Source organism: Apodemus sylvaticus, chromosome 1 (genome assembly GCF_947179515.1).
Source record: "Apodemus sylvaticus chromosome 1, mApoSyl1.1, whole genome shotgun sequence".
NCBI lineage: Eukaryota > Metazoa > Chordata > Mammalia > Rodentia > Muridae > Apodemus > Apodemus sylvaticus.
Window position 1 is genome coordinate 182,571,159 of NC_067472.1, and position 60,948 is coordinate 182,632,106.

General features: G+C 46.2%; 4 protein-coding genes across 9 annotated transcripts in view; 3 read left to right on the forward strand and 1 right to left on the reverse strand.

Annotated features, from left to right (window-relative positions):
• Tbcb (tubulin folding cofactor B) overlaps window positions 1-538 on the forward strand; it is a 6,805-nt gene extending 6,267 nt beyond the window's left edge. For 2 of the 3 annotated variants that reach the window (XM_052166661.1, XM_052166669.1), the window contains exons 5-6: window positions 111-183; window positions 314-538. In XM_052166661.1, the coding sequence (XP_052022621.1) occupies window positions 111-183; window positions 314-428 (188 nt within the window). In that variant the 3' untranslated portion in view covers window positions 429-538. Of the gene's footprint in view, window positions 1-110; window positions 184-313 lie in introns of those variants that run through there. The other variant, XM_052166676.1, reaches the window with a different exon arrangement.
• Window positions 539-30,093: 29,555 nt separating this feature from the next.
• Window positions 30,094-39,619, forward strand: Capns1 (calpain small subunit 1). The gene is made up of 11 exons (XM_052167103.1): window positions 30,094-30,196; window positions 31,091-31,323; window positions 32,324-32,357; window positions 32,642-32,731; window positions 32,847-32,904; window positions 32,999-33,063; window positions 34,591-34,659; window positions 34,771-34,849; window positions 34,965-35,081; window positions 38,830-38,888; window positions 39,019-39,619. Exons 2-11 carry the CDS (start codon window positions 31,106-31,108, stop codon window positions 39,043-39,045), a joined length of 816 nt encoding a protein of 271 aa, XP_052023063.1. The 5' UTR covers window positions 30,094-30,196; window positions 31,091-31,105; the 3' UTR covers window positions 39,046-39,619.
• Window positions 39,620-40,949: 1,330 nt separating this feature from the next.
• Window positions 40,950-51,088, reverse strand: LOC127671972 (cytochrome c oxidase subunit 7A1, mitochondrial). Of its 3 annotated transcripts, XM_052167121.1 has the most exons (6): window positions 50,707-51,088; window positions 43,008-43,086; window positions 42,851-42,925; window positions 41,626-41,712; window positions 41,441-41,525; window positions 40,950-41,068 (listed from the first exon to the last, which is right to left on the reverse strand). In XM_052167121.1, exons 3-6 carry the CDS (start codon window positions 42,860-42,862, stop codon window positions 41,013-41,015), a joined length of 240 nt encoding a protein of 79 aa, XP_052023081.1. In that variant the 5' UTR covers window positions 42,863-42,925; window positions 43,008-43,086; window positions 50,707-51,088; the 3' UTR covers window positions 40,950-41,012. The 3 variants fall into 3 exon arrangements, with proteins under 3 accessions (XP_052023081.1, XP_052023087.1, XP_052023074.1); XM_052167127.1 differs by lacking the exons at window positions 43,008-43,086; window positions 50,707-51,088 and adding an exon at window positions 43,128-43,366; XM_052167114.1 differs by lacking the exons at window positions 42,851-42,925; window positions 43,008-43,086; window positions 50,707-51,088 and adding an exon at window positions 42,513-42,598.
• Window positions 51,089-51,200: 112 nt separating this feature from the next.
• On the forward strand, window positions 51,201-59,747 carry Znf146 (zinc finger protein 146). 2 transcript variants are annotated; one of them, XM_052167087.1, is made up of 2 exons: window positions 51,201-51,317; window positions 56,904-59,747. In XM_052167087.1, exon 2 carries the CDS (start codon window positions 57,648-57,650, stop codon window positions 58,524-58,526), a length of 879 nt encoding a protein of 292 aa, XP_052023047.1. In that variant the 5' UTR covers window positions 51,201-51,317; window positions 56,904-57,647; the 3' UTR covers window positions 58,527-59,747. The 2 variants fall into 2 exon arrangements, with proteins under 2 accessions (XP_052023047.1, XP_052023053.1); XM_052167093.1 differs by having other exon boundaries at window positions 51,202-51,310.
• Window positions 59,748-60,948: the final 1,201 nt, after the last annotated feature.

The following is a 60,948-nucleotide window of genomic DNA, read 5'->3' on the forward strand; positions in this document are numbered from 1 at the left end:
CAATGGAAGTAGAAGGGTTTGTCTCCATCACAGGGTTTCCACTCCCCGGAAATTGCAGACCAGGGGTGAGCTGACTGGAGAGGTTTCACTGATATTTCTCTCCCGGACAGGACTCACAGATTTCAAACCAGGCTACTGGGTTGGTGTCCGATATGATGAGCCGTTAGGAAAAAACGATGGCAGGTAACGTATTGCCGCTGAGCGTGTGCTCGTGCATGCATGTGTATGTGCATGCATGTGCATGTATGTGGAGGTCCACCTGGCTTACAGACTGGAAGCCTCCTCTTACCACTGCCTCCCATCTTGCCCACAGTGTGAATGGGAAACGCTACTTTGAATGCCAGGCCAAGTATGGTGCCTTTGTGAAGCCATCAACTGTCACCGTGGGAGATTTCCCAGAGGAGGACTACGGGTTGGATGAGATGTGACACTGACTGACAGGAGGTCCCGCCCCTTCCAGCCCGCCCCTGACACAGCCCCTCTGAATGCCTGTGGCCCCTTTCCTCTGAGATTTGTGTATTAAATTATGCAGAATCCAGACAGTTGTGAAAGTCTCTTGATTCCAGGAAGACTGTGATAAAGTATTCATGGCAGGGTGTGGCAGTGTTATCCCAACGTATCCGCCATTGGGAGGCGGAGACAGATGGATCTCTGTGAGTTTGAGGCCAGTTCAGTCTACAAAGTGAGTTCCAAGAGCAACATGTGCATAAAATGGCCCTGTCTCAGAGAGAGGCAGAGAGAGAAGGAGGAAGATCCCATTTGGACAGAGTGGTGACACCTGGATGCCTCCCAGAGGTGGCTTTGTCCCTTTTACTTGGCGGCGCACGCCTTTAATCCCAGCACTTGGGAGGCAGAGGCAGGCGGATTTCTGAGTTCAAGGCCAGCCTGGTCTACAGAGGGAGTTCCAGGACAGCCAGAGCTATGCAGAGAAACCCTGTCTTGAAAAAAACCAAAAATAAATTAATTAAATAATAATAATAATATCCTAAGCACTGGGAGGTGACTCTGTGGTTAAGAGTATTTGCTGCTTCAGCAGAGGACCAGAATCCATTGCAACACTCACCCAGGGCATCTCACAAAGGTGTAACTTCAACTTCCTATACACACAGCGTGCATACCATATAAATTTCTTTTGGAATTAAATATTCTGAAGCCAGGCGGTGGTGGGACAGTCCTTTGATCCCAGAACTCCAGCAGAGGCAGGCAGATCTATGAGTTCAGTTTGAGGCCAGCTGGTCCATAGAGTTGAGTTCTAGGACACTCAAGGCTACACAAACCTCCTCTCAAAAACCAAAAAATAGGACTGGAGAGATGGCTCAGCAGTTAAGAGCACTGACTGCTCTTCTGAAGGTCCTGAGTTCAAATTCCAGCAACCACCTGTAATGAGAGCTGATGCCCTCTTCGTGTGTCTGAAGACAGTGACAATGAACTCACATACATAATAATAAATAAAGCTTTGGGCAGAGTGCGCAGAGCCAGAGCAGGCAGAGGTCCTGAGTTCAATTCCCTGCAACCACATGAAGGATCACAACCATCTATACAGCTACAGTGTACTTGCATGCATAAAATAAATAAAATAAATCTTAAATAAGTAAACTTAGGGGCTGGAGAGATGGCTCAACAGGTAAGAGCACTGACTGATCTTCTGAAGGTTGTGAGTTCAAATCCCAGCAACCACATGGTGGCTCACAACCATCCGTAGTGAGATCTGATGCCATCTTCTGGGGTGTCTGAAGACAGCAACAGTGTAATTACATATAATAAATAAATCTTTAAAAAAAAAGTAAACTTAAAAATAAGTACAAAATAAACATTAATTAATAATTAAATATTCTGCTACTATATCATCCCAAAATAATAGGAGCTTAAATAAGATGGAAGCTCAATTCCTTTTTTTTTTTTTAAGATTTATTTATTTAGTGCATATGAGTTCATTGTAGCTGTCTTCAGACACACCAGAAGAGGGCATCAGATCTCACTACAGATGGTTCTGAGCCACCATGTGGTTGCTAGGAATTGAACTCAGAACCTCTGGAAGAGCAGTCAGTGCTCTTAACTGCTGAGTCTTCTCCCCAGCCCTTTCCTTCTGTTTTTTTGTTTTGTTTTGTTTTGTTTTGTTTTGTTTGATTTTTTGAAACAGGGTTTCTCTGTGTAGCCCTGGCTGTCCTGGAACTCACTCTGTTCTTGATAATGGGCTGAACCTCTGAGCCTGTAAGCCAGCCCTAATTAAATGTCCTTTATAAGAGTTGCCTTGGTAATGGTGTCTGTTCACAGCAGTAACACCCTAAGACAACCAGGCTAGCATCAGACTCAGAGATCCTCCATCCTCTGTTTCCTAAGTGCTAGAGCTAAAGACATGGTGCAAACACACCCTGAAATTTCTTTTCCTCTTAGAGACTCACAAGCTCCCCAGAGCTGGTACAGTGATCTCTGCATGTCATCAGCCAGTCTGCACCTCCCAACCAACCTCATGTACTCCATCCAGGCCCTGGGAAGGCAACAAGGGAAGGGATGGGAAGTAGCCTTTACCTTTAAGGAAGAGCCACTGAGCCAGGCATGGTGGTTCACTGCAGTCCTAGCATTCAGGAGGTGGAGGCAGGAGGGTAGCCATGGTGATTTCTACCACAACCTGGGTTATCAATTCCAAACCAGCCTTGCTACAGTAAAAACCTGGATGGAGAGGGCTGGAGAGATGGTTCAGCCGTTCATGCTCTTCCTGAGTTGAATTCCCAGCAACCACATGGTGGCTCACAGCCATCTGTAATGGGATCCGATGCCCTCTTCTGGAGTGTCTGAGGACAGCGACAGTGTACTTGCACACACAAAATAAATTAATTTTTAAAAAATCCCGGGGAGAGGGGATGAAGAGGAAGAGGCACAACTGAAAACCGGTTTCTAATTCATTAGCCATGGCCACGTGGAAAAACTAAAGAGAGAGTCAACCCTTAGCTGTCAGCAGAACTGTGCCGGAGAATCAGAGGAGGGCGGGATGCGGGTGAGATCCGAGGCCGATCCTGAGTCACCTGAGGAACCACTGGTACTTTAAGACTTGTTTGTAAGATGAATTCCATATTGTAGGTAGCCTGTCCAAAATACACACAATCCTGGTATTTTATTTACAAGCTGTAAGCCTAGGTTGGGCAGGTTTTGAGCTGTTCTAACTTATGTCTCTTGTTACTTGCCGTTTCTCCTGGTCACGTGCTCATGGTCCATGTCCTCTCACAGTGGCCTCCTCCTCTCTTGGTCTCCTTTCTTCCTACTGTTCGAATGAAAGCTGAGACCCCTCAACTCGATCCTCAAGTCCCGCCTTTCCATATTGTCCAATCACAGGCTCTAGCATTTTATGAATCAATTAACTTTAAACTGGGGAGCAGGGTTTGCATAATATCCCTTGGTATAAATGAGGATTCTCTCATCTGGGGAAGCCAGATCTTGGGGTACAGAATTTACCCTTTGAATACATAGCAGTTCTAGGCCAACCCCCAACACTTGTTTTTAGGTGTTTTGTTTTCATGCAGTGCCCACAGAGGCCAGCAGAGGGCACTAGAAGCCCTAGAACTGTAGTTACCATCGTGAGCAGCCCTGTGAGTGCAGCCATCTTTCCAGCCCCCATTTAGTATTTTAAAGAAAACCAAGCCAGATCTTATAAGGGGTATTTAATAAAATCTATTAGTTTTTAATATGACCTGGCCAGCCCCCCAATAATCGAGGCAGAGTCCTATGGGTTTTTAAAACGCGCTTAGCACAATTACTGGGTGACTTACCCCTAATCTAATTTCTACATAATAGACTGTTAACTGCCCAGCTGTACTCCCAGAACGTGCTGGTTGAGTCTCACCCACGTTGTTACTGCTCCTCCATCAGCCTCCTCCAGGACATCTCCCTCACCGCGTGCTGCTGGTCCAGCACGCCCAATGGACACCTCCAGTTTGCTCCACTTCTTTCTCCTTCTCTTTCCTCGCCGTCCCTACCCTTGACTCCCAGCCAGGGAGACGCCTACCTCTATTATCCCCGGTATACGCTGTCAGCTTCTTTTATTTATTTATTTATTTATTTATTTATTTATTTATTTATTTATTTATTGGTTTTTTTCGAGACAGGGTTTCTCTGTGTAGCCTTGGCTGTCCTGGAACTCACTCTGTAGACCAGGCTGGCCTTGAACTCAGTAATCCTCCTGCCTCTGCCTCCCAAGTGCTTGGATCAAAGGTGTGCGCCACCACCGCCCAGCTCAGCTTCTTTTATTTAACCAGGTAGAGAAGAAAGGCAAGCAAAGTTTACACAGCCGCATTTGGTGTATGTGAAAATCTGTTCTTTGGGGGCAACCAGATCTTGAGGGCCAGTATTTAGCATTTGAATACATAGCACCAGACCAACCCCAACATGTTCCCTTTTCCATCTAAATAAAAAGGCTCTTTCTCTTACCAGTAATAACACACGTAAGAACAATTGTGGAAACCATTAGTTAAGATTTACAGCACAAAGTCCAGTCCATCCGTATATGGCAACTTTGGATAAAGTACTCTATGATCTATCCTATGTTGGTGAGTTCTGAGTTTTGTAACTAAAACATTTTCTATCATAACTTGCATTACCAACCTAAAACATTTTCTTAGACCTAAACACCTTAGGCTTAATTGTGAGACTGTAACTCTCTGGTCTTCAACCCTATCAGAGACCTGAGAAGGAATAAATATTGCTTGATGCAGGAAGTACAGGGTGCAGCTTCCAGAACTGTAGAAATCACAGAGAAGGAGGCTGGAGAGATGGCTCAGCGGTTAAGAGCACCAACTGCTCTTCCAAAGGTCCTGAGTTCAAATCCCAGCAACCACATGGTGGCTCACAACCATCCCTAACAAGATCTGACGCCCTCTTCTGGAGTGTCTGAAGACAGCTACAGTGTACTTACATATGATAAATAAAATCTTAAAAAAAAAAGAAAGAAAAGAAAAGAAATCACAGAGGAGGAACTGTCTGGACAGTTCCCCAAAATGGCCCCTAAAGTGTTGGAGCATCCATCTTCTGACTTCTGGCCCAGAATATCTGACGGGCATTTTTGTGGAGCAGGAATTATGAAGGGCTAGCCGACCTTGTCCTTGCAAAGCAGCCAACTTCCCTGCGTCCATGTTTGTCCATTTGGACATCCTGTCTGCAGTTGAAGCAGGGCAGTTTGCTCGGTGGCAGCTTGCAGTGCTCATCATCTTCTTTGAAGTAAAAACGGGGTGGGGGGGTGCTGTGAGCAGTACAGAAAAGTGAGAGCACAAGAAAGGCTTAAATTGATTTTTTTTTTTTTTGGTTTTTTGAATTTGGGGTTTTTTGAGACAGGCTTTCTCTGTGTAGCCCTGGCTGTCCTGGAGCTCACTCTTGTAGACCAGGCTGGCCTCGAACTCAGAAATCCGCCTGCCTCTGCCTCCCAGAGTGCTGGGATTACAGGCGTGCGCCACCACCGCCCGGCTTAAATTAATTTTTTAAAAAGGCATCTTTAAATGTTATATTCTGCTGGACAGTGGTGATGCATGCCTTTAACCTCAGCACTTCTGAATTTGAGGCCAGCCTGGTCTACAGAGTGAGTTCCAGGACAGCCAGGGCTACACAGAGAAAGCCTGTCTCAAAAAACCAAAAAAAAAAAAAAAAAAAAAAAAAAAAAAAAAAAAAAAAAAAAAAAGAAGAAGAAGAAGAAGAATAGATTCAATAATCTACCTATTTTTCTATTATCCATATAATATTCTTATATTCCCCCTTTTTCTTCTCAATCCCTCTCCCCTACATAAGAAAAAAAGGGTAGAGAAAAGTACAGAAAGAAACCCCTGAGTATAAATTTTTGTGCCTTGCTTTCCCCCTGACAAGGCCATTTAATAACTTGTACCCAACTCCTTTATAATGACAAGCATCTTCCACCCAATAGAACGACCAAAACCAATCATCCAACCTCCAACGAGATCTTGTGGTACCAGAATGCCAACCTCCTTCCTCTTACTAAAGTAAAAGGAGCCCTGGGAATATTACTCAGGGGTAGAGGATCTGCCTAACATATGGTCCCATCCCAAGTAGAGAAAAATAAGTAAGAAGCATCTACTGGAAGCAGATAAATACCATCCTATAGCCTGACTGACAGATAGAACATTGTGCCTCAGGTGTGTGATGTCTGTGCAGCCTGTGTGTTCTGCAGACTGTGAGTCACAAGCCATGGACTTGCCTGTAAAATAAAAACCCTCATTAGGGAGTCTTGGTAGAATGACTTTTTGGAAAGTGGTGCAATTGTTGTAATTGCTTAATTATAACTTCTGAAGGAAGAGGAAGCTGTAACATCGAGAGCAGCTACAGTAAGCAGGATATGGAAGTCTGAGAGCTGTGGCATCCTTGGGCACACAGCCGTTGTTACCTATGCCACCACAAAGCACACGGGCTCACTAGATAGGACACCCCTGGAAGCTCAGGGCCAACCCCAAACAGACGGGAGACATCGCATGTAGAAACTGCCCGCAGATTTGCACACCCTTAGTGCCATCAACATTAGGAGAAATACATCCATAGAACATGTTGCAGCCCCTGCCCCTGCCCCTGCCCCTGCCCCTGCCCCTGCCCCCACCCCCGCTGCCCTCAGCTCAACAAGCAAGAGGAGTCCCCAACTTTCCCACCAGCTTATTTGTCAGCTTTCTATTGTGACAAATACCTGAGATAACCTTTTTCCTATTTGTTTGTGTGTTGTTCATGTATGTAGGTGTACTTGCATGTGTGGATACACATGGGTACGTGTGCATCTGTGTATATGGGCATGCGTGTGGAGATCTGAGGTTCATGTTGGGAATGTCTCCTTACTCCGCCCCGGCTTAGTCATCCAGACAGGCCTCTCAATCAAACCCAGAGCTCACTGATCTGTCTAGTGTTGCTAGGAAGCTTGCCCTGGAGACCCCTCTCCCCCTTCCTGATGTTCTGTGGGCAAGCAAATTTCAGTCCTCAGTTTGGCAAGCACTTTAACGGTCAGCCCTACCTGAGACAATGCGCAGAGGGAAGGAGGCTAGGTGCACCTCAGTGGCGTAGAGTTGCTGAACATTCAGGTCCTAGACCTGCCCCATCACAGATAGGGCAAATGGGAAACGGCTCCTGGGTGCAGAAACTTCCACCTGTGATTATGTGACCTTCATTATTCTTGTTATCTCAGCCTGTGATGCTACAATACCACACCAAAGGGAGCCCGTGGCAACGCTGCACCTCTCCCAGTAGCCCGGGAAGCAGAGAAAGGAGCCATGCCAGGATCCCATCATCCCCTGCAAACATGCACCACCATGCCCTCTTGTCCGTCAACTAGTTCCCATTTAGAGATTCCACTGTGGCTTAGTCAGGGTCTCTATTCCTGCACAAAGCATCATAACCAAGAAGCAGGTTGGGGAGGAAAGGGTTTATTGAGTTTACACTTCCATGTTGCAGTTCATCACTAAAGGAAGTCAGGACTGGAACTCAAGCAGGTCAGGAAGCAGAAGCTGATGCAGAGGCCATGGAGGGATGTTTCTTACTGGCTTGCTTCCCCTGGCTTGCTCAGCCTGCTCTTATAGAACCCAAGAGTACCAGCCCAAAGGTGGAACCACCCACAAGGGGCCCTCACCACTTGATCACTAATTGAGAAAATGCCCCACAGCTGGATCTCATGGAGGCACTTCCCCAACTGAAGCTCCTTTCTCTGTGATAACTCCAGCCTGTGTCAAGTTGACACACAAAGCAATATACACTGTCCATCATAAAAGCACAGACAAACTGTGAGCCTTTGGGGGACACTTAGGGTCCAGACTGTAACACATGCCAACCTCGGGTCAGCAAGAGAGCTCATCCGGGAGCACCGAGGACCCGACCTACCTCAGAGTGCACTTGGGTATGATGAAGAGGAGGACCACATTTTGCCCATTGGTCCGTTGACCACTCAAAATCACAGTATCAGCTCCAGGTAAGAGTCACAGTCACTGCACACAAAGATCTACCAAACACCAGCACAAACTTCCCAGGAGTTTCAAAAGCCTCTCATTAGCGTTGGGGAGATGGTTCAGTGGTTAAGAGGTTAAGAGCAGCTGGGTGTGGTGGCGCACACCTGTAATCCCAGCACTTGGGAGGCAGAGGCAGGTGGATTTCTGAGTTCGAGGCCAGCCTGGTCTACAGAGTGAATTCCAGGACAGCCATGACTACACAGAGAAACCCTGTCTCAAAAAACGAAAAAAAAAAAAAAAAAAAAAGAGGTTAAGAGCACTGACTATTCTTCTATTCTAGGACCTAGGTTCAATTCCAAGCGCACACACACACACACACACACACACAAACAAAAACTAGGTAATTCCAGTCCCTAGGGCTCTAGCACCCTCTTCTAGTCTCCGTGGGTATTACATGCATGTGCTACAGAGACATAAAAGAAGCAAAGCTATAAACATTTTTTAACTCTAAAAAATAAACATTTTAAAGATGAATACAAATAAAAACTCCCAGTTGTCAAGAGGTAAACTGACAATGGAAAAGATGCTTTGTGCGTGTGTTCGACACTGCTGGGGTGCTATGCGGGCCCTTGTGTACAAGATACCCACTGAGTCACCCCCTGAGCCACGGCTGGGTTCTGGTCATGTGCTCTACCACACAGCCACACTGCCAGCATTAGGGTGGTGCTTTTCTTATTTTTAATTTGACTTAGTTTTATTTGCTTGTTTTTTGTTTCGATGGTGCTGAGTATTGAACCCAAGGCCTTGAATATTCAAGGCAAACATTCTACCACTGGACCAAATTTTTAGAAATCCTTGTTTTGTTTTGTTTTTTTGTTTAAAATTTAAAAATGTTTTTATTATTCTTATTGATGTGTTTGTGTGTGTTTCTGTATGTAAGTATATGCACATGCATGCAGTGGCTAGCTGCCCAGTGGCCACTGTGCACACTGGCCACCAAACCCAGAGCCTCTGTAAGACCCATAAGCACTCTTCTTGGCTGCTGAGATATCTCTCCAGCCCCTACTTTTGCTTGTTTGCTTTTTGTTTTGTTTCTCGAGACAGGGTTTCTCTGTGTAGCCCTGGCTGTCCTGGAACTCACTCTGTAGACCAGGCTGGCCTCGAACTCAGAAATCCACCTGCCTCTGCCTCCTGAGTGTTGGCGTTAAAGGCGTGCGTCACCACTGCCTGGCTCTACTCCTACTTTTTATTATTCTATGACTATTATATGAATTAGCTTACTATTTTAAGAATACCAAGGCAGATCTTAAACTCCTAATTTTCTTGCCTTACCCTCTGACCAAGCTTTGCAAATACTGACCTGTGCTACTGAGTTCAACTCTTTTTGGGAGGTGGGGGTGGGTAAGTTCTGTATATGCATATATGTGTATATGTATATATGTGTATATGCAGATATGTGTATATGTATACATATATGTGCATATGTATATGTGTATATGCAGATATGTGTATATGTATACATGCATGTGCATATGTATATATGTATATGCAGATATGTGTATATGTATACATGTATGTGCATATGTATATGTGTATATGCAGATATTTGTATATGTATACATGTATGTGCATATGTATATGTGTATATGCAGATATGTGTATATGTATGTATGTGCATATGTATATGTGTATATATGCATATATGTATATATGTGTATATGCAGATATGTGCATATGTATACATGTGTGTGCATATGTATATATGCATATGTGTATATGTATACATGTATGTGCGTATGTATATATGTATATGTGCATATATGTATATGTATACATATATAGCATATGTAGTCCCAGCTCTGAGTCTTGTGAGTCCATGAGTCCCAGCTCACTCTGCAGCCCAGGCGGGCATTGAGCTCACAGAGATTCACCTACCTCTGCTTCCCAAGAATTAGGATAAAAGTCATGAACTGTCACTCCCTGCTAAGCTTGATTCTTAAAAGTAATATTCTATTTTAAAAATATTTTATATGTATGGATGTTTTGCCTGTGTGTATGCATGTGTACCAGGTGTGTGCCTGGTACCCACAGAGGTCAGAAGAGGACACTGGATCCCCTGGAACTGATGGTTGTGAGCTTTTATGTGGGTGCTGGGAACACCGACATGAAGAGCAGGCAGTGTTCTCACGTAGCCGACTCCTCGGAGATTGAAACATCGCTCCCTCCAGGGGAGGCCATTGAGACAAAAGTAAACAACTCAAAAGACCTTTGGAAAGTCACCGGAACTGGCCCGATTCACTAGGCTCCTCCTAGGAGTATATAAGGTGTAAAGCCTGCTGCTTCCAGCTCAAACAAGCCCAGCTTCGAGCAGAAGGCAGAAACCAACTGAGCTGCCCGGAAGAGGCTCAGTTCGTCTGAGCCACTTGGAAAGAAAGTTCTCCAACCTGTTGAGCTCCTGCAGGCTGTGCTGCAGGTTCCCCGCTCTGTGAGCTGTCACGTACGCTAGAGTGGGCTTTGGTGTACAGCTGCCTGAGCCATTTCTGCTCCTGTAAGGAACCCAACAAAACCCATTGCTTCGCCAAGTTGGCCTTTGGTCTGTCTGGGCTCCCCAGCTGGGTGACTTTGTTCACATCTTCCCAGGTTAAAGTCTGTCACAGAACAGCTCTTAATCCCCCGAGCCATCTCTTCCGTAATACTCCATTATTACCCACAAGGCCGGAGCTGAAGTCCTCCAGGTAATCGGAGCTGGTGATAGGTGTAGATGAAGTTAAATAGCCAAATCTGTCAGGGGGTGTCACCGGCCAAGGAATGGGGGGTCATGTTTGAATAGGAGTGGCCTTTACAAAGGGGAGGAATCGTTCTGAGCCTTAAGGCCCTCTGATGATTCCTGTCGCCCAGACCGACCTGACTGGTGTCAGCAAAACCATGTAGCCTTTGGTTCAGAGCTGAGCTAAATTTCTGGCTTAAGGACTCACATGCTTATAATGAGTTTGTTTGTTTGTTGTGTTTGTTTATTTTGTGTTCTTGTGCCAATTACAAGCTTGGGATAACTGGTTAAGAGAGTATATTTTTGATAAGCGTCAGTGAGGGAGAGTGCAGATTTTGATATCTGACAGCCCAATTTCAAATCCAGCACTAGCTATTCTGATGAGCCTCATTGGTAGGAAGCAGGGCACACACACACACACACACACACACACACACACGAATGATTGTTAGTGAGGCAACTGCTGACCCATAGAAATGCTTGCTCATTATTAGCTAGAAGTGCTGTGAGGTGTTACACACGGCCTGAATAGACCGCTCTGGCTCATGCGACCCTCGGAGTGGCCTTGCGCCTACTTTTCTCCCATCACCCTTTCAGCCCCTAACGCTCTTGTCAGGTTGTCTACTCCCTCTTCTCTCATCTCAAAGACCCTAGCCCGGACCGGAACCGCACAGTGTCCACCAGGGGGCAGAAGTATGCCGCTCAGCGGTTGAGCCCACTCCATACCCCCTCCGCAGGACAACTCTGCCCACAAATTAAAAGGACTTCATTTCCCAGAAAGCATCGGGACACCTCAGCTTCTTCCTTCTTGTCCCCAAGTGGAGGTAGTCATTATCCCCGTCCTTCCCACCCGCTACTCCTACCCAGTCCAGTCCCTTCCGTACAGGGAATTGTGCAGTGGGATATTTTGTCAGGCCACTGGGAGGGTGGCAGTACTGAGCAGGCACTGGTATTGAAAACCCTGTTACTGTGTAGCCAAGCTAGCCTGAACTCCATCCAGTGTAATGTGTCAAGCCATGCCTGATTTGGTTTCATTAATTGTCATCATATGACCATCTTGCTTTGTTTATTACACATCTCCTGTTGTCTTGGTTAATGAAGTTGTTTACTTGGTTTTTTTGGAGACAGGGTCTTGCTATGTCTGGCCTGTCACTAACTATACAGCCAGTGCCGATCGGGCTTCAGCCTCCCAAATGCTGGGATTACAGGCATCTGCGACCACACCTGCCTCTCTTGGGCAGTGTAACTTCTCATCCAGAAATGTTTCTGTGTGGTTCTCCAAAAGATAGGGGTTTCTGGTAAGTCTTTCAAGAAGTTGCATCAATTTTAAAGTATTATTTAGTATTTAGTCAGTATTTAAATTTCTCTCTCTCTCTCTCTCTCTCTCTCTCTCTCTCTCTCTCTCTCTCTCTCTCTCTCTCTCGTGTGTGTGTCTCTGTGTGTGTGTCTGTTGATTTATACAAATCAAAATCTAGGGCCCCTCACTGCATCTAGATAGCTTTCAAGTATTCTGCAATAGTCTGCCTCCAGCTCATTCTGGGATTTTCCAGTCTTATTTAGCTAGTTGCATCTCTTGATGTCTTTCAATGTATCCCTTTAAGAAATGTTTCTTTAGGATTCATTTCTTTTGTTGTGCTCCCAGAGTGAGCCTATAAAGGTCAAAGGACAACTGGCAGGAGTCAGTTCTCTCCTTCCACTCTGAGTGCCAGGAGTTATGACTGCTGGGGATGGAGCTCAGGTGGTGACCTTGGCAGTAAGTGACCTTGGCCACCGAGCCATCACACCAGCCTTGAGATGTTCTTCTATTTCCAATTCATCTCCTGTAAATAGACAGATTGAAAGGTTGTTGCAGTATTGAATTGGGGGGGGGGGTGTGAATAATAATATTATGGAGTAATGATATTTTGGAGTAAGTACTATTTTATGGGTAGTGTTGAATTTTTCCAGAATCAAATTCCACACCTTGCCTCCTTGTCCCTTCTTGGGAGACAGCTTCTCCTATAGTTCAGGCTGTCCCTGGCCTTTCAACAAGTGCTGAAGTTACAGACTTTTGTAACTTCAGGCACTGTAACTTTGTTTCTTTAAGGTACAGAGGTGCCACCCCTGGCTTTGGTTGTCTTTGTGATGTTAAGCTCTGATACTCCTTGGTCCCGGAGAGATAGCAGAATGGTAAAGAGCACTGGCTGTGCTTCCAGAGGACCCAGGATTCAGGACACATTATGTCTACTTACAGAGGATCTAATGTCCTTGTCTGGCCTTCAAGGAACCCTGCACAAACATGATACAGAGATATACATGTAGGCAAAACAATAATACACATAAAATAAAATTTAAAACAGTTTATTAAAAAGATCTAACCTTGGTAGCCTATGCCTGCAATCACATCACTCGGGAAACTGAGGCAGGACGATTAAGTTTGCAGTCTATCTGGGGTACATATGGAGACTTGTAGTTAAAAGGAGGGTGAATTACATATGAGGTCCCTGGGTTTGAACTTCAGCAGAAAAGGAGATAGGGGGCCAGACAGATCAAGAGAAAATACAAACATGGCTGGTGAGGACGCTCAGTAGTTAACAGTGCTTTCGGCCAAGCATAAGAAGCTGAGTTCAATCCTTGTGACCCATATAAAGGTGGAAGAAGAAAACCGATTCCACAAAGTCTTGTGACAGTCATAGGTACTCGCCTGTAGCCATCCAGCGGCCATGGGCGAACTGGGTTTACCTGAAAGGGGGTCTGGAAATGAAAGGGGGGAGGGGAGGCAAGAGAAGAATGACACCAAGTCTGCGTTCTGATCAAGGCCCAAAGTTTAATGTTCAGCACTGCGTTTATAAAGGGAAAGGCCACAGACCCTTCCTGTGTTTCAGCCGGAGTGTGCATGTGGCAAAGCAAGGCCAGCACTGCAGCCAGATCTTCCAAGTTCTCACAGGAACCAGCACATACAGCCAAAGCAGAGGGCCCCATCCGGGCTGGTAAGGTCCGTTGTGGCAAACACTCAAGGTCTGTTCAGCCTGCTCGAGGCTGGGAAGACTGCTCTGCCTGTTCAAGGCTAGGAAAGGCCTACTCAAAGCTGGGAAGGCTGCAAGTCCCCCTTTTTTATTTTTTAAAGGTGAGCAGTACCCGTAGCTGGATGGAGGCACAAGATTTACTTGTTTTCTATAATCCCGTCTAAGGTATAGAGTGGCCAGCCAACCGTGCCTGTCCTAGGTCGGTACATTAGTTGGTCCTTCTTGCCCATCATGGAGACCACCATAGCATTGATGTATGGCTCTGTATTAGATTGATAGGAGCTCAAGAACAGTCTTACCCTTCTCTGACTAACCGTTCTTCTGTAGCACACTCTTTCCCATTCAGACCAAAGCCACGAAGGACATCTGAATATGCACTCAATGCATTTCTTCATAGCCATGAATACCTGCTGTGATGAATAGCTGAGCTTGCTGGAAGCGATCCTGTGTGAAGACAACCAGCGTGCTTAAGATGCAAGGTCTGAAAGTTAAAAGCAACAAAATTATAATTAGTGGTCTAATCAATGCAGAAATTAACGTTGTAAGCCATGGGAAAGTAGAAAGCCAGGATTCAAACCATCCCTGATTCTGTTCTTTTTCTCTTTTCCTTTCGACAAGTCCTTCTTGAACTTTAACCATAGAATACTTTTCTACTCCTGAATGATAGAATAAAAGCAATATTCTTTGTGGAGGACTGCGCATAGTCCTCCCCGTTTGAGGAATAAAAGATCAAGTCCTTTCCTGTTTTGAAGAACTACCTCAGACAAGGAGGTTAGAGACTCTTGCAAAGGGAAATAGGAGTTTCTTTTTTTTATGATTTATTTTTATTTACACCATACACTGTAGCTGTTTCCAGACACACCAGAAGAGAGCACCAGATCTCATTACAGATGGTTGTGAGACACCATGTGGTTGCTGGGAATTGAACTCAGAACCTTTGGAAGAGCGGTCAGTGGTCTTAACCAGTGAACCATCTCTCCAGCCCGAAATAGGAGTTTCTATTCTTTCTATATCTGTATCTATTGCTGTTCCAAGGAGCTCATAATTTTTTTTCCTTGTAAAATCAAGGCAGAAGTGCCAGTAGCTGCTCCTCATACACTGAGGCCCATCAGTACTAAAACAGTTAAAGATGTAGCAAGTTCTCTCCTGGGGTGAAAGAGGACTCCATCCCAATGATCCAAGAGCTCATCATAAGAGTGACAAATGAGTCTAGGAATAAGTTGAATCCACACACAAAAGTCTTTGGAACTATTAAACACTTGTGTATGAATGCAGGGGGTAAAACCTGTGGGGCAAACCCACCATCCCTCTTTAGGAGGAGTAAGATAAGACAAGGAGGTGGAAACAGTAAGCACTTGATTGCATAAGTTCTGTCTTTTACCTATATAAATTTTCCCTGTGCAGGTACCCAATCCAGAAACTTCATGTAAAGAAAGGCCTATGCCGGATTTCTGATTCCATTGACAATTGGAAGAGCTGTCAGAACGAGAAACATCGCTAGCTAATAAAGCCATACCTTCGTAGTAAGGAAGAGCTGTATCATAGCAAAGCCAACAAGAGTGAGTGATATTAGGACAAGTATCATTCAGCACATCCCACATCCCACCATCAGTTCTGTAAGGGAAATAGCAAATGTAGGAAAGGTAGTCGTGGCAACTGTAGGACTATGGGGGATGCCAGACACTGGAGGTGAAAATAGGGAAATGGTGGTATATCTGCTCTTTTTAACACTATTCTTCCTTTTAACTTTCTTAGTCCTCCTTTTTGGGCTTAGTTATGATCTTCTTAGGTCCTACTGAAAAAGAGATAGGCTCAATTTTAAGCTCAGTGGTAAAGAGTAACCCATCATCATAACCTTCCTTAGAAAGTCGAAGTCCCCAAGGTTTTCCTCTTAGCCAATCTTCCTTTGCCTGTCTTACCTGTAAGGGGTTGCAAGCCCCTGAACATCTCCAGGGAGAGGTAAGCAATCTGACTGTGCTTCTAAAGCACTCCCAACTATTAGAACTATATCTTTTAACAGAAATCAGACCCCGACTGGAGGAAAGACTCCACCTAGCTTCACCTGCAGTAACACAACTCCAGTCGAAACAGAAAAATGCTGAACTCCTCCACACTGATATTGCTTTTCTCTATTTATGTGATCCTTAGGGAAAACATAAAAGGCAGTATTAAAAAGATGGCAGCGAGTTCAGGGTTGCCTACATTCCCTATCTACATATGTTGTCCTGAAATTTCACTCGTTTTTAGGTAGTGACTGGGGTAAGGCACCAGAGGCTGCAGGAATGTCCCAGGCATCTAATCCAGCTGCTGACTGGCAAAGACCAAACACAAGGTCTGGCCACCAGGTATATGGGGGGGGGGTGGCTTTGAGAATTGATAGAAAACACCTGCTCCCCAGTAAGAGTGGAGACAACCTCCATGTTGACTCAGCTGGCTGATAGGGATTTTGAACCGTCTTCATCATTGGTATCATCATGATTAAAAGGCTTGGGATCCATGTCCACTTGACAAACCAATCTTTCAGGCATCCATCGGGCTCCATTTTTTCCTGTGAAAGGCACAGACAGAACCTCACCCCCCTATTAAAACAGGGTAGGGACCATTCCATGTATTAGTTAAAGGGTCCCAACATTGAACCATGGTATATGAACTGGAAGTGACTGGATGCCAGTGGTGATCCACTGCAGACTGGCCTTTAGCATCAGTTTGCAAAAAAATTAAAACACATAAGACAAAAGCAAGGTGTGCTTTTGGTGACCTGGAGGGATATAACTCCCCCCTCTTTTGATTTTAAAAGCCAATTTTTCAGAGTGCAATGCACACATTCAACAATTCCTTGTCCCATTGGGTTATAAGGAATTCCAGTTTTATGTTCAATACTAAATTCCTTACAAAATGATTTAAAGTTGTTTCCAGTATAAGCTAGCCCAGTTGTTTCCAGTATAAGCTATCTGTTCAATGACTTTAGGTAATCTTATAATATTAAAGGCTTGTAAGCAATGATCAATTACATTTCTAGAGGCTTTTCCCATATGTAGAGAAGCAAAAATAAATCCTGAACAAGTGTCAATACAGACATGTATGTATTTCAATTTTCCAAATTCTGAAAAATGAGTTACATCCATTTGCCAAATAAGATTGGTCACAAGGTCTCATGGATTAACCCCTAAATGAGGACCTAGAGATAATGTAAAACAGTCAGAGCATTGTTTTATAATCATTCTAGCCTGCTCCTTAGTGATCTTATGTTGGAGACCAAGGTGTGACTAGAGAGATGAAATTTATTATGATCACATCTAGCCAATGCAACAGGATCTGAAACTAAGACTTCTCCTATTAAAGCTCTGTCAATGCGATCATTGCCTGCAGATAAAAGTCCAGGAAGATCAGAATGAGCTCATATATGACCAATATAAAAAGGATTTTTGGGGGGGGGGGTAAGACTGATGTTTTGTAATTGTGAAAACAGAGATATGGCTGGTGTATTGAAATGTACCACAAGTTTCTAATAAAGAAACTGACTGAATCACATATCAGTAAAAAAATTAAAAATAGCCAGGTGGTCGTGGCACACGCCTGTAATCCCAGCACTCTGGGAGGCAGAGGCAGGCAGATTTCTGAGTTTGAGGCCAGCCTGGTCTACAGAGTAAGTTCCAGGACAGCCAGGGCTACATAGAGAAACCCTGTCTCGGGGGAAAAAAAAAAAAAGAAAAAGATTGAAAGTATCATTTACAGACTGAAAAAAATTCAGTACTGCTGTTAGTTCTGCTAGCTGGGCAGAGAGCCCAGGAGTCTCTGTGACTACCTGTTGATTATTTATGAGATATCCTTGCATTCTTTAGAAGAGCCATCAGTAAATAATAAAAGAGCATTATGTAGAGGCTGTAAAGATGCCATATCAGGAAATATAACATTATGTACATTTAAAAATTTTATCAGCCTACCTTGAGGATAATTATCTACACTGCCATCAAATCCTATTTGAGCAAGTAAGCCATCCATACTGTGCTGCCTTAGCCAAGCATTTTGATCCACATTAAAAGGATGAATAATGATATCTGGTTCTTTGCCAAAATAAATCAGTGCTTGTTTTCTTCCAAGTATCATCATATGAGCTACTGCCTCATACTATGGCAGGAAATATCATTGAATGTGTCCACATAATAGAAGCTTTTGCCACAATAATCCTGTAGGTGTATGAGTCGTATTAAAAATCAACAAATGTAGAGGCAAAGAATAATCTATATAAATAATGAATTATTTTTCAATAGCTGTACTTGTTATAAGGCCAACAATCTTTCAGAAGTTAAAGATCAAGGGAGGTATGATCGGCACTCCCTTTAAGAATATCAAATAAGGGTTTCGATTCTCCTGTAGTAAGTCTTTAAATAAGGATGAAGCCAACTGATATCACCTGACAGCTCTTGAAAATCATTTAAAGGTTTTTTGTTTTGGTTTGCTTTGGTTTTGGTTTTTTAAGACAGGGTTTCTCTGTATGGCCCTGGCTGTCCTGGAACTCACTCTGTAGACCAGGCTGGCCTCGAACTCAGAAATCCGCCTGCCTCTGCCTCCCAGAGTGCTGGGATTACAGGCGTGCGCCACCATGCCTGGCTCATTTAAAGCTTTTAAACTGTCCCTATGGATAATTATCTTCTGGGGATAAGGGGCTTGATCTGTGAGCCTAAAGCCTAAATAATCATAAGGATCTTGAGTTAGTACCTTTTGTGGAGCTATTTGTAATCCTTTATCAGCTAAAGCCTGTTGTAAATCTCTATAACATAATAGCAAGTCCTAAGGGTCTTTTCCTGCTAACAGTATAACATCCATGTAATGTATGATACATATAATTGGCCTTTGCTGTCTTATAGTATGAATGGCTTGCGCCACAATTTTTTGATGCAATGTAGGGCTATTTGCCATGCCCTGAGGAAGAACTATCCATCGATATCTTTTCATCGGCTCTTTAAAATTGATAGAAGGAACACTGAAAGCAAATCTTTCACAATCCTGGGGGTGCAAAGGAATTAAAGAAACAATCTTTCAAATCTATTACTATTTTATAATATCCTTTAAGAATGGCTACTGGAGACAGAAGGCCAGGTTGTAAAGCTCCCATAGGTACCATGGTTTCATTAATCTTTCTTACATCTTGTAGCAATCACCATTTACCAGACTTTTTCTTAATAACAAATACTAGAGTATTCCATGGCAACTGGGATTCTATTATATGCCCTGCCTCTAATTGCTCCTGCACTAGCGAAGAGGTGGCTTCTATTTTTTTCTTTAAAGACCACTGATCAACCCACACTGGATTATCATTAAGCCATTGAATTTTATCAGCGTGGGATACAAGACAGTGGCCGTTACCAACAATACCACAAGCCTCTAATTTTAGAGCGAGGCTTGGGGCTTTCAAATGTCTTAAGGCCTTGTCCTTCCTTTCCTAGCCCCTGACCAGGCGATAATCCTTGTCTTAGCATTTGTCCAGCGACTACTTCATTAGGACTGCATATCATAAAACCCATCTGTGAAAAGAGATCTTTTCCCCAGAGAGTAACAGGCAAATGTGGCATGACATAGGGTTGAATTTGTCCTGAATTGCCTTCCTCATCTTTCCAGGTTAGAAGTTTGGAATTTTGTTTTTGGTTATTGGCATAACCATCCCTTGAAGATGAGAAAGTATCAGATAAAGGCCAAGTTGACGACCAATCTTGTCCTCTAATAAGTGTTACATCAGCCACAGTATCTATTAATTCTTCAAATTTTTTCCTTTCATTTAGTAACTTACTGGACCCAGCACACATCCGAGGAACCAAAGCCATCTTGTCCTCTCTTACTTTTAACAAATTTGTAAGGTAGCAGATACAAGGGAACTAAAACAAGTTGAGCAATTCTTTTATTAGCAGGTACAGTTACAAGGCCATGGGGAGAAGCACCCATAATTCTAATTTCTCCTGAATAATCATTATCTATAACTCCTGTGTAAATCAGTAGTCCTTTTATAATAATGCTGCTTCCGCCCAGAAGTAACCCCCAGGTCCCTGGAGGCAAAACTCACCAAAACTCTTGTAGGCAGCATCTGAACTCCCATTTCTGGGGTCAGTATTGTGTAGGTGTTAGAATTGAGGTCCAATCCTGCACTTCCTGGGGTTGCTCTGATAAGTTCAGAAATAGATTTCCCTAGCTTGGCAGCAGCTTCATGGCCCCATAACCTACTTGCTGTGGACGTCTAGTGGCCTGAGGCTGGCCCTTCTGCTCATTTTCCAACAAGGAAGGGCCCTGATTATGTCTTAGATCTACGTTCCTTGGCCCAATGATTACCCTTCTTGCACTGAAGACAAATTCCTGGGGTGAGACCTGATTGTCTGCTCATGCCTCTGTTTCTGGGCCAATCATTTTTAAAGTGACCCAGACCTCCACATTTAAAACATCCTTTATTCCCTCGTCTCTGTGAAAGCATTGCTTGCACAGAGGTCCCTTGTAAGGTAGCAGGCATAGCCAGACCCTGATTGTATGAGGGTCCAATTTCTGGACAAAGACGAATGTATCCAGATAAGTCTGTCCTTGCTTGGTATGGCCTGATACTGGCATGACATGCTGCGTTAGCATTCTCATAAACCAATTGTGTAACAAAAGGAACTCCTGCTTGAGGATCTCCAAAAATTCTACCAGCTGTTTTCAGCAGTCTGTCCACAAATTCCTGAAATGGTTCATCGGGAGCTTGTTTGATGCCAGATAAATTCCCACTGAGATCCCCCTTAGCTGGAAACCGATTCCAAGCACGACGAGCAGCCATTGCTATGTGGAGTACGCTCCTGCGGGTAGCCTGATCTGATTAGCATTACCTTCATAGTGACCTTCTCCTAAAGTCATGTTAATATCCCACTGAACGTTGCCCGTCTGAGCATTCAACGTGGCAGCTCTCTTCCCGCCATTTCGGACTCCAAAGTAAGTAATCTCCTCCTGACAGAGTAGCCTTACATACAGTTTTCCAATCTTGAGGGGTTAAATTTGTTTTCATCACAGTATCCAACAGAGCTTGTGTAAAGGGAGCTGCAGGCCCATACTGTGCCACAGCTGTTTTTAATTCTTTCATCATTTTGAACTCCAACATCTGATATTGTCTGACTCTGTGGCCCTGCTGATCAATTGTCTCAACCTCAGGTAAAGTTAACATTTGAGATGTATTCTGCCCCTCCCTGTGAGCCTGACTCACAGCTCTTTCTAGTGGTGATTGGCATATCTCAGAATTATTGCTCTTTCCTATACTTGATGCACTCATTAATTCTTGTAGCTCATTAGTCAATTTCTGCAGCTTAACTTCTTCTTCCTTTTTTTGGTTTTTTGGAGACAGGGTTTCTCTGTGTAGCCCTGACTGATCTGGAACTCACTCTGTAGACCAGGCTGGCCTTGAACTCAGAAATCCGCCTGCCTCTGCCTCCCAAGTGTTGGGATTAAAGGCGTGCACCACTACTGCCCCGGGATAAATTGACTTTTTGAAACAGTTATTTATTTATTTATTTATTTATTTATCTATCTATTCATCTATCTATTAATTTATTTATTTAAAGCCTATGTGTGTGCACTGTCACTGCCTTCAGACGGCCCAGAAGAGAGTATCAGAACCCATCGTGAGCCACCATGTGGTTGCTGGGGATCAAACTCAGTGCTCTTAACCACTGAGCCATCTCTCCAGCCCAAATAAATAGCTTCTAAAGAGAAGAGATGTGGGCCAGGCACTCGGAAGCAGCCCCACAGTCCGGTGAAGAACCTTACATAAACTACTTGCTCCATGGAGCTAGGCTTGAGTGGAATTGTTACTTTAATCTGCTGGCAACGCCCTATTTGGGTTGAACAATCATTTGTAAAAAAACTTCCGTAACTCAGGCTTGTGCCGCCCCACCCAGCCACTTGTTTTTTTTTTATTTGTTTGTTTTGGTTTTTTTTTTTTTGTCCTTCTTTTTGAGACCGGGTCTCTCTATGTAACCTTGCCTGACCTCAAACCCGCAGAGATCCACTTGTCTCTGTCTGGTGTGTTTTTGTTTGTTTGTTTGTTTGTTTGAGACAGGATCTAGGTATGCCCGTAGGCTGGACTTGAACTCGTGGCAATCCTTCTGCCTATGCTTCATGAGTACCACAGGAAGCCCTGGTCCTGACACATAGTCCACATCTGACTACTTCAGAGTTAGAATTAGGACCTGATTGGTGTGTGGTTTTTAAATCACATTCAGGGAAGGCTGGAATGCAGGTCGGTTGGCGGGATGCGTGACTAGCATGCACACAGCTGCACTCGATCCCTAGAACCCAGGGAGGTCACAGGAGAATCTGGAGGTCACGTCACCCTCAGCTACAGAGAGAGTTCAGGGCCAGTTTGGGACACAGGAAACTCTATCAAAATAAACAAAAGGCAGGTGAGTCTTTGAGCCAAGGTGCTTGTTCTACAAATCCACATCTCAGAGAGCAGTGACTCTTGCAAGCTGTTCTATGACCTCCATCCTCTATACATGCCTAGTGGAACTCTAGCCCAAAATACACACACACACACACAGACACACACACACACGTATGCACACACACATGCACACACATGCACACACATGCACGCACACACACACACGCGCACACGCGCACACACACATGAATGCACACACATACACGCACGCACGCATGCACACACACATGCACACACGCGCACACACATACACCATACACGCACGCACGCACATGCACACACACATGCATGCACACGCATGCACACGCACACACATACACACGCACGCACATACACACGCATGCACACGCACGCACACACACGAATGCACACACACACACACACACACACGAATGCACACACACGCACGCACACACGCACACACGCATGCACACACACGCACGCACACATGCATGTAAAATAAATATAATTACAGATGAAATGCCCAATGGCTGAGGCAGTAGAAAACATTCATTTAGCATGCGCAAAGCCCTGGCCCCCAACACCATCAGAGCAAAAATGGAAACATCTATTCCACCAACCCCTTGGTTCTTTCAGAGTCCTCTCTCTGTCAGTGTGACAAAGTCGGATGTCCAAGTGACTCACCGACTTGGCTGAGGTTATGCTGGCTCTTGCTTGGCCCTGGGGACCGTGACCAGGAGACCTCACACGGCCTTTCCAGAGAGGCAGCCTCGGTGCAGATGACCTTTGAGAATTGAAATCCTCCTTCTCCACAGCTGAGCTATGAGCCAGAAGATGGCTTTTTTCTGACCTAGCTTCAGAAGTCAAGCACTGTCACCTCCATACTGTCACCTCCACACGCTTTCACCTCCAACCACTGTCACCCCACACACTGTCACCTCCACACTGTCACCCTACACACTGTCACATCTGTCACCTCCACACTGTCACCCCACACACTGTCACATCTGTCACCTCCACACTGTCACCTCCACACTGTCACCCCACACACTGTCACTTCCACACAGTCACCTCCACACTGTCACCTCTACACACTGTCACCTATGTGCCATTGATTAAAGAACTCACAAGAAAACTCAGATTCAAGAGGGAGCCACAGAGACCCACAACTTTTTTCTTTCTGATTTTTTTCTTTTCTTTCTGATTTTTTGTTTATTTTGAGACAGGATCTTACTATGTAGCTCTGGCTAGCCTTGAACTCACAAATATCCACCCCTCTGCATCTAGAGTGCTGGGACTAAAGCATATGCCACTATGCCATACTGGAACTTGTGATCATCCTGTTTCTGTTTCCCAAGTACTGGCATTACCTGTACCATCATGCCCACCACGGTCAAGCTATTGAAACAGCCCCATTCTTCTTGTAACCTAGCATACATAGCTCCTGGCACTTGGGAGGCAGAGGCAATGGGGTATTGGGGCTTGTCCTGGTGTTGCTGTGTATTTCAATGCTAAGCACTGACCCCCAAGGTCTGGTTGCCTACAATGAGCACATTTTGTATAAAAAATGTACAGCAAATGATGTTTTATAAGCTTTGCTTCTCATCCTTCTTTGACTGGTTAAATAAAAGTGCCTACAGCCTATTACTGGGGAGAAGAGAGGTTAGATGGGGTTTAAGTTATGGTCACAGGAGGGACGACCAGGGGATGGAGAAAGGAGACAGAGAGAGGAGGAGGCTGTCATGAGGCAGATGGGTCACGAGCACATGTCCAGAAGTGGGCCCTAGGGACAGGCTGCCGGGAGGGAGGCGGCCCAGGCGAGACTCAAGCCGCAAGAACTTGGGGAACTGGGAATGGCCAGTCCACAGAAGAGAAATAGTTTACGGATAACCACCCAGTAATGTTGCTGAAGCGGATGAAATAGATCAATAAAGCTCTGACTCCACTATTAGGGGACTGTCCGGGTCATATTAGGAACTAATAGAATTAATAAATACCATTTACAACAATAGGGTGGTCCAGGTTCCTAGCCAGCCTGGGCTACAGAGAACAGTTTAGACAAGCCAGGTCTAAAGTGAGACCCTGTCTCAAACACCCACAAAAAGAGAGGGGGTAAGGGGTGAGGGGGAGGAGAAGGGCAACAGGAGGGGAGAGAGGAAACAAAACCACAGCACAACCCAACACAAACAACAACAGGCAACCACTTTTTTCTCCCCCCCAACAAGGATTTCCTTTCCTTTTCTTTCTTCCTTCCTTCCTTCCTCTCTCCCTCCCTTCCTTTCTTTCTTTCTTCCTTTCTTTTTAATTTTAAGAAAATTAACTCTCCTCCATTTTTTTTTCAAATTTGGCTGGCTGAGTTGTGCCACACCGACCCCAGTAGATTCTGTGTGACAAGTTCCACAGACTGAGGCATTAGACTCCAAAGAGAGGAGGTTTCCTGGAACCGGCTGCGGAACTCTCTAGCTGGAGAAAAGTATTGAGCTGTAGTTCCCATGGCAGTTTTCCAGCTTTATCTTCTTCTATTCCTTTTCTATGTTTACGAGATGTTCCTGATAGCCTGGGCCAAGATTTTAAGCAAGAAAATTGGATAAGAAGCCACCCCTTGAAATGGGTCACTGGCTATGACCTCTTCTCTGAGAGATTCAACACTTTGCTTCATAACCATTTACATGATTACAAATTATACTCTGGTAGAATATCCTCCCAACAATATATGAAGTTGTATGTGTAGATGAGGTTGGCTCTGGCATTGTGGTACAGTTTTAAATTGAACTTTGAGGATTTTTAATAAATAAGACAGAAGCTAGATGTTAGATAAGGATTACTCATGGAAACTTATTAACTTGATCAGGACCTAGGGGTCATAACCAAGTGCCCTTGAAGACTTTGAGAACTCGCTCCTGAAATTTTGCCATTAACTCTAAGTGAGTTTTTGTACTTTGTTCTGTTTAGTGATTATGACATTATCTGTTCCATTCATAACTGATTCTTTGAACTCATTGTTTAGGAAATACAATACCTGATTGATTTTGTGTTTTCTTGTGCCAGATGATCATGATAATTATTCTTTGTGACTGCTTCACTGGACACAACTTTTAGAATTGTAATACCTGTTTTTCTTGTATAAAAACCCCTGCTTGAGAGCTGCAAAATACACTCCGATTCAAACTGCCCCTGTGTTTGTTTCTGTTTGTCACCGCCGAATACTTACCCACCTAGTCCTAGGAAACCCCATTCCCGGCTGGGGTGGTCTGTGACAGAGTTGGTTGTTTCAATGATTATTTTTCAAAGATACCCTCAGCTGAGAAAAACCACACAAATTTAAATCATCATTTTCTGTTATTGTCATTTGGTTTGGGGACAGGGTCTCACTTCATAGCTCCAGCTGTCATGAAACTCTATGTAGACCAGGCTGGCCTCGAACTCACAGAGTTGTCTTCTCTGCCTCCTGAGTGCTGGGATTAAAGGTGTACACTCAACATTTTAAAAGACTTATATTTTCATTTGCATGCTGTGTAAGTGCAGGAGCCCATGGAGTCCAGAAGAGAGGGTCAGACCCAGAGGAGTACAGCCATATGCTGTGATCGCTGTGAATGAACTCTGAATCACTACAAATGCTCTTAACAGCCAGGCCACCTCTCCAGACCTCAAGCACTTTCTTTAAGGCATAAATATGTCTTTTCTATGCTTCAGTTATGTTTGTTCTCCTCTTATTTATCCTGGAAATCTCATTTATACCACATGCTGATCTCAGTATCTGTCAATCAGGGGCAGTAGATCAGAGTCCCGGATGTTGGACGCAAAGTATCTGCTCCTAAGACACTGGCCATTGGTTCTGAGGCTATACGCAGCTGCAAAGGAGGATGGGAAATGTAGTCTAACTGGAAGCTCATAGGGAATCGGCTTCGGTGAAGCTTTACTGTGCGGAGCCAGAGGCCCAAGTCTTTCTCAGAGGCTCTGAGAAACAAAGGCAACTTTAGTTCTGCGTCCTTGTCCAGGAGGGGACTTGGCAAGGCTAACTGGGTGCCGGACACTCCCCCCGGGCTGTGGTTATCCACGGAGGCAGCTGTAAGCGAGGTACTCGGTGTTATCTTTGCCATCACCATCTGACTTAGCCCTCCGCGGACCTTGGCTGTTTTCTCCGTGCAAACAGTATATGCGATGCTGTAATTCTTAATAAACGCGCTTTATAAACATCAGCTCATACAAGACCTCCTGGTCCCAGCTATTGCTTTTGTCCTTTTTATTTCTCGACTTTATTTCTCATCCCCCATCCCTCCCCCACTCGACATCACGCTTTTTGGAAATTCTGTTCCTACTGGTTTGGCTCCCAATAGCCAATCTGTACCTCAAATTTGGAACGTGCTCGTTCTGAAGATAGAGGAGGGGCTGCAACACTAGTTGTCCTTTTCTGTTATATGTCCACTTGCACGAGAGGGTGTGCTGGCTAAGTTTTTTGTCTCCTTGACACAAGCCAGGGACATTTGGGAAGAGGGACCCTCAATTGAGAACGTGCTTCCAGGGGCTGGAGAGATGGCTCAGCAGTTAAGAGCACAGACTGCTCTTCCAAAGGTCCTGAGTTCAAATCCCAGCAGCCACGTGGTGGCTCACAACCATCTGTAATGAGATCTGATGCCCTCTTCAAGAGTGTCTGAAGATAGCTACAGTGTACTAACATATAATAAATGGACAAATCTTTAAGAGAGAGAGAGAGAGAATGTGTTTCCGTCAGATTGGCTTTTAGGCAAGTCTGTGGGGGTCGATCTTCTTAAAGACTGATAAGGAAGGTTTCCAGTGCACTGTGATTGGTACTCCTGGCCTTGGAGGTAGGAGGTTCTGAACTGTGTAGACAAGCAGTTGAACGAACTATGGAGAACACGCTAGGGGGCAGTGTTCCTCCAGGGCGCTGCTTCAGTGCCTGCCTCCAGGTTCCTGTCTTGGATTCCCGAGATGAACTCTAACCTGTAGGTCAAACCAATGCGCTTCCCTTCCCACATTGATTTTGGTCACCGGCTTTTACCACAGCAACTGAAAGCAAGCCAGAGCAGTGGGCGCTGCTCACCCCTGCATCTCCAGTATCTATCCCTGGGTTTAGTCAGTACTCCACAAATGTGGGTTCAAGGCATGAAGGAAATAAAAACAAAAACAAAAACTCCAGCTTTATGGTGAATACAATGAGCATTATAGGGTAGCTAAGATTTAAATTAAACCCTAGGGGATGGAGAAATGGATCAACAGTTAAGAGCTGCTCTTCCAAAGGACCCAGGTTCAACTCCCAGCATCCACATGGCAGATCATAACTGTCTATAATTCCCGTTCCGGGGGATCTGACACCCTGGACATACAGGTAGGCCAAACACCAATGCATATACAATAATAAAAAATTTAAATAAAATATACCCTAAGAACAGAACTCAGAATCATAGCCGAGTCAGCACAATAGAATTCTACATTTTTCTTCCACAGCAGCCAGAGCTTAAGCACTCTAGTGAGGCTACGCCACCAAGTATTCGGATCGCTTCTACCGATGGTCCTGCTACCTAGGGCAGCAGTCTGAGATCAGAGATGGCGCTGCAACATCCACGTCTAGCCAGTAGGGGGAGTGAGAGAGCAGACACACTGTCAAGCTGAGATGAGGTCAGCCTTGCAGTCTAGTTGATTACGCGTGAAGGACGTCACTGGAAACCTTCCAGGAGAGAAGTGGTGAGGACCCTAACCACAGTGAGCGACAGGTGCTGAATACAGCAGCTCTTTCCAGATTATTATTACATGCAAAAACCGGGCAGAATGAAAATTTGCATTTGAGCCTGGTGGTGGTGGCGCACGCCTGTAATCCCAGCACTTGGGAGGCAGAGGCAGGCAGATTTCTGAGTTCGAGGCCAGCCTGGTCTACAGAGTGAGTTCCAGGACAGCCAGGGCTACACAGAGAAACCTTGTCCCCCCCCCCCCAAAAAAAAAAATCCAAAAAAACAAAAACAAACAAAAAACAAAACCCCAAGCGGTCTGTGGTGATGGAGGTGAGGGATCTGAGAAGACCCTCCTTCCTCACTGCCATGCCGGGGTAAGTGCGGTGATAAATGGGTTTTATTTTATTTCTATTTGTATGTGTGCTTTGCTTGCCTGCATGTCTTTGTACCACATTGGTGCCAACATCTTGAGAGCCAGAAGAGGGGGGCCAGGTCCCCTAGAACTGGACAGACACTTGAGAGCTGTCTCAGAACTGAACCCGGACCTCTGGAGGAGCAGTCAGGACTCTTAACCCTTCAGCCATCCCCAAGCAAAGCACCTGTGAACCTCTTTTGTTTGTTGTTTGAGACAGGGTCGCTCACACTGTGTAGCCCAGTCTGTCCTCTGAAACTCGCTGTGTAGATCAGGCTGGCCTCAGACTTAAGAGGTCTCCCTGCCTCTGCCCCTCCCCTCCACCCCATGTACCGCCGCGATAGGCTCCCCGAAGCATTTTTTGGGTTGTTTGTTTGTTTTTGTTTTTTGGTTTTTTTCCAAGAAAGGGTTTCTCTGTGTAGCCCTGGCTGTCCTGGAACTCACTCTGTAGACCAGACTTGCCTTGAACTCAGAGATCCGCGGAAGCATTTTTAAATTGTTGTTTTGAGATAGGGCCCTGTGGTGCAGCTCACCTGCCTTGGTCTGAGCCCTGGGCATGTGTCATCAAGTTTACTGTTGGTCTGAGGGCACGAAACTGGCAGCCTCACCCAGCCTTGGGGTGGATGAGAGGACAAAGAGTTTTTCCCAGATGAGAGACGCCTGAGCTCCCATCCAAAGCGGAGGACACACACAGTCAAATCCAAACACGGGAGTATTTGCAGGCAGAGGACAGGACTTATGCCAGGGAGTTGAGCCTGAGGTCAGACTGCTCAGGGTGGCAGGGAGGGGTGTGGCAGGGAGGGAATCCACATGAGTCATCACCAAATGATTTATCCGCTAAGGCTTAGACCTGGGTCGCCACCCTCTGTGATCCCGCCTTTCAGAGCTTCCGGTTTCGCTCAGGTTAAATCTTGCTTCACACACACACACACACACACACACACACAGGCTTGAGCAACGTTCCCCTGGCCTGGTCCCAGCAAGCCCTTAGGTGGCGTTAGTGCAATTTCCCACAGGCCTGCTACGAGGACGCACAACCTGATAAGTGCGGAGTGCTTAGGAACGGGCAGTTATTTGTCGATACTGTTTAAGGATGAGCAAGAGGATTCCCGCTGAGGGATCCAGGTGAGCTCCCGGCTGAGGGAACCATAGGGCGGCATAGCGACTAACAGAAGAGCTGCCGTCTACTTTGTATTCATCACTTAATTCTGACAGGGGCTTACCCGGGGGAACCGGTGTCTAGTGTCATCTAGGGTATCGCTGGTCACAAACTTGACATGGATGGCCTCCTGCCCTCACCTCCGAGTGCTGCCGTGACAGGTGTGTCATCGCGCCTGGCTATGTTCCCTCCTTACAGATGAGGAAATCATTACTTAGAGACACCAGGTCACTGGTTTAGGGATGAGCAAACCGAGGTTTATCTAGTCCCTAGGGAGCGGCCAAGCAGCCAGACTAGAAGCCAAAATGCGACCTGGGTGGGAGACAAAAACTGACGGTAAACTAAAGATTCAGATTCCTAGCATTTGGGAAGCAGAAGCAGGAGGATTGCTTCGAGTTCGAAGTTAGCCAGAGTTTTAGGTCGGCTTAGGATGTTTAGCAAACCTCTGTCTCAAAGTGCACAATGAATGAATGAATGACAACAACTGAAGTCCTTTTTGCAACTATATACTGCAAAGGTAGCCTGGATTTAGTTCCTGGAGGCTCCAGTACCTGGGCGTTAGGATGGTTTATTCGTACTCATAGCTATTAAATTTCCAGCATTGTGTGTACGGGGAGAGATGCGCTAAGCAGAGACGTGCAACCAAAACCCGCTACGTGGGGCGGGGCCTCCGGCGCGGGCGAAGTCTGCAATGGAGGCTCTAGGACCGCGCGGATGGCGGCTGGGTGGCGGGCAGGGTCTAACTCGGAGTAGCTGCCTGAGTCACCGGCCCCGCCCTCCCGAACCGGACACAGCGGGAGGCCCGGCAGCAGGAGAGCAAGACCGCCGACCGCCGGATCCGTAAGTGAGAGGGGGCGCTCCCGTCCAGCACCCCTGCACCCCGCAGACCCGCGATCTGCAGTCCTCAGATCTGGCGAGACCCTAAAGTCGTCGCCCTTGGGGAGCCTAGCACCCGTGTTCCCCGATCCGAACCACCCGGCCCGCCACACACTGGTCACCCCCCTCCAGAGCACTCCTTACCATCCCGGATCTCACGATCAAAAATATAAGCCCAAAGTCCAGAGAGGTACCCGGAAATGATTTGGGGCGTCTAGAACCACGACCCGAGATCCTGGTTTCCATTTGCGGTGGGAAGAACTCCGTTATCCGGGGCGCACAGCCATAATTTTAGGCCGGAGCCCACAGATCCCGTAGTGACGGTGTAGTCCCTCTGTCGGGAGTACCTGAATGTCCCAGTCCAAGGAACTTCCTGGACTCAGCCCTGGGTCACCCCTACCCTGAGCTTAATTCTGGAAGGCCTGGATCTGATACACGTCCGATCTTACACAACTTGGGGTCTCTACATGAAGAATCCCCTGTTTTCCTGCTGCCTCAAGACAGGGGTAACCCAGGCAGGCGCTGTAGCCGAGGCTGGCCTTGAACTGATCCTCCAGCCTCAGCCTCCCAGTTTCTGGAATTACAGTAGAGCGCCTCCACGCACGTCCAGCTGTACCCTGTCCTCGCGATGCCTATATATGTGGTCAAGGGGTACCTTCTAGACCCTAGGAGGTTTCACTCCTTCCTATCGCCTGTCCAGACCCCTAGCCTGAGGCTCTGTCCCCGTCCGGAGGCCTCTGTCTCGAACCCAATCTAGTTGCCGGAAATGCTTGCTTTTTTTTTTTTCTTCCTTTTTTGCGGGAAGGGCTGGGCTCCTGGAAAGGCCACTACCCCTGACCCACCCCTTTTTCTTTACAGGACTCAGCTGCAACCATGTTCTTGGTGAATTCGTTCTTGAAGGGCGGCGGCGGCGGTGGGGGAGGCGGGGGTCTGGGCGGGGGTCTGGGGAACGTGCTCGGAGGCCTGATCAGCGGAGCTGCTGGCGGCGGCGGTGGCGGCGGTGGAGGCATGGGAGGCATGGGACTGGGAGGAGGTGGCGGAGGCGGTGGAACTGCCATGCGCATCCTGGGTGGAGTCATTAGCGCCATCAGGTAAGGCGGGGCCTCAAGGGGCGGGGTGGGCCAAATAATAAAGAGACTCACTTAGAGTCCGACCGGGGAATTCTAATTAGGCTGGCCTGATCCAGCCCGGAAAACTGCCCCTAAGGGGAGTCTAATGAGGCTGGTGTCACTTTTTAGTAACGGGTTTAGTAAACCTGCTTCTGTGGGTCAACAAATAGGGTGCAGTTTCTTGGGGGCGGAGGGGAGGGGACTCTCCTGTGTTTGGGGAAGGTACGATCCGATTCTATAGGATCCTATCCAGCCTTCACTGAGGGCGGAGCCAGTGGATCTGAGGTTGTCCTTGGCTTAAGATTTGACATAGGCGGAGCTTGCTGTTTTAGGAGAGATCAGAGCCCCCAGAGAAGAAATGGTCCAGAGAGGATTGTGTGGGGCTGGGAGCTGATTGGTTAAGTGGGTAAAAAAAAATCCTTGCTGGGGTTAGAGCAGGTGGCTGGCACCTAATTATCTTCGGTGACCCAAGCAGTGATCCCTGGGAGGAGTAGGGGCTGATGGGGGGCGGGAGATAGACATTAGGAAGTTAGATAATGTGCAAAAGGAGAGATGGAGTGAGGCTCTGGATAAAGCCCCGACCCGAGGAAGATGAGACCTAGAGAAACTGCTGACAGAGCCCACCCCCCTTATGAAGCGAGTTCTTCAAGGGGCGGGCTCTGTTAAGTTTGGTGGGTTTTCGGGATTTTGATTGGGGCTAAGATGCTTCTGACATTGTGATTGGTGGGTGTTCCTTGGGCAAAGAAAGGATTCTTCCGTGGGGTGGGCCCTCGGGTGGGAGGGGCTGGCCTGATGGAGGAAAAGGAGGGGCCGCACCTTGCTGTTGAAGATTGGACCAGGTGAGGACGACGAGGTAGACCGAGGGGAGGAGGGACCCCATAAGGAAGAGCAGGGCTGGAGTTTGAGGGGTTGGCTGACCGTTCTGCCGCCCGTTGGAGTCTCTACTCCCCCCATGCGCTAACTCACCCTTGTCTCCCCTCAGCGAGGCTGCTGCGCAGTACAACCCGGAACCCCCGGTAAGTGGTCCTAGAGACCCTTCCTCCTCAGGCCTGTCGCCCGCATCATCTTCCCCAATCCTGTGATTAAGGCTCCGCTTCCTTCCTTGGGAAATCTCCCTGCCATTAAGAATGTCCTTATGAGAGCCCCTAGGCTAAGCCCTGGGTCTCAGCCACGCGACACGCTACCCTCACTTCTGGCCCTCAAACTGCCTAGCCCTCCCTCACTTTTCCCTTGCGACCCTTGGGTACGAGGAGAGAGACATATTTCTCCCCATGTGTTCTGAGATCGCCTCCCTCTGCAGCCCCCACGTAGCCATTACTCTAATACCGAGGCCAACGAGAGCGAGGAGGTTCGTCAGTTCAGGAAACTTTTTGTCCAGCTGGCCGGAGACGTAAGTATCCTGCGCGGCCGCTTGACTGTGTCACTTGACTGTGACAACCCGGAAGTTCCCTTCCCTTTTTATGGTATCCAGACCCCTTGAACTATACTTTAACTTCTGCCACCAGGACATGGAAGTCAGCGCTACCGAACTCATGAATATCCTCAACAAGGTCGTGACCCGACGTGAGTGACCAGGGTCAGGGGCAGTGGTGAAGGTTTAGAGGCATGTGGGCTGGGATGACCTCTGACCTCTGACATTCAACTGTTCCCCCCTCAGACCCAGATCTAAAAACTGATGGCTTTGGCATTGACACTTGTCGAAGCATGGTGGCTGTTATGGATGTATCCTTTTGGGGCCAGTCTGGTGGGTGTCTTGGGTGAAGAGGGTATTTTCTGGGAGTGTGTTGAGGACACAGCCGAGGTGAAGCCTTTATACAGGCTTGCCTCCATGACCATAAGTAAAATCAGCTGCCACAGCTGGGACTTTACCTAGATCAGTGGGCCTAACCTTTACAGATACCTTGCCAGATAAGGACAATGTAATAGAAAAGGAAACAGGTTCAGAGAGACACAGTGGTTTTGTCTCTGGCCAAACCACCCAGAATTCACCTGACTTGAATAATCTGATCTTGCAAGCTAATCTTGGGGCTCCTTGAGACTTGGATAGCAGAAACAGTCATTTGGAGAATACATGGCAGGGTAGGAGTTTGCACTTGGGAGTTTCGGTTTGAGAATCTAAGTCTCTTTTATTTCTCTATTTACTTTTAAACAAGATTGATTAATGGATGGATTGATGTTGATTGATTGATTTTTTTTTTTGAGATAGGGGTTCTCTGCCTTGGCTGGCCTGGAATTTACTCTGTAGACTGGGCTGGCCTCGGACTCAAGAGATCTGCCCACCTCTGCCTTCCAAGTTACAGGATTAAAGGAGTGTGCCACCACCATCTGATTATCAGTTATTTCATTGTACTGTATTTTTGGATTCTTGAGATGGGTCTCGGGAGGCCTAGGCTGGCCTTGAAGTCAGTGTGTAGCCAAACTCCAGATCTTCCTCTCAAGTGCTAAAGTTACAGGCATGTGCTGCCATGCCAACTTGGCTTATTTTACTTTTATTCACATCCATGTGTCTTTATGTGCATGCATGTGTTCTCAGAGGCCTGAGGACATAGGACCCCACGGAGATGGAAGTCCAGGTGGCTGTGGGCTGCATGGTTTGAGTTGTAGGAACCAAACCCAGGTCCTTTGCAAGAACAGTAAGTGCTGTGACTGTCCGGCCTTCCAAGCTTATTTCATTTTTATTTTTATTTATTTATTTTGGTTTTTCGAGACAGGGTTTCTCTGTTTAGCCCTGGCTGTCCTGGAACTCACTCTGTAGACCAGGCTGGCCTCGAACTCCGAAATCTGCCTGCCTCTGCCTCCCAAGTGCTGCGATTAAAGGCGTGTGCCACCACCGCCCTGCTTAAATTTTGTTTTTTAAGGTTAGCATTAGGGTTAGTCCCAGCAGTCAGGAGGCAGAGGCAGGCAGATTTCTTTCTGAGTTGGAGGCTAGCCTGTCTACAGAGCAAGTTCCAGGACAGCCAGGACTGCATAGAGAAATATTATCTTAAAAAGAAAAGAAAGCTGGTTTTACACAGAAAAACCCTGTCTTGAAAAAACTAAATCCAAAAAATCAAAAAAAAAAAAAAAGAAAAAGAAAAGAAAAGAAAAAGAGAAAGAAAGAAAGAAAGAAAGAAAGAAAGAAAGAAAGAAAGAAAGAAAGAAAGAAAGAAAGAAAGAAAGATTAGCATGTTGGCATTCAAACACACATACACACACACAGATAAACACATACTGCATTTTGTCACTTTATTCTTAACAACCTCTTGCTAGAGTGACACCACAGGCAAGCTAGGCTTTGAGGAATTCAAGTACCTCTGGAACAACATTAAAAAGTGGCAGGTAAGAGGTATCCTCTGAAACTCCCAGGATCTGAACCCCCCCTCCCCCCCAAGACATAGGGTCCCCATGCTCCAAGATGCTTGGACCAACTGTTGTCTTCTCCATCCTAAGGCTATATACAAACGCTTCGATGCTGACCGATCAGGGACCATTGGTAGCTATGAACTCCCAGGAGCCTTTGAGGCAGCAGGTGGGCTGGCAGGGCTATGGTTGGGGTGGGTTGAGCAAAGTCTCACCACTATATTGGGGATCGAGAAGGCCAGTGCGCCGGCACCCTCAGATTGAACCTTTTTTTTTTTTTTCAGGATTCCAACTGAATGAGCATCTGTACAACATGATCATCCGGCGCTACGCAGATGAGAAAGGGGACATGGATTTCGATAACTTCATCAGCTGCTTGGTCAGGCTGGATGCCATGTTCCGTGAGTGAGGCCCTAGATCTCTGTGAGGGTGGGGGTCTGCTACCCTTCACTGGCCAAGGCTCCTCTACATCAGAGCTTAATGTGAGCAGTGCTGGGCTTACAGACGGGGACAGCTGGGACTTGTCGGGGTGGGATACTTGAATGGCCATGTGGATTCTGGGAATTGAACCCAGGATCTTCTGCAAGAGCAGTCGGTACTCTTAACCTCTGATAGGCTGGTGAGAGCCATCTGGGCTTTGAAGGGAGGCCCAGGAGGAGGTTTAGACCTAGGAGGGATGTGACGTAGCCAGGGAATGATGGACTGCCTGGAGGAAGGCACATGAGGACTGGGACATGGATGATAAGGGATGAGCAGAGAGAGGAAGGAGGTGGCGCTTCTGTTGCTGTTTAAGGTTTATTTATTAATGAAAATTGTATTTACATGTGGAGGCCAGTGGACAACTTGTAGGAGGACTTATTCTCTCTCTCTCTCTCTCTCTCTCTCTCTCTCTCCTTCATGCTGGGGTTAAAGGCATATACTACTATGCGTAGGCTAGCTTTTTACTCTTTATTTCTAATGTATATTTAATGTACATGAGAGTTTTGGCTACATGGCACAGCAGTCTGTGTGCCCAATGCCTGCCTGATGCCAGAGTGTCAGAACTCCGGGAACAGGAGTTACAAATAGTTGTGAGCTGCCACGTGGATACTGGGAATTGAACCCAGAATCCTTTGCAAGAGCAGTAGCTCTTAACCACTGAACCATCTGTCCAGCTCTGTCTTGCCTGTTTTGTTTTGTTAATTTTTTTTTTTTTTTTTTTAGTTTTATTTATGAGTATACTGCAGCTGTCTTCTGACACACCAAAAGAGGGCATCAGATCCCATTACAGATGGCTGGAAGATCAGTCAGTGCTCTTAAATGCTGAGCCATCTCTCTAACCCTTGCCTGGTTTTTTGAGATAAGTTTTCTTGTGGTTCAGGCTGACTTGAGACTTGATTTGTAGCTAGGAGTGACCTTGAACTTCTGAGGTGAGAGCTTTTATTAGGATTGATGTAAGATTGCCTCCAGCATGGGAACGAATGTCTGCCTGTTAGGGTGGAGCCTCACACTCGGGAAAGCAAAGCACTTGCTCCTAGCCACTACTCAGCCAGGACTTGGAAAGTCAGACTTTGACTCTTTTTGCATGAGAATTTAATCAAGCAGTGAGGAGAAACTGGAGTAACATCAGGAACGTTCTGTGCAGCGCTGTGGACACCAAGTTCCATGCTGCTAGGACAATGGTGGGCATTGTAGAGTCACCGTGGCAGGTTCTCAGCAAGGGAGGGGTGGAGTCAGCCGTGGCTTACAGAGCTCCTTTGATCGGGTAGCCGAGGGAAGGCTGTGCATTTCTTTTTTTAAAGATTTGTTTATTTATTATATGCAAGTACACTGTAGCTGTCTTCAGACACTCCAGAAGAGGGCGTCAGACCCCATTACAGATGGTTGTGAGCCACCATGGGGTTGCTGGGATTTGAACTCAGGACCTTTGGAAGAGCAGTCAGTGCTCTTAACCATTGAGCCATCCCTCCAGCCCGGGAAGACTGTGCATTAAGAGTGAAAACAGAAAAATGTGGTATATCTACACAATGGAGTACTATTCAGCCATTAGAAACAATGAATTCATGAAATTCTTAGGCAAATGGATGGAGCTAGAGAATATCATACTAAGTGAGGTAACCCAGACTCAAAAGGTGAATCATGGTATGCACTCACTAATAAGTGGATATTAACCTAGAAAACTGGAATACCCAAAACATAATCCACACATCAAATGAGGTACAAGAAGAAAGGAGGAGTGGCCCCTGGTTCTGGAAAGACTCAGTGAAACAGTATTCAGCAAAACCAGAACGGGGAAGTGGGAAGGGGTGGGTGGGAGGACAGGGGAAGAGAAGGGGGCTTGCGGGACTTTCGGGGAGTGGGGGGGCTAGAAGAGGGGAAATCATTTGAAATGTAAATAAATTATATCGAATAATAAAAAAAAATAAAAAAGAAAAAAAAAGAAAAAAAAAAAGAGTGAAAACAGAAGTCGGATGTGGTGGTGTGCACCTGTGATCCCAGTACTTAGGAAGCTGAGGCCACAGGAGGATCAGGAGTTCAAGGCCATCCTTGACTACATGGCAAATTTCAGGCAAGCCTGGACTTTGTGAGACCCATCATCTCAAACCAAGATTAGTTCCTTAGTCGCTTAATTAAAAGGGCTAGCATCTAGCTTAGTGGGAAAGTGCTTGCCTCGCATACATGAAGCCCTGGGTTCGAGACCAGGCATTCATCACCCTGAATACAATGGACCTGAGATCCAGCACACAGGAGATAGAGGCAGGAGGATGAGAAATTTAAGGAGAAATGTCCTCTCTCCTGAGGTATCCGGGCCACCAGTGGAACCAAGGGCACTGTCTGTGGCCACCTGAAGGTACAGGAAGGAACAGACATAGTGTGGGCAACTCTGGCTCGGTTTGGCTGTGGATGGAAGGCATGGTTTCAAGTTCCAGGGCAGGAGTGGGGACCACACTAGATTCTAAGTCCAAGACTGGCAGGCAATCTCCATTTAGGGGCCTGTTTTGGGTTATAACTGGAGAGGATGTAGCGTAGGTGTCAGGAAGGATGGGACTGGATGGGGTCCAGTCAGTTTTTTGTCCTGTCTTGCCATGTGACCTGCAACATACCATATCACTTTGTCTGTTTACTTATTGAGGTGTCAGGATTGAACCCCGTGCCTCAAACATATCAGGTAAATACTCTTTTATTGTGTCATAGCACCTGAACTCTGCTGTGTTAGAGCACCAGAACTCTGTGCCTTGTTTAAAAATACCACATGCTGGGCTAGAGAGATGGCTCAGTGGTTAAGAGCACTGACTAAACTCTTCCAGAGGTCCTGAGTTCAATTCCCAGCAATCTCATGGTGGCTCACAACTCATCCATAATGAGATCTGATGCCCTCTTCTGGTGTGTCTGAAGACAGCAACAATATACTTACATAAAATAAATAAATCTAAAAAAAAAGTTACTTCACTGTTGCCATGACCAAGTACTTTGAAAGAAGCAACTTAAAAGGAAAATTTTATATATATATATATGTGTGTGTGTATATAATACACATGTATTATATATAATGCCACCCGGGAGGTGCTGGCACACGCCTTTAATCCCAGCACTTGGGAGTAGGCAGGCGGATTTCTGAGATCGAGGCCAGTCTGGTCTACAGAGTTCCAGGGCTACGCAGAGAAACCCTGTCTCAAAAAAAAAAAACAAAAACAAAAAACAACAACAACAACAAAAACCCCACATGCTCCCAGCATTATTGATTTAACTTTCTTCTTCCTCCTTCATTTTCATCTATTATTATTATTGTTATCATTATTATTATTATAGCCTCATGTAGCCTGGCTAGCCTTGAATTCCCACACATAGCTAAGCATAATATTGAACTCAAGATCTTCCTACCGTAACCCTCCTAGTGCTGGGATTACAATCACCACCGTGTGCCTTCAAAGTTCTGTGTAGCGCTGACTGTCACCATCAGCAGCATCATTATCCTATAACCAGTCAGGGTGGCCCGCGCCTTTGATCCCAGCACTCTGGAGGCAGAAGCAGGGAGCTCTCCGTAAGTCTGAGACCACCAAAGGGTACTTAGTGAGACCCTGTCTATCAACAAAGAAGAATAAAACAACAAGAGGGAAATAATTATATCGTTCTAGAAGCATCCAAGCCCTCCTTTCCTTTCTCCTCCAGGCGCTTTCAAATCTCTTGACAAAAATGGCACGGGACAGATCCAAGTGAACATCCAGGAGGTGAGATGGCATCTCTTGGGGTGGTGCTCAGCTGTGAGGTCCCGCCCCTACTACGCCCTTTGCCCAGCAGGCCCTCAGTGCGGTGTCCGGTTCTCCAGGGTCTTTTGCTCATCTGCGTTTTCCTCTCCAGTGGTTGCAGCTGACTATGTATTCGTGAATGGGGGTCTCGGGCCTGCCCGCTCACAGCCCACCTCGAAGCCGCCTTGAACCCTGATCCTGATGGCAGCCACATTTTTCTGGTCATGTCCTGCTACCCAGTGGCCTTTCTTCTCCCGGTTCTGGTACCCAGCTTCCCAGTCGTCAGCCAGAGCTCAACATGCCCCAGCTCGCCGCACCCCGAGTTACCCCTGGCTCTGAGACAGGCTAGCTTGCTCTGCTGAAGGGTCACCCCACCCCGGCACACCCAAGCCACACCCTCCCCGTCACCTCCATCCTGTCCGTGTGCCAAGCCTAACACTCCTGTGGCTTCCATGTCCCAAGGGCCCTGTCTTAGTTCTGGAAGGATTATGCCCGTCCCTACACACCCTGTTACACACTCACACAGCCGCCTCCCCAGCAGCCAAATGAACTCCAGGCCATGGCAGGGCCGCACACCCTAGTGCCTATGCCTGCGCTGTGTCCCCCCACCGCACAGCTGTCAGGCCCAGGAGGAAATAAACTCTCTGCACTTGCTCCTTCCTTCGGACTGAGTGCTGAGAGGTAGCATTGAGTCCGGCAGGAGGGAACATGAATTCTCTTGAGTGACCTGGTTATTTATTTAGTGTGTATGTGTAGAATGTGCGTGCATATACATGCACTATGTATGTACCACCCTCTGGGATGGGAGGTATGAGGGGTCGTGAGCCACCACTGGGGTGCTGGGAACTGAACCCCGATCCTCTGCGATTGCAGCAAAGTGCCGTCTCTCCGGCCCCACAGGTGGTTCGGGCGTCAATCATTAGGGCCGGAACTGTGTAGCTTCTGCTCTGCACCTTTTTCCCCTCAGACTCGGTTCCCAGTTGAGGCTTAGCCTGGTTTTGCTGAGGCTTCACCTGGATCCCATGCAGGCTCTGAATGGGATGGGACTCAGTGTCCCCAGCGATCCACTTGCAGCTTCCCGAGCTGATAAGAGAGCTCAGTGAGCCTCTGTCCCTTGGGGTGATGTCTGTAGCTCTCTGAGCTTCCGTCTTTTAGGTCCTCCAACTGATTGACCGATTGGTGCTGAGGATGGAACCCAGGGGTTTTGCACATGTTCATGCTCTGACATGCGTGCACACATGACACATTCTCTCACACACATGTATGCAGAGTCACACCATGCATTCTTATACTCACATATATACCCCAATACTACACACTCTCACATTCATACACACATACATACTACACTTTCTCTCTCACACACACTCACACACCATATCCCCACACACACTCACACCACACACATACACTTTCACACACACTCACACACCATATCCACACCCACACATACACCACCCACACATACCACACACTCTCACACTCACATAAACACTCCCAACACCACACACTCACACATACATACACATACAAACACACCACACACATTCTCACACTCAGACTCACCAGACATATACACACCATAGACTTTCATGGGGACACACACACCAACTCTCTCTCTCTCTGTCTCTCTCTCACACACATACACACACACTCATCCGCTGCTGGACTCTGCTCTTCCACTCGGTTCTATCTCCGCGAGTTTCAGCTCTAGCTCCAGTCTCTGCCCTCTCTGTACTTAGGTCAAGCTCAGCATGCCTCCTTTTCGCCCCAGGGTGTGTCTGTAATATAGCCCTGGCTGCCCTGGAACGAGCCCCTCCCCTTTGGGCCTCTGCAAGGGGAGGGGACTCCATTCCAAATTATAATACCCCGGCCCGGTCCCCAGCACTGCTTGAGGTCCTCTGCCCCGCCCCCAGCAGGCACCCATAAAGCAGGTTGTCCTAGGTACAGTGCTAGTCCAGCCTCAGACACCAAGGCCTGGGGTCACTTGCTTTCCTCTGCATAGACACCCCAGGTTAGGACACAGACACAGGCTGGAGCTGGTTGGGTTCTCAAGAGATTTGCATATTTATTGGTGTTTGCCCAGGTCCTCCAAGCTTCTTGGTGTCACTTCTTGTGCGGGAAGGAGGCCCAGCCCAAGCAGTATAAGCAGTAGGCAGTGCCTGGAAAGGGGGTTGGATTATCACATGAGACCCTAATTCCCTCTCGCCCTCTTGCAAGGCCTCTAAAGGGCCCTCAGGTTCCCCCAGCTGCCCACGGATCACAGCTCTTGGGCAGATGGCATCTTCCTCCCAAACCGGATCCCTCATGGGGAATCCCCACCTCCACCCGCTCGGATTTGGACCAGGCAAGGAGCTCGTTCTGGGCTGGGGTGGGCATTGCCTCAGGGCCATAGGTAACCCTGTTGCTCCTTTCCTGAGCACTAGTGGGTCCTCAGACCACCTCAGCTCAGGACCCACCGCTTCTGAAACACCAAGCCACCCAGACCCCAGCTGCTCCTACAATCAGAGCAAGCCGGTGGGCCCTGCACTCACCCCCCACCGTCAGCGTCATGGTCAGTCTGTACAGGATGTTGTCCGTACCCCCGCCCTTCAAGTGTACCGGGAGGTCATTGTCGGCCTGAGTTTGAGGGGTGAGAACAGGGTTGTGGGCTCCCGCACAGACCTCCACCTCAGGCACCCCCACCCCTCACTGGGTCCAGAGACTTTGTCCCGCCTACCTGGAAGAGCTTCTGCTTCTCGGCCACACGGTTTTCTAAGTGGCTCCGGGTAGAAGAGCTAAAGGAACGGACCAGAGCCTGGGAGACCTGGAGAGATAGGAGATGGGTAGGTGGATCGCAGCACCTGGAGCTCCGCCCTCAAGTAGATCTGCAGGAAGGGAGCACTTTGCTATCAGGATGTCGAGACTATGTTTCTGGCAAGATGGTTACCAGTGAGAGCGGGGGAGGGACTCCTGGCAAGAGATTGGTGGAGGCCTATTATCCCAGCATTCAAGAGGAAAGGATGAGTTCAAGGCCAGCCTGGGCTCCTTGGTAAGCATTTAGAAAATGAGAAGAGGTGTCATACATATGTTATTCCTGTTGAGAGGGGGAGGCAGTTGGATCGGGAGGTTAAGGACATATTCAACTTCATAGCAAGTTAGAGGCCAACCTGTGCTACATAAGACCCTGTGTCAAAACCAACAAAAAATGGAGCTGGGGAATCCGTGCCTAGAGGCTACAGCTCAGGGCTCCGCAGGCTGTGAGAGGGTCCCCGAGACTCCAGTGTTGAGAGTGTGAGACAGGTGCTTCGGGGATTGAGGGAGGGGGCTGGATTAATATGAGAAAATCGGGTTCCAGGGATGTCAAGACCGGCTTGGAAGTTCCCTGAGAGTTGGTTTTAGGGCTCTCTGGGATGTTAAGGGGGACTCGGGTAAACGGAGGTTTAAACCCAGGGTTCTGGACCTTGTAAGGCTACTGCTGTCTGGAAGGGAGCTCAGGCTGTCGGGAAGTCCCAGACTCTGAAGGGTGCACCTGTTCCAAGACTGCGGATCCTGGCATGTTTAGGGTAGGTATCTGGATGGTCGGGTTCCCCTCCACCCCAGACACAGCCCGTGGGGGGGCCTCACCCGTAAGGCCCTCATTTTGCGTCCTCAGCAGCTCGAGTCACCTCCCCTCTTTGCCCAAGGACATGCAGCGCTTTACCCTAAGGGAATTCCCAAACCACGCCCACTGACTCCCGTCTGGTGGGGGCGTGGCCAGATCAGATTTGTCCAATAGAGTCAGAGGGAAAGTGCTGTCTGTTTCCTCTTTTGGGTTGACCCCATCAGAACTCGTGTTTGCCGAGAAGGCGGCTCAGGAGATCTGCCATTCCCTGGCTGTACTCTAGGGTTACCCTGCTGATATCTGGGAGCCCGTGAGGGCAGAGATAAACGCGTTCTGTCTACAGAATGAGAGATCAGCTCACCTTAGGTTCCATATTTGTTTCCCGAGGGCCAAGTTAGGATCTTCCCCAGTGTTCTTGAAGAAACAAGGAGGCACCCTGACACAGATAAAGATATTTACCAGACCAGAATTGATTTAAGAAATTAAAAAAAAAAAAAGTGGCTCGTGGTGACTCAGACCTTTAATTCCTGTGCTTCTGAGGCACACTGGTCTACACCGCGAGTTCCAGCCTTGCTACGGGCACTAGGGAAAGAGACCCTGTCTCAAAAAAAAAAAGTTTAAGGACTGACATGACTTACCGATTAAGAGCACTGACTGTGAGTCCAGAGGATCCTGGTTCAATTCCCAGCACCTATATGGCTGGCTGCTTACCGATGCCTGTAACTGCAATTCCAGGGGATCCAACATCCTCACAGAGACATACATGCTGGCAAAACACCAATACATAACAAAACAAAAACGAATAGCAGCCAGCAGACAGATGGAGGAGAGGCAGGGGAGGGAGGGGAATGGGGACGATGGAAAGAGCAGAGGGAGAAAGAGGTGTTTATTCCCTTAGAAAAATTATGGGGGGGGGGTTGTTTTGGTTTTTGTTTGTTTTTAGCTTAAGTTAAGCTTCCTAGACCTTTTCTTTGGGATCCGACCTGAACAGAGGTGAAGACAGCAGCACGCTATTTTTTCTCTTTGTCAGACTGGCCATTTGGGTGGGGCTTAGGAGTTAGGAGTTAGGCTGAATTGTAGATGGACCCCCATAAGTCACCAGGTCTGACTGCTAGTGAGTGGGTCATTTTGCTTTAATTTTTTAGCCTTTTTGTCTGTATAATTAGAGGCTTATTGAGGCAATATAGCGAGCTCACTGCATAACTCAGCACAGTTAAGAAAAAGACAGGCTGGGGAGGGAAGAGGGCTTATGGGACTTGCGGAGAGTGGGGACCCAGAAAAGGGGAAATCATTTGAAATGTAAATAAAGAATACATCGAACAAGAAAGAAAGAAAGAAAGAAAAAAAGAAAGAAAGAAAGAAAGAAAAAGACAGGCTAGTGGGTCAGCTCTGTGGTTAAGCATTAATAGTAAAATTAATAAAATACAGGAAGAAGAAAATTGGTGGAGGGAGGTACGAGGAGCAGGAGTTCAAGGCTAGCATTGGCTACTTAAAGTTCCAGGCTACCTAGAGCTACCTGAGACCTTGTCTGTAAAGGAAAGCACAAGAAGGGAAGGAAGGAGAGAAGAAAGAAGAGGAAAATAACTAGTGTGATTTCCAGAAAATCAAACAAAAGCCATTGTTTCTAGTGGGAACATTTGTATATCTATTTTTTTTGTGCAGGATCAAACCCAACACCTACTCATGCTGGGCAAGCTCACTGCCCTGAAGCCACACCCACTGCCCTGAAGCCACACCCTAGTCCACAATAAAAAAACCATGGCTTGAGAGTCACATGTTTTTGCATTACGTTTACTTTCACCTGTATGAAGTGGAAACTTAAGGTTCTTTGGAGAGTCTGTTGTGTTGGGTGGGGTTTTGCTGGGCAAACACGTGAAGGAATGTTTTCCTGAAGTGGACACAGGTGAGGCAGACTCATGAAGGAACAGTTCCCTGAAGCAGACACATGAGAGAGAATGTTCTGCTAAATCAAGTGCGTGAAAGGATGTGTGATGGAGCCTTCACTGACGACACGCATGTATTGGTCCACCTTCCATTGTGTAGTTGTGCTCCATTTGCTGGGACTCCACCCAAATAGAGAGAAACACACTCAAAAACTTCTGGTGGTGTGTCATGGCTTCTTGCCACTTCTGCAGCAAGTGATCAATCAACCCTTGAGCCCCAACCCCGGCCCCTAGGATTGGTAGAATGATGTCAGCTGAGACAGACGCACGTGCTGAGTCAGGACACGTGGAGGACACGTGATGTGTGGAGGGAGTGTAAATAGAACTGGACTTGATGGACAGGCATGGAGGCTGCGCCGGGCTTGGCTTGCCTGCATAGCTTCGGTGCTTGTTGGTCTCTCTTACGCTGCTGATCTTCCTTCGCTGCTGATTCACGTTTGCTATCCCGACTCTACCAAACTGGACTGCTGGTGTCTTCGTAAAGTGTTTTCGAGTGGATCGAGTTGCTGCTGCGGCTGCTGCCCTGTGAATTGAACTGCTGATTTCCAGACAACGCAGGCAAAAGCTGCTCCAAAGAAGCATTTCTAAACACGTCCACTTCCCCCATATCCTTTCTTTTCCACGCTCTCTGATGGGTGTTGGGTAAAAGAGAGGTTAAAGCATTTAAGAACCATCATTAAAAATAGGTGTTTGAAGGGCTGGAGAGATGGCTCAGGGGTTAAGAGCACTGACTGCTTGTTGGGCAGTGGTGGTGCACACCTTTAATCCCAGCACTCTGGGAGGCAGAGGCAGGCGGATTTCTGAGTTCGAGGCCAGCCTGGTCTACAGAGTGAGTTCTAGGACAGGTAGGGCTACACAGAGAAAACTTGTCTCCAAAAACCAAAAGAAAGAAAGAAAGAGAAATTTCAATGACACATAAGAAGTAAAGGGTCTTAGCAAACACCCACTTCGCTATACAATTTATCATATATCCACCCACCCACTAATTTCTATTATTTCTAGATATATTTCAGAGTAGATCACAGGTCAGCATTCTTTCCTTTAGATAATTCACTATGTGCCACTAACTAGGCTGCCTGGTCATTGGTTTATACCAAATAATGTGGCATTGCAGCTTTAGCTTCTGGTTAGCTAAACTCGCTGGATTGAAGAGTGAGGCTTTAGAGAGCCTCACTCAATAAACAGTAAGTAACCAGGAAAGGCCTGACATCAGCCTTTGGCCTCCACATACATGGAGCTGTGAGCACGTTTACATGCAACCCCCGCCCCAAGCCAGGCATGGCAGCCCATACCTAGACCTCCAGGGTTTAGGAGGTAGAGACGAGAAGAATTAGGAGGACAAGGCTAACCTTGGTTACCTGTGGCGTTCAAGGCCATTATGTGACTCCTCTTATTAAAAAAAGCAAGCAGGCCCCTGGCTTAATGGTGGTGCATGTCTTTGATCCCAGGACTCGGGAGGCAGAGGCAGACAGATCTCTGTGAGTCTAAGAAGTCTACCTAGTCTACAGAGTAAGATCCAGTACAAACAGGGCTACATATTGATGCCCTGTCTTAAAACAAAAACAGCAAGCAAGGAAAGGAACAGAAAATTGCTTGTGGTGGAAGGCAGGTATAAGAACTGGCCTCGTACAGTGTTCCAGATTGCAAAACCTGTTTGGTAGCATTGTGCTGCTATCTTGTGGCGAAAACATTCAAATGCCCCTCCAACCTGACTCCTTCCACATATCTGACAATTCTGGATTTACTTTTTTAACCCTACTCTGCCATGCCCCGCCCTGCCCCCTGATCCCCACCCCCCACCCCCCATCCCCGAGAAAGGATTTTGCCACTTAATTCAGGCCTGGCTGGAACTTGGGATTCTCACATTTCACCCTGCTGACTATTGCAATCTGAAGCAAGTATCACCAAACCAGGCTTACCAGTGTCATTTTAAAACCAATGCTGGGCCAGGTGGTGGTGGCACACACCTTTAATCCCAGCACTTGGGAGGCAGAGGCAGGCAGATTTCTGAGTTCGAGGCCAGCCTGGTCTACAAAGTGAGTTCCAGGACAGTCAGAGCTACACAGAGAAACCCTGTCTCGAAAAACATAAATAAATAAATAAATAAATAAATAATAAATAAATAAATAAATAAATAAAACCAATGCTGGAAAGCTAATGCCCCCAAAGTGCTTTAAGGTATGCCATAAGTTCACTCCTATAAACCTTATGGGAGGCTGAGGCTGGATGGTTTTGAGTTTCATGGTAGCCAAGGCACAAAGAAAGGACTGACATCCAGCTCTTAATATCCCTGGGCTTTTAGGGAAGGGAGGTGTTATTTGGAGATGATGGGATCACTTACTGTCAATAATTAAACACCTTAATATGTAATGAGATAGCCCTTTGGCAGGTTCTGAGGTTGTGACTGTATTAAAGGATTAGGAAGATGGCTTATGCCTGGGCAGTAGCGGTACATTTCAACCCCAGCACTTAGGAGGCAGAGGCAGGAAGATCTCTGAGTTCAAGGCTAGCCTGGTCTACAGATAGAGTGCCAGGACAGACAGGGCTACACAGAGAAACCCTGTCTTTTGTGTGTGTGTGTGTGTGTGTGTGTAAGATTTTATTTATTTATTTATTTATTTATTTATTTATTTATTTATTTAATATATATGATGAGTACACTGTAGCTGTCTACAGACACACCAGAAGAGCACATCAGATCTCATTACAGATGGTTGTGAGCCACCATATGGTTGCTGGGATTTGAACTCAGGACCTCTGGAAGAGCAGTCAGTGCTCTTAACCACTGATACATCTCACCAGCCCAAGACCCTCTCTTGAAAAACAAAAAGGAGACTGGCAGACCCTGAGAGGACAGAGGCTCCAGTCTGTGTACCCCTCTCTCCTAGGCGTCCCTTCTCTCTGAGTCCCTGAGTTTTAGGCTTTAGAGATAAATATTTAAAACTGTGATCTCAGCACTTGGGAGGAGGAGTCGGGAGAACTTTATCCTTGGCTGTAGAGGAACTTTGAGGGCAGCCTGGGCTACATGAGAGCCTGAATGGTTCCATTTCCCAACTCCCAACGTAAGCAGAAAGTACTGTCCACGTCCATTTTGGATTTTAAGTGTTTAAAAAATGAGTCCTACATAATTTATGTGCAGCAGGTACATGCTAGCGCCTGCAGAGGCCAGAAGTGGGTTCCAGGTCCCCTGAAACAGGAGTTATGGATGGTTGTGGGCTACAGCGCTGGGAACCGCACTCAGCCTTCTGCAGAAGCAACGAGGCTCTTAACGGCTGCCCACCCCTCCAGGGCCCCTCTCTTTTCGAGGCAGGGTCTCACTTTGCATCCTTGGCTGGTCTGGACCACTTGCTTCTGCCTCCAGAGTGCTAGGACTAGGGGATGTGAGCCACCACATCCGACTAAGCCTCTAAATCTTAACTTCCGATCGCAGCAGGAAGGGCCACAGCGGGAGATGATTGGTAAATGAGACCGTGGAGGTTCTCTACAAGTCAGGACGGTCTAAACAAAAAGAACCTCCCCCAAACTAAACGAGACAAAATGAAAAACCTAAGACGTGAGCTGGGCATGGCCGTGCAAGCCTGTGATCCCAGAATGTGGGAGGCGCAGGCAGGAGGATGAGCAGTTCAAAGGCATCCTCACCTACATAATTATTCTGAGACCAGCTGAGGTCACATGAGATTCTCCCTTAAAAACAAAATAAATACCAGGAGTAAGAAGTAAGGGACAAAGAAGGGTAAAACTGCACAATATGTTTGGTGACATCAGTGACCAGATGGTGTCTAAGCCACATCTACCTAAATGCACATTTGTTACTTGCAACACACCAATCCATTAATCTTTTAATCAGGATCTCCATCTCTGTGGAATTCTCAGAAACTGAATATATATATTATTTTATTTTATTTTTTCTGAGACAGGGTTTCCCTGTGTAGCCCTGGCTGTCCTGGAACTTACTCTATAGACCAGGCTGTTCTCAAACTCAGAAATCCACCTGCCTCTGCCTTTCAGATTAAAGGCATGCACCACCACTGCCCAGCAAATATATTTTGATAAGCAATAAAAGCCTTTTCTACATTCATATCAAGCTATTTTTAGCACAGGTCTGCTGCGGCTTAGTAACCAGTAAACAAGGAAAAAAGAATTTCCACATTAATGGGTCTTTCTCCTGGTATTGCATTTTCTGATAACCTTATTTTTTTTAAAAAAAAAGATTTATTATTTATTTATAGTATGTAAGTACACTATACTTATAGTCTTATACTATAGCTGTCTTCAGACACTCCAGAAGAAGGCATCAGACCCCATTACAGATGGCTGTGAGCTACCATGCGGTTGCTGGGATTTTAACTCAGACCTTTGGAAGAGCAGTCAATCCTCTTAACAGCTCAGACATCTCTCCAGCCCTCTGATGACCTCATAACAAACGAGATGAATGAAATTTTCCCAACATTAGTGACACTGGGGGCCATGTAACTCTGTCCAGACATCAACTTTGAATAAAGGCTGGTCTCCGCCAATGACGTCCAGGACTCCGGTCAGCATGAATTCGGTAGTGGTTGATGAGCTGCAAGCCATGGGTAAAGGCCTGTCCACACCCTAACCAAGACACCCTGCCATGAAAAACCCTCTCCTCCCTCTCAAAAAAAAGTTTTGAGGAAAGGAGAATAAAACCCAATGCTTTTTGAATTTGGCTTTGGATAGTTAATAGCTAACCACTGAGTGATAGTCTCAGCTCAGCATCCTCTTCTTAGAAAAGGGTCAGAAGAAGGGAAACGTGAGCGACCAGGGCTGTTTTGGTTATCTGTTCTTCTATCCTACTGAATTGGAGGTCAGAGAAGGCTGGGCATTCAGTACAAGCTCAGTGTCACCTTGTAACGCTGAGGTCATTATTGTCCGGGGCCAGAATCTGGCCAAACACTGGGCTAGTACAGTGGTCACAGACGAGTTACATTCGGGCTCCTGCAAGATACGTCACAGGAAAACATCCACTCATGAACTCTTCACGTTTTAGAAATCATTTTTTAATAATTTATGTGCATTGGTGTTTTGCCTGCATGCATGTTTGTATGAGGGAGTTGGATTCTCTGGAACAAGCGTTATAGACAGCTGTGAGCTGCCATGTGGGTACTGCAAAACCTGGTCCTCTGGAAGAGCAGCCAGTTCTCTTAACCACTGAGCCATCTCTCCAGCCCTAGAAACAATTTTTCATCTTTGTGTGTGTGAGTGTGTGCGCATATTCAGGTATGTGTGCGCAATGCCATTTTTGTGGAGGGCAGAGTAGAGTGTTGGGTGCTGGTTCTAGCCTTCTAGAAACCTTGGGGTTTGATCACTGCTACACACTCCGGGCTAGTTTACCTGAGAGATTTTGGAGACGCTTGTCTCTGAATCCTTTAGGAACTTGGATTACAGGAGAACTACAAACAAAATATGGCAACTGACTTGTGCCACAAGAACTTTACCCACCTAGGCATCTCTCCAACATCCTTCTACCTGTTTTGTTTTGTTTTGTTTTCCCTGAGACAGGATTTTGTAATGTATCTTCTCAGGCTGGCTTTGATTTTGAGATCCTCTTGCCTCAGAAGCCCAAATGCTTAGATTACAGGAATATATACCACGGTGATTAGCTTCATTCATCCACTCTTGAGATGCACAGACACAGTCACAGTTACATTCCTCCGTACACCCCAGTCTGTTTGCTCACCACTGTGATACAGTCACTTCCTTAACATTCCTAAAGGTCCTCCCTACATAGTCACAATCACACATGGTGGAACGCAGAAGGCACATCATCCACAGCCTTAACCGAACATTCAATCGGGAGCCAGACCCTGGTTAGCAAAGATAGTCCACATCTGCATACACACAGCATTACACACTGTCACAAAGTCCTTCTCCCTCTTTCCCTTTCTTTCCATGAACACAAGGAAACCCACGGAGTGCCAAGGCAGAGCCAGGGACACAGAACACTGCACACAGTACTACACAAGGTCACTTAATCCAGAGATACAAACACAGTCACAGTTACAACTATATCTGCTCCCCCCTCCCCCATCTCCCCAGGAATAAAATTTATCGGGCACATAACACATTACAGGTCCATGGGATTCCACTTCCACAATCACAAAATCCCGGAACACATAACATCACATGTTTGCACAGCAACAATCAGATATACAGCTTGGAAACGGGTGATTATTACAACAGCAGTCTTATAAGCACTGACAACCGGTCACCACCACAATCAAAACCACAATTAGAATCCCGCAGCCCCGACCTGCTTCCGCATGCATAGCCCCAAGGTTCGGGACAAGCCTGGTCCCAGCCCAGGACTCTTCAGACCACTTATCTTGGGTCTTGTAAAAGGCGCGCGCAACCAGAGTCAGCCAAAGCTAAAGATTTTACCAAGTTGAGACGCAATGTCAGCTTGCTATGGATTCTGGGACACGTAGTCCATAGTCACATCAGCCACAGACAAAGATGGTGTCCTTTTATCTTGGGGTCTGAGACGCCGCCCGTGAAGTATCAAAGAGGAAGTCCCATTCCAAATATCCTACAAGGCGTGAGCCTATTTGGGTCCAAGTGACAAGTAGCTACTCTAAGAAACCCCAAATCACAAGAAGAAGCGACCAGGTTTGCGCGTGGGAGCCGAATAAGCGACCCGCAATGTCTTGTGGGAAGTGTAGTCCAAAATCGGAAAGGCAGTATTGCTGATATTAGACAACAGCCTGGCGAGGCTTCAGTGAATAAGCCCCGAGGTGTCGCGGAGACTTCTGGGGGTGCTCGCTCACTCCCTGAGTGCGCAGACGCAGGGGCTGCGAGTGGACATTTTGGTCTTTGTCCACGGGTCAGCACGGCCGTCGGGTCCACGTGGCGCCAAAGTAGGAGGTGGGATCCGGGCGTCCTGGGTCGGTGGGGCCGGGGAGGTTGGAGGGCAGTGTTTCCGATCTTTGATGGTGTAGCGCGGGGGTCGGGGGCTGGGCTGAAGAGCACCGGGCCTTGGTGAGAGGCGGAGGTGGGGGCCGCTAAGGAACGCTTGAGCGTTTGAGACCAAAATTGACTGCAAAGTTTGACCCACTATTTAGAATTATTGAGTGAATGTGAAGCTGGGTGTAGGATTGTGGGTGGCTATGCTTCATGAGGCAGTGTAGAGATGAAGTATCACATCTATGCGGTAGATCCGGTGTCGAAAGTGCTGATAATTAATAACGGGGCCATCTTCTCGAAGAGCATCCGTTTTATTTGAACACTTGAAAGGTGGAACGAAGCTAAAGGGTAAATAATTTTAAAACTGTATTTATTGATGGTGAGTTTTATATGCAAATGGATTTTGTGATATGTGCAGTAAGCCTTAATAAACCTGTTTAGATTTTAAAAGACATCTTTGTACTAAAACGCGGTTGTTTATGAATGGAGGTAGAAAACAGATCACTCTGACATGCTTAATTAAAAAAACATTAGGTTTGGAATTGTTTGTCTCGGAAGTGCCAGCCTTAGACTCCATTTCTGATTTTTGAAGTACTTTAATAGAGCTTTTAGGCAAATTTGGCTTTCATTTTGAAGAGCGTCATTTCACTGAAAACCCAGGTTTAAGAAGTCTAATTTATATTTAGGTTAGGCACAGTTCCTCACTTAAAATAATTTTATTTACATTTATTTGTGTGGGCATGCTTGCCACAACGCACATATGAGGTCTTTGGAATTGGTTCTGTCCTCCATTGTGTGGGTTTAGGGTCCGAATTCAGGTTGTCAGCCTTGTAAGCAAAGCGCCTTTGCCCCATCCCCCATCTCGCTGGTCCATGGTTCTCTCTCTCTCTCTCTTTTTTTTTTTTTGAAGAAAACTTAGTAATTGCTGTGCTAGATCATAGATGTCATAACTCCTTCATGAGTACAGCTCTGTGGATTGTGTAGCATATGTAAAAAACTACTTCTCCCTGCTGTCGCAGTCATTAAAGACATCGGCAGCGTTGGCTCTCTTTTAGTGGTAAAAGTTAAACAATCTAGTACCTAATTAAGATTTGCAAGTCAGTAGCCTTCAAATTTATGAAGAGCTGCCACGGAGTTGATAAATTAAAAAAAACAAACCAAAAAACGAAACTAAAGTAGTATTTTAAATAGCACTGAAGCTGTACACACACACACAAGTGCACCTTTAATCTCAACACTTGGGAGGGAGAGGCATTTGGATCCTGGAGTTTCAGAACACCTGTAACTACACAGAGAAATCCTGTCTTGAGAAAAAAACAAAAACAAAAAACAAAAAAAACCCCCAAGAAATCCCCCAAAGAAAAGCAGCTGGAATGCGAGGGGTTGCTTTTGCAGTTTTTTGGTGGTGCTGTGCATTGACTCTTCACTGAGCTGCCTCCCTAGCCCACAGTTCAGGTAATGAATGCTACAAATGTATCTAAGTTTGAGTGAAACAATACAGGCACAAGTTTGCTTGTGACAGCACTGGTTACAGTTCATGCTCATCCATTAGAGGACGGTTCATTGACCTGTGGTAACAAACATATCCAGTAAAACACACAGTTGTGCAAAAGAATGAGGAGGGAGCTTTATATAGACACTGAAAGCACTCAGACTTATTAGAACAAGGTTCAGAATAGAGACTTGTCAGGAATAAGGTAGCTATCTTTGTATTTCTGTTGGGGAAAAAGCCTCCAAATAAATACTCTTTTCAAAATAACTGTTACTGTGGGATGGGGATACAAGAACAGATAGGCGGAAGGCATGTAACTCCATTTTCTTTATAACTTAAAAACATACAAGAGTAGTATATGTAGTTTGGGTACTAGCAATGTCTTGAAACTGTCAAAACCCTCTCCTAGTGGCACAGGCTAGACAAGACCACGCCTCCTAATTCTTCCCCTGTAGTTCTGCCAGCAGGGGACTAGTTATTCAAATACATGAGCCCCTGGAGCTATTCCCATTCCTCCAACTGCAGGATGCTTTAGTCAGCCAGGCTGACTGTGTTTTGTACTATTCTGTTACACTTAGCTACCGAGTGTGGATTCAGCCAACTTAACATATTTTCACTTGCACTAATTTATTTATTATTTTGAGATCAGCTGACAGTCATCTTGGTTACCCTGTATAGCTTCACTGTACAGACAGATTGGTCTTGAACGTGTAGCAGTCCTTCCACCTCTGCCTCCTGGGTGCTTAGATTACAGGTCTGTGCCACCATGCTCAGTAGTGTATAGTGTTTGCCCTGTTTCCTGTGCTGTCTTCCTAAAAGGAAGGATAACTTGTTCACTTTGTCAGCTGGCGTAGGTATAGAGGCAGAGCGCCACAGTCACCTGCAGCAGCCTGCACAGTTCCTTAATGGTTTAGGCACCAGGACTCAGGTGGCTCCGACTTAGAAAACATTCTGCGATTTTTGAGATTGTATTTTAATTATATTTCTCCCTTCCCTTTCCTCGATTTATCTGCACGTGTGCTCTCTTGAATGACAGACACATCATGCATGTGGCACTCAGGACAACTTGAAGGAGCTGGTTTTCTTTCCTCTATGTTGGTAGAAAAAAATTAAACTCAGTATTTCAGTATTCACCTCTATTTGATTATCTTGCTTGCCCCAAAGTTGGAGTTTATTAAAAATTTTAGGGACAAGATATTTTTTTAGCACAGGCTGGCTTTGAACTGCCTATGTAGTAGCTGGAACTGATCTGCCTCTACCTCCAGAACTGTAGAATTACAGGTGTGTGCCACCATAACCGATTTCCGTGGTGCTAGGGATTGAATCCCTGGCTTATTGTGTGCTAGGCAAACAGTCTTCCAGCTGAGGCGCACATCCTCACCCTCCAGAAACTTTAACACAGACTTAAAATCATAAGGGTTAGGAGGACTGAGGGCACCCAGGAGAGAAGGCGCATCCCAGAGCATGTGTGTGGACTTGTCAAAGAAGAGTGACACTAGAATTTCTAAGGAACTTCCCAGGGTGCCTTAAGGTTGGCTTATTGTTATTAGTATGGAAAATACCCAGGGGCTGGATAGCTGGTTCATTTCAGTAAAGCACCTGCCTGCCGCGGTCGGCACTAATGCAGGCCTGCTGGCATACTCAGCCTGCTCCTGCCTCAGCCATGAACAGCTAGGATGAGAGGCTTAGCTTTTTTCTCTTTCTTTCTTTCTTTTCTTCATATAAATTTTAGGATTGATTTGTCTAATTCTGAGGAAGGGAAAATGCCCCCCTAAAATTTTCTATTGTGATTGTATTAAGTTTATAAAGTAATTTAGAGGAAAACAGCATCTTTATAATGGTCAGCACTCCTGCCCGTGAGTTTGTGCTTTGTTCAGGGCCTTTGGAGTCTTGAGTGCTTACATTAAAGAAACCCAGGCATTTTGAGTGCGAGGTGTATAGGTGGGTGCCCGGGTGCCCGGGTGCCCGGTGCCCCGTGTGAGGGTCAGAAGGCAGCTCTGTAAGATCAGGCCTCTCCTTACCTGTGTATGTGGGTTCTGGATTCTGACCTTAGAGCGTCAGGTTTGCACAGTGGGCCAGCCCAGCAGCCCTCAAGGGTTTTCCTAGAGGTTTTACTCGATCACCATTGTTACTGTTATTCCTTCTGAGTGCTACAGGGAATGTAGGGATAGTTATTAGAATATATGAGGCTTTTTAGTTTTTTATTAACGTTTTTCTTAGCATAGATTACTGTGTTGTTTATATTAAATAATATTGAGATGGGGACACCCTGGTGTTTATTTGGAATTTAATATAAATATTGCTGCTGCTGTTGCTGCTGGCTGGGACTGACGACAGAGCTGCAAGATACAGGCAGTGTGGATTTCTTGTCCAGTGTGGATTGTGATCTGTGCTGTAGTTAACTTTTCTATTGCCATGAAGAGACATGACCAAGGCAACTCATTAAAGAAAGCATTTAGTTGGAGGCTTGCTTACAGTTTCAGAGGGTGAGTCCACGGCCGTCATGGTGGGGAGTGTGCCCACAGGCAGGTCTGGTGCTGGAAAGGTAGCTCAGAGAGTCTGTCTTATCCACACGATGTAGGCAGAGAGAGTAAGAGCAAGACTGGGCTTACTTGATGAAGCACATTAAATGTGCTACCAAGAAGATGTGGGTATCAGACAAGCGGGCTCGTACCACAGAATACCAAAAAGCCTGAAGTCACTCAAGGAGCTAAAGATAGAAGAAAAGATAGAGTAGAAGTAGAACGTTCAAAACTCAAAAGGCTCCAGTGTGGTGGCACATAGGAAGTGTGTGTGTGTGTGTGTGTGTGTGTGTGTGTGTGTGTGTGTGAGAGAGAGAGAGAGAGAGAGGGAGAGGGAGAGGGAGAGGGAGAGAGAAGGATTTAGACTTCCAGGTCAGTAGGCTACATGACACTGTTTCCAAAAAATGCAGCCGCGGTGAGGACTAGAGCCGAGCAGTGGCGCTCGCCGTTAACCCAGCACTTGGGCACAGAGGTGGGCGGGGTTCAAGACCAGCCTGCTCTACAGAGCTCCAGAAAGCAGCGGCGCAGAGAAACTGTGTGTGTATGTGTGTGTGTGTGTACATAATATACGTAAAAGCACTTGCCACTAAGCTTATGAACATGAGTTAAGTGTATATACAAACATATATGTTTATATACACATGTTTATGTATATATGTATTAATTCCCGTATATATTCCTCATATGTGTGTATAGTGTGTGTGTGTATGTATATATATATATGATGAGTGTATACATGTATTTGATTGTAATTCTTTTCTTCCTCAAGCTTTCCATTTCCTCTCCCCCACCCCCTTTCAAATTCACGGTTTATTTCGTATGTATGCATGCGCCTGGTTTATTGAGTGTTACCGGTATGCACACCGTCTCAGGGATGACTAATTGGAATCGGATAACCGCTGAGAGGGCTTACCTCTGGGGAAGCCTGCTCTTTCTCTTCTCAGCGTTCCATAGTTGCTGTAGTTCTCTGTTTGGGTGTGGGGCCTGATGAGATGTCTCCCTTTGACGCTGTCCATTGGTGTTGGACCTGCCTAGGTCCTGATGGGGCAGCCCTGTTGTTATCAAAGGCAAAGCCTCCCTGTCAGTTCTAAGACAATCTGCTCTGGCTCTTACTGTCTGTCCACCCCTATAAGTGTAGTTGGGTTTGGGCTGGTGTAGTAAGGTGGCAGTGGTAGGGATTCCTCTTACATCTGTAACCTCACTAGCCCCCGGCGGTTGGCTAGGTCTGCAGGGCCAGACATCGTTTCCCTCCTGTTGAGCATGCCTTTAGTACAGCCAGCTGTTGGTCACCACCCTGATCTGAGGGCTGCTGTTGCACCCAAAGAGAGCTCGCCATGTGGCTGTTGTCAGGGTTCATGGGGGTCCCACTTGCTGCTTCCCTCTCCTGGGAACTTGCCCTCACGTTCTGGTGCTGTGAAAGCTAGCCCTCAGGTAACGGGGATGTTTATGGAATATGAACTGTTCCGGTATCTGTAGGGTGCTTGCCATATGTCAGCCACGTTCCTTTAAATGGTTCTTTGTGATCTGTTGTAGAAGCAGTCGAGGAAGGACACGCACACAGAGCAACACTGACACCTGGGAGGTCAGTTGACTCCACCAAGGAGAGGGGACGCAAGAATCGAATACTCTTCTGTGCTCACAGACTTCACTTCTTTTTACAGAACAGACTTCGATTTTTAAAAGGCAAAACATTTTCAAAGCTGAAACTTTTGAGCTTGAAACATAATTTAGATTTAAAGAGGAAGTTGTATGGGAACGAATCCTCTGCTTTGTACAGTTTGGAAGTCCTCTACCATAGTATACTTCTAGTAAGAATGTCTTATAAGTAGAGTATAGTGTGGAAATGCCTGCAGTTTGTTAGTGGAGAGCACAGAGCAGAGGAAAGCCTCTGCCTTCCAGAAGGTGGGAAGCACTCACTTAAGTGTCCTGAGTCCCTGAACAGAGAAGTCATGCTGAGAGGAAGCCCTGTGTCTCACAGCAATATTGAAAAGCCTTCAGCCAGATGACAGCTCTCTCTGCACTGCTGGAGAAAAACAGTGAACTTTACAAGAACAACATTGACTATTAGGAAAACTTACTCTGGGAAGAAAGGTTTGTTCTGATAAAGTTCTCTTCACCTTTCTCCCTTGCTCTGCCTCTGAATGAGCAGGCAGACACAGACAGAAGCTGTAGAACTGTGAGAAATGTGGAAACATCCTCAGTCAGGAGCAAGCCCTCATTCATCCAAACTTTCCTGTTGGAGAGAAACGCTGTGAACGTGCTACAGCTTCTATTCAGATGTCACACCTCAGTCAGCAGAGAATTGTAAGCGGGGGAAGCCCCTTTGCCTGCAAGGTGTGTGGAAAACTCTTTAGCCACAAATCGAATCTTACAGAGCACGAGCATTTTCATAATAGAGAAAAGCCCTTTGAATGCAACGAGTGCGGGAAAGCCTTCAGCCAGAAGCAGTACGTCATTAAGCATCAGAACACTCACACCGGAGAGAAGCTCTTCGAGTGCAATGATTGCGGAAAATCCTTCAGCCAGAAGGAAAACTTGCTCACCCATCAGAAAATTCACACTGGAGAGAAACCTTTTGAGTGCAAAGATTGTGGAAAAGCTTTCATTCAGAAGTCAAACCTTATCAGACATCAGAGAACTCACACAGGAGAGAAGCCCTTCATATGTAAGGAGTGTGGGAAAACCTTTAGCGGCAAATCAAATCTTACTGAGCATGAGAAAATTCATATTGGTGAGAAACCCTTTAAGTGTAACGAATGTGGAACAGCTTTTGGCCAGAAAAAGTACCTGATAAAGCATCAAAACATTCACACTGGAGAGAAGCCTTATGAATGCAATGAATGTGGGAAAGCCTTCTCTCAGCGAACATCACTTATTGTGCATGTGAGAATTCATTCAGGCGATAAGCCTTATGAATGCAATGTGTGTGGGAAAGCCTTCTCTCAGAGTTCATCTCTAACCGTGCATGTTAGGAGCCATACCGGTGAGAAACCCTACGGGTGCAATGAGTGTGGGAAGGCCTTTTCTCAGTTCTCAACCCTGGCCCTGCATCTGAGAATCCACACAGGTAAAAAGCCTTATCAGTGTAGTGAGTGCGGGAAGGCTTTCAGCCAGAAGTCCCATCACATCAGACACCAGAAAATCCATACTCATTAAACGCTCTGAATATCTTCAATACAGGGAAGTGTTTGTTTGGAATTTACACCTCATAGTGCATCATTTGGTCATTCTCTAGGCTAAGCACCATAAATCAACCAAACATTTATCATGTCGTGAATACCGGAGAATTCATACTGAAGGGAAAGAAGGGATTAAAAGCCTGCACTCAGTGAATGCAACAGAAAAGAAGGGCAGTGCTGAACTGAACACAGTCGTCTCCGGTCGAGAGCGGCAACTAGGCCTGTTCTGATGGCTGTTAGCATCGATCTGCAGGTCTAGTCAGTGAAGACAGCAATTACAGAATGATAACTGTCCATTTGCCAGGATTTAGAACATGAAAACAATTGCTTCAGCCGAACACCAAGACTATGTTTGGAGGTAAATTGTTCTCTGAGAAGGAAACCCATACACCACAAACTGTAAACGATAGTAAAAGTAAAATATATGTATATTGAAAGCAGAAATATGGAAATGCTATACATTATACAAGGTTGACTTTGGGAGTGGGAAAACATTCCTTGTAACATTTGAAAATACTTAGAAATTTTCATGAGTATTTATGCTCCAGAGGGGAGGCACCAGGAAATTTACCATGACTTAATGTAGAATAGCCGAATACTAGAAATGAACTGCCTTTTAGGAATGGGATGAGACAAATTTTGGTGTATTATTATGCAGACATCTAACATGCAGACGATGAGGTGTGTGCATAACTGAAGGGGCTCTGGAAGTGATGTGGGGACTCAGTTCACAGTACAGCTCAGTACAGTGACTTTCAAGTTAACATTTTCTTCTCAAACTCAGTGTACTGTGCTATAAAAACACGTGTATGTAAATTCAAGTTGCATCAGAGGGATGCAGACCAGCTCCTGAGAGAGAGGAGGGGAGCAGGGGGAGGGGGAGGGGGCTTCAGCATTGCCATAAGCGTTCATTCTCTTAAAGACTGCAAGCAAATATATGGAGATTCTGGCTAATTTTAGTTGTGTTATATGGATATCATGTCTTATTTTTTTGTACTTTTCTGTATTTTTCAAAACAAGAATGGAGGTAATGGTGGGAACTCTGCACCTGTAGAGATGTTATAGTTGACTAATTCCCAATCAGATACTGAGCTTTTATAGAGATATTTCTAAAACTTCATCATAACAATGAGTGGATGGACTTGGCACTCTATGTAATGAAATTATCTATTTTATTAAAATTTAAAGTTGCAGCATATTCTTAAAGCCTTCAACTTTATTCTACTATGTTGCATATGTTCTTCTTACATTTCTAATAGTTTGCAAGATCACTTAAGCGTGGGAACTTTAAAGAACTTAACATTTGGTTGCATGGGGCTCAGCGGACACGCAGTACTTCATTCTTCCCCGATTTTACAAACGCTGTCTCTTTTCCCAAGGCAGACCTTCCTTGAAGAGTTTTTAAGTTAATATTTCATTACAGTGTAATTTGGTAAAGAATATTACATTGTGTGTGTGTGTGTGTGTGTGTGTGTGTGTGTACACAGATGTGTGTGTTATAGAAGCCAGAACACAACCTCATGTGGTGTTGCTTGGGCTTTGTCCACATCTCACTGCCTGGAACTCCCAGGCCTCTCTCTGTTACAGGCTATGGGTCTGCTGTGGGATAACCAGGATCCTCTGGTCTAGGAAGGCACAGGTCCGGCTGAGATGACAGACAGAACAAACCACACACACACACAGGTGGTTTGAATTTGAATGTATTTTGGAGCTCTAAGGCAAGGATTTTTATACAGGAAGAGTTGGTATTACCATTTCAAAAGATGTAGCCAGTGAGGCAGGCACAATTATCATAGCCATTTGGTACAAGGAAATGCAAAATCAATCAGGTACAAAGTTTCTCAAGTAACAGATACAGAAGATCAATTTACAGATGCCATCAAACTTCCTGATTAGAATACAGAGTCACTCATAGTTTACAGTAAACCTTCAAAGAGTTTCAAGTTTCTTATACCGGTGTCTTTAACAAGTTCTTGTGAGAAATCCTTATCGAACATTTAGCCTTCTACCTTGAAAAACAAAACTTCCTGACTTAATCAATGCTTTCAGTACCACAGTGCCAGAGCCATCCTCATACACATACGCACAGCCATAAAAACCTGCGTGTGGTTGGAAGGTTGTAATTATGTAAACAACTATGAGGCAAAGCATTGCAATTCTTAAAAGGGAGTTTGGCGGTTAGGGAATCAACTTCAAAGACCAGATTATCAGCCAGCCATAGGAATCCCCTTAGGAAGTCAGGGCAAACAGCTACTTGAGAACTACAGGCCCATCTTAAATAGCTAAAAAATAAGAAAATATAGCAAATTGCCAGGTGAGATTTCTACTTCTAAATTTACAGAGTTCCGTTATTCCCGAGACATTTCTTTTTTTTGCCTCTGTATTTTTACAGACTTCAT

Bases quoted from the DNA above. Each gene is read 5' to 3' on its own strand.
- Capns1 (XM_052167103.1), top strand. From the start codon at position 31,106: ATGTTCTTGGTGAATTCGTTCTTGAAGGGCGGCGGCGGCGGTGGGGGA. The intron at 32,905-32,998 runs GTGAGTGACCAG...TTCCCCCCTCAG, and splicing joins CAACAAGGTCGTGACCCGAC to ACCCAGATCTAAAAACTGAT. The intron at 34,660-34,770 runs GTAAGAGGTATC...CTCCATCCTAAG, and splicing joins ACAACATTAAAAAGTGGCAG to GCTATATACAAACGCTTCGA.
- Znf146 (XM_052167087.1), top strand. From the start codon at position 57,648: ATGTCACACCTCAGTCAGCAGAGAATTGTAAGCGGGGGAAGCCCCTTT.
- LOC127671972 (XM_052167114.1), bottom strand. The intron at 41,526-41,625 runs GTAGGCGGGACA...CCTCAAACTCAG, and splicing joins AGAAGCAGAAGCTCTTCCAG to GCCGACAATGACCTCCCGGT. The intron at 41,069-41,440 runs GTGAGTGCAGGG...CCCCCTTTCCAG, and splicing joins CATGACGCTGACGGTGGGGG to GCACTGCCTACTGCTTATAC.